Genomic DNA, 72089 nt, shown 5'->3' on the forward strand with positions numbered 1-72089 from the left:
CTTGGCCTCCCTGGAAATCTAGTGTTGTCTGCTCATCTCAGGGAGACCACTAGGCTCTAACTGGGTTCTATTTCTCTACATTGCCCCCTGGAAAGTGTCTCCAGGCTGTAAACTAGGGACATCATAGGGCTCATTCCATTCTTTTTGTCTCTTTTAGAGAGCACCACCTAGCATGGTATTAAGGAAAGGAAGCTGATTAGTGCCAGAACACCTGGTTTGAAAACTCACCTTCACTTTATATGACCCAAGTCCCTTAATTAAGTCATTAACAACCCTGAGACTCAGACTCCTCATCTGTAGAATGAGGATAATAAGAAGGCAAAATGTTATCAAGTCAGAGGAAAATTCTGTATTTTTAAACTCTTTGTAAAATGTAAAGCTTTATGCAAATATAAATTGGTTCAATGATCATTTAGAGTTTTTCAATAAAAATAAAAAAAAATTACAGAAGCCTTTAATTCCCATGTGAAATGTTAGACAGTGCAATCAAACACATTGGTATACAGCTTCAGCTCTCCTGTTTAAAAAATAATTTATTGTCAAAGATTTCATTTGACCACCACATCCATGATGTAGTCCATGATATCAAAGTTTTATATCTAGCAGTTTAAATGATTTTTTTAAATGATTACACAGTTGGCATTTGGAAGCAACAGGATTTTCCACTGTGATGTATAACCTTATATAATACTTTATAGTGATGACAGAACAAAATTTTAAAGAAGAAAATTTGAAAATTAAATGACTGTTCTCTTCCACATATACCCATAGAGAAGATTCTGTAAATACATAATGAATAAAGGAATCCAAATGGCCATGTTTATTTTACAGCAGCTTCTAAATCTGTAAATCATCACACTATGCAAGTAAGATTTATTATACGCACATTTAGTGATTCTTTGAGCGACTGCATTTTTCAAGTGACTATTTTAGGTAGACGTTGTGTATTGCTTATTCAGTAGCCATTCCCATCCTTCCTCTGTGGCAGAGATGTGACTTTGTTTGGATGTATACTCATCTTCCCTCTCACAAACTCAGTGCTAGATCCTGATTATAGTAAATCAATAATGACAACATATTTGTAAAAGTAATCCCTGTTGAGGCTTATAGCTGTAAATCAATGTCTTCCACCATTGCTATAAAAGGATTTCGTTATGTATGTATATTACAATGCATCAATATATTTTCTTATAAATGGTTATAATGATGATTATTATTATTTGATTTTTATTATTATTTAATGGTTATATATTAATGATTATTATTATTATTATTTTTGCTATTATGACATTAATGTCATGGACATTCTTATACATGTCCCTTGGAGCCATGAACTTTATTTTTTCTTTCTTCAAATAAACAACTTTTGGCTTGTTTATCCTCTCTGCAATGTTGTAGTTTCCTAATTTGTTATTTTTTTCTATCTCAATTTTTAAACAAGAGATTATCCTGTTTGTCTGAATTTTCCTTTGCTTTAAACATTTATATTTAAACATATGGTTTCTTCTTAATGTGAAAAGGATTTCCATGATCATTTGACAGTTTCTTCCCTTAACTGGCACTTAAAAATGTAGTTTCCTTTATCCTTTCTTTTTTTTATTGAGGTATAATTGACATATAACCCTGTTTTACTTGTACAACATAAAAATTCTGTATTTGTATAAATTGCAAAATGATCACAATAAGTCTTGTTAGCATCTGTCACCATACATAGATACACAAATTTCTTCTTGTGATAAGAGTTTTTAAGATCTACTCTTTTAGCAACTTTCAGATATGCAGTACACTATTATTAACTGTAGTCACCGTCTGTACATTACATCCCCATGATTTATTTATTTTATAATTGGAAGTTTGTACCTATTGACTCCCTTCACCCATTTTGCCCCACCTCCCACCCTGCCTCTGGCAAGCACCGATCTGCTCTCTGAACCTATGAAATCACTTGTTTTGCTTTGGTGTATTAGATTCCACATGCAAGTGAGATCACCCCGCATTTGTCTTTTGCAGTCCGACTCATTTCACTTAGCATAATGCCCTCAAGTTCCATTCATGTTGTTGCAAATGGCAAGATTCCATTCCTTTTTATGGCAGAAGAGTATTCCATTATTTATATCATATTTTCTTTATCTATTCATCCATAGATGGATACATAGGTTGTTTCCATATCTTGGTTATTGTAAATAGTGTTGCAATGAATAAGGGGGTGCATATATCTTTTTCAGTTAGTGTTTTTTTTTGTCTATATCCATTTGTATTCAACAATGTAAAGAAGAGGTCTTCCAGTGCAGTAAAAAAATATTAAAAAAAAAGAAAAAATAGGCATTATCATTTATCATGTAGGTTACACTGATCATTTTAATTTCATTTATTTATTTAATTTAACATCTTTATTGGAGGATAATTGCTTTACAATGGTGTGTTAATTTCTGCTTTATAACAAAGTGAATCAGCTATACATATACATATATCCCCATATCTCCTCCCTCTTGTGTCTCCCTCTCACCCTCCCTATCCCACCACTCTAGGTGGTCACAAAGCACCGAGCTGAACTCCCTATTCAGTGTGGCTGCTTCCCACTAGCTATCTATTTTACATTTGGTAGTATATATAAGTCCATGCCACTGTCTCACTTCGTCCCAGCTTACCTTCCCCTCTCCCTGTGTCCTCAAGTCCATTCTCTGCATCTGCGTCTTTATTACTGTCCTGCCCCTAGGTACTTCATAATCTTTTTTTTTTTTTTCTTTTAGATTCCAAATATGTGTTAGTATACGGTATTTGTTTTTGTCTTTCTGACTTACTTCACTCTGTATGACAGACTCTAGGTCCATGCACCTCACTACAAATAACTCATTTCATTTCTTTTTATGGATGAGTAATATTTCATTGTATATATGTGCCACATCTTCTTTATCCATTGATCTGTCGATGGACACTTAGGCTGCTTCCATGTCTTGGCTATTGTAAATAGAGCTGCAATGAACATTGTGGTACATGACTCTTTTTGAATTATGGTTTTCTTAGGGTATATGCCCAGTAGTGGGATTGCTGGGTCATATTGTAGGTCTATTTTTGGTTTCTTTAAGAACCTCCATACTGTTCTCCATAGTGGCTGTATCAATTTACATTCCCACCAACAGTGCAAGAGTGTTCCCTTTTCTCCACACCCTCTCCAGCATTTATTATTTGTAGATTTTTTGATGATGGCCATTCTGACTGGTGTGAGGTGATACCTCACTGTAGTTTTGATTTGCATTTCTCTAATGATTAGTGATGCTGAGCATTCTTTCATGTGTTTGTAGGCTATCTGTATATCTTTTTGCAGAAATGTCTGTTTAGGTCTTCTGCCCATTTTTGGATTGGGTTGTTTGTTTTTTAGATATTGAGCTGCATGAGCTGCTTGTAAATTTTGGAGATTAATCCTTTGTCAGTTGCTTCATTTGCAAATATTTTCTCCCATTCTGAGGGTTGTCTTTTCATCTTGTTTATGGTTTCCTTTGCTGTGAAAAAGCTTTTAGGATTCATTAGGTCCCATTTGTTTATTTTTGTTTTAATTTCCATTTCTCTAGGTGGTGGGTCAAAAAGGATCTTGCTGTGACTTATGTCATAGAGTGTTCCGCCTATGTTTTCCTCAAAGAGTTTTATAGTGTTTGGCCTTACACTTAGGTCTTCAATCCATTTTGAGTTTATTTTTGTGTATGATGTTAGGGAGTGTTCTAATTTCATTCTTTTACATGTAGCTGTCCAGTCTTCCCAGCAGCACTTATTGAAGAGGCTGTCTTTTCTCCATTGTATATTCTTGCCTCCTGTATCAAAATTTAGGTGACCATGTGTGTGTGGGTTTATCTCTGGACTTTCTATACTTTTCCATTGATCTATATTTCTGCTTTTGTGCCAGTACCATACTCTCTTGATTACTGTAGCTTTGTAGTATAGTCTGAAGGCCAGGAGCCTGATTCCTTCAGCTCCGTTTTTCTTTCTCAAGATTGCTTTGTCTATTCGGGATCTTTTGTGTTTCCATACAAATAGTGAAATTTTTGTTCTAGTTCTGTGAAAAATGCCATTGATAGTTTGATAGGGAATGCATTGAATCTGTAGATTGCTTTGGGTACTATAGTCATTTTGACAATGTTGATTCTTCCAATCCAGGAACATGGTATATCTCTCCATCTGTTGGTATCATCTTTAATTTCTTTCATCAGTATCTTACAGTTTTCTGCATACAAGTCTTTTGTCCCCTTAGGTAGGTTTATCCTAGGTATTTATTCTTTTTGTTGCAATGATAAATTGGAGTGTTTCCTTAAATTCTCTTTCAGATATTTCAGCATTAGTGTATAGGAATGCAAGAGATTTCTGTGCATTAATTTTGTATCCTGCTACTTTACCAAATTCATTGATTAGCTCTCATAGTTTTCTGGTAGCGTCCTTAGGATTCTCTATGTATAGTATCATGTCATCTGCCAACAGTGACAGCTTTACTTCTTCTTTTCTGATTTGGATTCCTTTTATTTCTTTTTCTTCTCTGATTGCTGTGGCTAACACTTCCAAAACTATGTTGAATAATAGTGGTGAGAGTGGGCAACCATGTCTAGTTCCTGATCTTAGAGGGAATGGTTTCAGATTTTCACCATTGAGAATGATGTTGGCTGTGGGTTTATCATATATGGCCTTTATTATGTTGAGGTAACTTCCCTCTCTGCCTACTTTCTGGAGGGTTTTTATCATAAATGGGTGTTGAATTTTGTCAAAAGCTTTCTCTGCATCTATTGAGATGATCATATGGTTTTTCTCCTTCAATTTGTTAATATATTGTATCACATTGATTGATTTGCATATACTGAAGAATTCTTGCATTCCTGGGATAAACCCCACTTGATCATGGAGTATGATCCTTTTAATGTGCTTTTGGATTCTGTTTCCTAGTATTTTGTTGAGGATTTTTGCATCTATGTTCATCAATGATATTGGCCTGTAGTTTTCTTTCTTTGTGACATCTTTGTCTGGTTTTGATATCAGGGTGGTTGTGGTCTCATAGAATGAGTTTGGGAGTGTTCCTCCCTCTGCTATATTTTGGAAAAGTTTGAGAAGGATATGTGTTAGCTCTTCTCTAAATGTTTGATAGAATTCGCCTGTGAAGGCATCTGGTCCTGGGCTTTAGTTTGTTGGAAGATTTTTAATCACAGTTTCAATTTCAGTGCTTGTGATTGGTGTGTTTATATTTTCTATTTCTTCCTGGTTCAGTCTCGGCAGGTTGTGCTTTTCCAAGATTTTGTCCATTTCTTCCAGGTTCTCCATTTTATTGGCATATAGTTGCTTGTAGTAATCTCTCATGATCCTTTGTATTTCTACAGTGTCAGTTGTTACTTCTCCTTTTTCATTTCTAATTCTGTTGATTTGAGTCTTCTCCCTTTTTTTCTTGATGAGTCTGGCTAATGGTTTATCAATTTTGTTTATCTTCTCAAAGAACCAGCTTTTAGTTTGATTGATTTTTGCTATCGTTTCCTTCATTTCTTTTCAATTTACTTCTCATCTGATCTTTATGATTTCTTTCCTTCTGCTAAGTTTGGGGTTTTTTTGTTCTTTCTCTAATTGCTTTAGGTGTAAGGTCGGTTGTTTATTTGAGATGTTTCTTGAGGTACGATTGTATTGCTAATACATCCCTTTTAGAACTGTTTTTGTTGCATCTCATAAGTTTTTTTTGTGTCGTCATGTTTTCATTGTCATTTGTTTCTAAGCATTTTTTGATTTACTCTTTGATTTCTTCAGTGATCTCTTCGTTATTAAGTAGTGTATTGTTTAGCCTCCATATATTTGTATTTTTTACAGTTTTTTCCTGTAATTGATATCTAGTCTCATAGCCTTGTGGTCAGAAAAGATACTTGATATGATTTCAATTTTCTTAAATTTACCAAGACTTGATTTGTTACCCAAGACATGATCTATCCTGGAGAATGTTCCATGAGCACTTGAGAAGAAAGTGTATTCTGTTGTTTTTGGATGGAATGTCCTATAAATATCAATTAAGTTCATCTTGCTTAATGTATCATTTAAAGCTTGTGTTTCCTTATTTATTTTCATTTTGGATGATCTGTCCATTGGTGAAAGTGGGCTGTTAAAGTCCCCTACTATGATTGTGTTACTGTCGATTTCCCCTTTTATGGCTGTTAGTATTTGCTTTATGTATTGAGGTGCTCATGTGTTGGGTGCATAAATATTTACAATTGTTCTATCTTCTTCTTGGATTGATCCCTTGATCAATATGTAGTGTCCTTGTTTGTCTCTCTTAATAGTTTTTATTTTAAAGTCTATTTTGTCTGATATGTGAATTGCTACTCCAGCTTTCCTTTGATTACCATTTGCATGGAATATCTTTTCCATCCCCTTACTTTCAGTCTGTATTTTTCCCAGGTCTGAAGTGGGTATCTTGTAGACAGCCTATATAAGGGTCTTGTTTTTGTATCCATTCAGCCAGTCTATGTCTTTTGCTTGGAGCATTTAATCCATTTACAGTTAAGGTAATTATCTATATGTATCTTCCTATTATCATTTTCTTAATTGTTTTGGGTTTGTTATTGTAGGTCTTTTCCTTCTCTTTTGTTTCCTGCCTAGAGAAGGTCCTTTAACATTTGTTGTAAAGCTGGTTTGGTGGTCCTGAAGTCTCTTTGCTTTTGCTTGTCTGTAAAGTTTGTAATTTCTCCATCAAATCTGAATGATATCCTTGCTGGGTAGAGTAATCTTGGTTGTAAGTTTTTCCCTTTCATCACTTTAAATTTGTCCTGCCACGCCCTTCTGGCTTGCAGAGTTACTGCTGAAAGATCAGCTGTTTACCTTCTGGGGATTCCCTTGTGTGTTATTTGCTGTTTTCCCCTTGCTGCTTTTAATATTTTTTCTTTCTTATTAATTTTTGACAGTTTGATTAATATGTGTCTTGGCATGTTTCTCTTTGGATATTTCCTGTATGGGACTCTCTGTGCTTCCCGGACTTAATTTACTATTTCCTTTCCCGTATTAGGGAAGTTTTCAACTATAATCTCTTCAAATATTTTCTCGGACCCTTTCTTTTTCTCTTGTTCTTCTGGGACCCCTATCATTCAAATGTTGGTGCGTTTAATGTTGTCCCAGTGGTCTCTGAGACTGTCCTCAATTCTTTTCTTTCTTTTTTCTTTATTCTGTTCTGCAGCAGTTATTTCCACTATTTTATCTTCCGGGTAACTTATCCGTTCTTCTGCCTCAGCTATTTTGCTATTGATTCATTCTAGAGAATTTTTAATTTCATTTATTGTGTTGTTCATGATTTTTTTTTGCTCTTCAGTTCTTCTAGGTCCTTGTTAAATGTTTCTTTGTATATTCTCCATTCTATTTCCAAGATTTTAAATGATCTTTACTATCATTACTCTGAATTGTTTTTCAGGTAGACTGCTTATTTCCTCTTCATGTTCTGGTGGGTTTTTACCTTGCTCTTTCATCTGCTGTTTGTTTCTCTGTCTTCTCATTTTGCTTAACTTACTGTGTTTGGGGTTTCCTTTTCACAGGCTGCACGTTCGGAGTTCCTGTTATTTTTGGTGTCTGCCCCCAGTGGCTAAGTTTGGTTCAGTGTGTTGTGTAGGCTCCCTGGTGGAGGGGACTTGTGCCTGTTTTCTGGTGCATGAGGCTGAATCTTGTCTTTCTGGTGAGCAGGACCATGTCCAGTGGTGTGTTTTGGAGTGTCTGTGACCTTATTATGATTTTAGGCAGCCTCTCCGCTAATGGGTGGGGTTATGTTCCTGTCTTCCTAGTTGTTTGGCATAAGGTGTTCAGCACTGTAGCTTACTGGTTGTTGAGTGGAGCTATGTCTTAGCATTGAGATGGAGATCTCTGGGAGAGCTTTCGCCATTTGATATTACATGGAACCTGGAGGTCTCTCGTGGACCAATGTCCTGAACTCGGCTGTCCCACCTCACAGGAAGAGGCCTGATACCCCGCTGGAGCTCCAAGACCCTGTCAGTCACACAGCCATCTCTGCAGGGCCCAGCAGATGCTCTGTCTGGTTAAAGGTCACCAATGATGAGATGAGATTTTTGTCTTCTCTGAAATGAACCCGAGGGTTTGTTGGAAATGAAGACGTGGCGATGCTTTATCCAGTTTCTAGCTGTAAGAAATAGTTAGCAAGAGAAGTCCCAGTCCAAGTTCGGCACGGACTGGGCTCCTGCAGAGAGCCACTCGGAGGCATGGAGACAAGCAGGAGACTCTGACATGTAGCGCTAGGCGCGAGGGAAGAGCTGATTTTCCTACTCTTTGCAGAGGGATGCAAGCTGCCCCAACTGCTCTTCCCCTTCTCCTAATTTTATTTTTATATAGGCTTACCTTGGAGATGTTACAGGTTCATATCCAGAACACAACAATGAAGTGAATATTGCAATAAAGCAAGTCACACAGTATTTTTCTTTTGGTCTCTCAGTGCATATAAAAGTTATGTTACAGTCTATTAGCCCTAAAACAACAACAACAACAAAATGTACATACAATAATTAAAAAATATTGTTAAAAAATGTTAACCATCATCTGAGCCTTTGGTGATCTGTAATCTTTTTTGCTGGTGGAGTGTCTTGCCTCAGTGTTGATGGCTGCTGACTGATCAGGTTGGTGGTTGCTTAAGGTTGGGATGGCTGTGGAAATTTCTTAAAATAAAACAACAATGAAGGGCTTCCCTGGTGGCGCAGTGGTTAAGAATCTGCCTGCCAATGCAGGGGACAGGGGTTCGAGCCCTGGTCTGGGAAGATCCCACATGCCACGGAACGGCTGGGCCCGTGAGCCACAATTACTGAGCCTGCGCGTCTGGAGCCTGTGCTCTGCAACAAGAGAGGTCACGATAGTGAGAGGCCCGCGCACCGCAATGAAGAGTGGCCCCCACTTGCCGCAACTAGAGAAAGCCCTCACACAGAAACGAAGACCCAACACAGCCAAAATAAATAAATTAATTAATATTAAAACAACAACAACAACAACAACAACAAGGAAGTTTGCCACATTGATTGACTCTTCCTTTCATGAATGATTTCTCTGTAGCACGAAATGCTGTTTGATAGTATTTTAGCCACAGTTGAACTTCTTTCAAAATTGTAGTCAATCCTCTCATACTCTGCCTCTGCTTTATCTACTAAGTTTACTTAATATTCTAAATTCTTTGTTGTCATGTCAACAATCTTCATAGCATCTTCTCCAGGATTAAATTCTATCTGAAGAAAACACTGTCGTTGTTCGTCTTAAGAAGCAACCCCTTCTGTTATAGTATTATTATGAGGTTGCAGCAATTCAGTCACATGTTCAAGCTCCACTTCCAATTCTAGTTCTTTGCTATTTCCACCATATCTGCAGTTTCTTCCTCCACTGAAGTCTTGAACACTTCAAAGTCATCCATGAGGTTTGGAATCAATTTCTTCCAAACTCCTGTTAATGTTGATATTTTATTATTTTCCCATGAATCATGATGTTCTTAATGGCGTCTAGAATGGAGAATCCTTTCCAGAAGGTTTTCAATTTATTTTGCGCTGATTAATCAGAGGAATCACTATCTATGAAAGCCATAGCCTTCCAAAATGTATTTTTTAAATAAGACTTAAAAGTCAAAATTGCTCCATGATACATGGGCTCAGAATGGATTTTGTGTTAGCAGACATGAAAACAACATTAATCTTTTTGTACATCTCCATCATATCTCTTGTGTGACCAGGTGCATTGTCAGTGAGCAGTAATATTTTGAAAGGAATCTTTTTTGCTGAGCAGCAGGTCTCAACAGTGGGCTTAAAATATTAGGTAAACTATGTTGTCAACAGCTGTGCTGTCATCCGGGCTTTGTTGTTGCATTTATAGAGCATGGGCAGAGTAGATTCAGCATAATTCTAAAGAACCCTAGGATTTTCAGAATGGTAAATGAGCACTGACTTCAACTTAAAGTTACCAGCTGCATTAGCCCCTATCAAGAGAGTCAGCCCATCCTTTGAAGATTTGAAGCCAGGTATTGACTTCTCCTCTCTAGCTATCAAAGTCCTAGATGGCATTTTCTTCCAATATAAGGTTAATCATCTTCACAGAAAATTGACTGTTTAGTGGAGCCACGTTCATTAATTATCGTAGCTAGATCTTCTGGATAACTTGCTGCAGCTTCTACATCAGCACTTGTTGCTTCACCTTGTTCTTTTATGTTATAGAGACAGCTTCTTTCCGAAACCTCATGAACCAACCTCTGAGAGCTTCAAACTTTTCTTCTGCAGCTTCCTCACCTCTCTAACCTTTCATAGAATTGAGGAGCGTTAGGGCCTTACTCTGGATAAGGCTTTGGCTTAAGGGAATGTTGTTTGATCTTCTGGCTTGATCTTCTATCCAGACTATTAAAACTTTCTCTATATTGGCAATAAGGCTGTTTCACTTTCTTATCATTCTTGTGTTTCAATTTCCTTCAAGAACTTTTCCTTGGCCTTCACAACTTGACATGCCTAGCTTTCAGCCTATCTCAGCTTTCAACATGCTTTCCTCACTAAGTTTAATAATTTCTAACTTTTGCTTTAAAGTGAGAGATGTACAACTCTTCATTTCATTTGAACACTGACATGCCATTGTAGGGTTATTAATTGGCCTAATTTCAATATTGTTTTGTCTCAGGGAATAGGGAGGCTGGAGGAGAGGGAGAGAGAGAAAGGGGAATGGCCAGTTGGTGAAGCAGTCAGAACACACACAGTGTTTATCGATGAAGTTCACTGTCTTATATGGTATGATTCCTGGCTTCCCCAAACAATGACAAGAGTAATATCAAAGTCATGGATCACAGATCACCATAATAAATATAATAATCGTGAAAAAGTTTGAAATATTGCAGGCATTACCAAAATGTGGCACAGAGCCACAAAGTGAGCAAATGCTGTTGGGAAAAAGGTACTGATAAATGTGCTTGATGCAGGGTTGCCACAAGCCTTCATTTGTAAAAAATGCAATATCTGTGAAGCACAATAAAGTGAAGCATAATAAAACAGGGTATGCCTGTATATTTTAGTCATTTTACAAATAATTTACAAATTTAAGAAAAATGATAATGAAAAACAAGTGTATTAGAAATTTTGGTAAGAATTTAACATAGCAAAAAAAAATTCATTCCAGATTTTCCTGGTTTTAAAAATATATAAATATATGAACGTATATTTATAAACATAAATATTGTACTCTAACCATGCAATATTTTCAAATGCAACTAACTGTTCATCACTGTAAATAATCATCCAGCTTGTAAATACTAATTCCAGATTTCAAAACATCTCTAAAAATTCTAGCTTATTATTATTTCAGCTCCTTCTTCTTGTGTTGTCAAAATCAATACTTTTGAAAAATTTGAAGGCTCATCATTTTCTTGAAGAGAATTAACTATATTTTCTGCTCCATAATTGCAAAACGTTTTTAGATTTATAAACACAAATTAGAATAATCAATTTAATAAGTTAAAAAAATCTGTATCATTTATTTACTTGTAGTCATCTCTACAACCTACCTCCAGCGTGTCTCCATGTGATAACTATATTTTGGCAGCAAAAGATAGAGGCATTTGCTACAAGTATCACTGACCAAAATAGGAGTGCCAGGTAAAAAGCACATATTTGGAAAGGGAGAAGAGAGAGGGTGATAAGATGTAATAATAAAAAGGATAGCTCACAAATTTTCTCTCTAATTTATATTTTTAAATGTTTTATGACAAGTCTACTATTCAAAGAGGTAAACTTGTTCTAAATTTTAAGCTTATTTTCCTACCAAAATAGAGTTAATTAATCTTATGGAAATCAATATTTATCATTTTTTCATTGTGTATATTTAGATACTTATTTGGTTTTCTTAGTTATTATTCATGATTTGGTTTCTTGTAGGTCAATAATCTTTGTAAGGAAGAAATATTATCTCATCCTCTTTTAATTTAAGGTGATTTTGTTGGAAAGAAGATTCACTAAAGCCTGCTCAGGTGGAGAGGTTTATGACAAGGGAGGATGAGTGGAACCTTGTGAAAATCCAAGAACTAGAATTATAACAGTGTTACAGAACTGAGCTTCTACCTTTTTCAGTGATTCCTGCAATAGTGCTGTGTAACAGTCCCAGTTGCTGTGGTTTAAATCAACATTTATTCCTTGCACCTAAGTCTGTCGGTCAGATGTAACTCCACTGGGTCAGTCTGGACTCTAGGCTACCAGAGGATTAAGGTATGTTCCTCTCACAGATTCCACTCTGGGACCCAAGTCTCAAGGTGATCATTGCAGCATAAGAGGCCAAGGGGTCAACATAAGCGTGTTTATGCCTTCTGCTACCATTATGTCTGCTAATAGTCCACTGGCCAAAGTAATTCACAAAGCCCATTATCACTGGGGTAGAAAAGAAGATTCCACACAAAGAGGGAGGGTACTGAAAGTTACATGGCAAAGAGTGTGAATATATGTTTACTGTTCATCAAAGTATTGGGACTCATAATCCAGTCTACTACAGTTTTCATGGAGGGTGATGTGAGACTTAAGGCTATTCTGAGGCTCTTTGCAAGGATTTTGTAGCCTTAATTTGAGAGAATTACCTAAGTCATTTAACCTATGGTCCTTCCTTCTTTGTTATCCTCTTGACAGCAGGATCATTGACTCTAGCCAGTAATATGACCCATTCCTCGCCTGTTGTACTGAAACTCCAGGGAGTCCAAAATGGCCATGTGGCAGTATCAGCTTTCAGTTTAGAGGAACTATTATTTGATACCATGATGGAGGCATCTCATTTTTAGATTTAAAACTTTTAGATATGCAGAGTTAGTGTCTTTATCATAAGAGGCAACATCTTGAGTGTAAGTCATGTCTTGTAGTTGTGCATGGTGGCAACTTTGCTCTCGTGTTTTTTATTTTGACTACGGGAGAAACATTGCTACCTATTGGTTATTTATTTGGATCATATGCTAATCTTATAGGACAAGCTTGCAAGTCAACAATTGGATCTAGAGGCATTCCAATATTTTATTAGGGCAATGGCTTATGGATGATAAATGCATGGTGTGACCAGGAAATACAATTTCAACTTTCCTAGGCAAGTGTAGTAAGAAAATATTTTCAACACATTTAAAAAACTGCTTAGTTTCCTTCAATAATGCCCTTAACATTTCATCAGAATTAGGTAATTCACTAGAATCTGTGTTTGAGGCCCTGACCATGTGTTGGTTGTGTGACTTTATGTCACTTAAGTTTTCAGAAGGATACTATTCTCTTATTCACAAAATGGAAACAAACCTATTTGGCCTTTGCAGATTAAACTCATGCATTTATGTGCCAAAACACAGCTAAAAGTCCAGTAAGAAACTTTCTAGAAAGTTGGAAAAAGAAAATGGGAGAAGAGGTCAACTTGGAGAGGTCAAGAATTTTTTTTGTTTTTAATTTTAAAAACATTTTTATAAAATTATGTATATGTAAGGTATACTACATGATGTTTTGCTATACATAGTTTGTATACAGTTATTTGTATATAGTTAAATAATGACTACAGTCAAGCAGATTAACATATCTATATTCTCACAGAGTTACCTGTTTTATTTTGTCTGTTTTGTTTTTGTGGTGACAGCACCTGCAATCTACTGTCTTTTAGAAAATTAAGATGGCAAGTGAATGAGTAGAAACTGCTTCATAAGATTGATGAAACATGAAAACCAAGTGGTTTCCCAACAAAAGCAAATGCTTTGAGCTGTAGAAGGCCAGAAAATCTCAGGAACTGGAAGTTTCTTAAAATGTGAGATGAAAGAATAGTTGAAAGTCTGTATGGGGGTAGTTGAATACCCCAGGTACCTCCCCTAATAGGAAATAGGAGTTTTTCTCTCTGAAGGAACTGAATTAGAGGCCTGGGACTCTACCCTTGGCATAGCTGAGAGTGCAGGCTAGGTGGTGTGCTCAATACAAAGGAATTAAGCAGATGTCTTCATTGTAATCATGAGACCATGTGATGGAGTTTTGATGTTTTAACTTGACTAAGCTGAATTCCTTTTCTAGTGTTTCTTGTTGGGGTGGGCTATAGGGACAGCTGGAGGACAGTTATGATGTAGCATGTACACACATTCTCCCAGTTATAAAATCAAACTGTAACCTAGGTGCTGCAGTGAAGATATTTTGAAGATGTAAATAAAGTCCCTAATCCATTGACTTTAAGTTAATCAAAAAAGATTTTGGTAGCTCTACCTAATTAAGGTAAACCCTTTCAAAGAGGCTTAGGACTTCATGGATGCAGAGACTCCAAACATCTGCTGTCTTTTCAATTGCTCTCTTTGCCCTTGGATCTTCTTTCTAGACTGAAACATATAGACAAAAAATTCAACCTGTCCCCATAGGGTCCAGCCTGATTGTGATCTTCTCTTCCTGATTGCCTCATTTACGAACTTTGAACTTGCTTAGCCAGTTCCAACAATTGTGTAAGCCAATCCCTTGTAATAAATCTCTTTATATATGCATATGTAGATAGATATAGACCTATATCTATATCTGTATCCATATCTATATACCTATCTTAATCTATACATTTATATCTCTTACTGGTTCTGCTTCTTTGGTTAAACCATGACTTACACAAACCATAAGTATCCTTCTAACTTAGCTTCCAGGATGCCAACAGGAATACTTGGTACTGCCACTTGGATGAAGAAGGGTGTCTCCAACATAATTTCTTGTCCTCAGCTGTTCCACAACTGAGTCTTATCAGTCAACAACTCTCTTTCCCCATGTATGTCTTTGATCAAAGTTTATTTCACATTGAATAGAAATGGACAGCCAAGAATCAGAAGACAATTGAGGAAATGGAGTGTGGGCAAGGATGTAGGGAAGAGAGTGATGGAAATGTTCTATATCTTCATTGTGGGTGGTCAAATGGTCATATGGGAACATATATTCATCAAAACTCAACCAATTGTATAGCTAAAGTTTTGCATTTCACTCTATATATTTTACCTTAATTTTTAAAAAATGTGAAAAAAGATAAGTAGAAAAGAATTGATAAAAAGAAATAGACATTAAATCTAGGATATTCAATTGAACTAATAGAATTTCTAAAGAAAAGCAACTGAATAAAATTATAAATTAGGTGGTTTTTTAAGAAACGAAAGATAAAAATTCCCAGATTGAAATGGCTCCACTAAGAACCCAGAATAATGAATAAGAAAAGACCAGCATCCAGGCCCCATATTGTGATATTTCAGAACTTTAAGTATAAAACTTTTTAAAGCTCTCATAAAAAAAGAACAGATTGCCTACAAAAAATAAATAATTTGGATATCTTTGGCTCTATCAACAGAAAGACTGAAGAGAAAAAAGTGGACAAAAGTCTTCATGATTCTGGGTGAAAGTTTTTCAATTTAAGGTAAGGATAAACCATTAATGAATTGTGAGAGGAAAAAAAATAAATAAATTTTAGCTTTAAAACTTCTCAAGGTGTAATTGTTCATGCTTCTTTCTCAGGAAGTTATCAGAGGATTTGCTCCACCCAAATCAGGACATAAGTCAGGAGAAGAAAAACATTAAACAAGGATCCAGTATATGGAGATGGACAGCAATTACCCAGATGACAGCTGTACTGTGGCCTGGAAAACTGTCCAATTTGGGACAAGAGGCCTAAGGGTTCAGAAGAAATATATGTTTTTAAAAAATGATGATACACTTACCTGATAATATATATCATTATATTGAGAGAAGTTCAGAATAAAATTATTTGATAGGTACATAGGAAACTAAGAAAAAATATCACTTTTATTAACTTAAGGGGGAAAATAATTAAAAGCAAGGAGTTGAGGAAAACAGAGAAATAAAGGAAATTTAGTACTTTCTGCCATAGCTGTAAATAATACTTAAGTGGTCACGGTAATATAAGCACTAGATATTGATTTAACCAAAATTGTTTTATAACTCCTGTAAGTATTTCTGTGTGTTGGGGGAGGGGGTTCAGTACTTGATTCTTGTCTTCCATCCTAGGAGTCTATATGTAATGTCTACAGCTGAACAGTTGAGAAATAGCAATGCAAAAATACCATCTATAAATATGGGGATAAATACCAGAAGCAGTCAATGAGAGAGCTGAAAATGCTTTATTCTCAGGGAGTAGGTCTTGGGGGTGAAGGGTCAAGGAACAGCTATTTTTCATCTTATTGAACTTTACAAAACTTTTATGCAAATAAATATCAGGTGAAAAGTAAAATAAGATAAAGAAATACTCAAGGGATTGCTCTAAAGATCAAACGTGATAACGTGGTATAACCTTGTTAAACCGTAATTCACTACATAAGTATTTGTTGCTATTACTGTTGTCGTAATTAGAAGCACACAATGGATAGATCACCCTCGTAGGAATCAAGATAACGTAGTTGTTGTCTTAGTCCTGCCATGAGCCACCTGTGAGACACAGATCAAGTCACTCATGCACTTAAAACATCAACTTATTCAACTATGAAGTAAAATAACAATGCCTGCCTGTCCACTCCATAGAGTTCTGTAAAGCTCAAGTGTATGTATATAAAAGTATTTCACTCACTGTAATTGGCTGTTCTTCTAAAGGACAATTATTATCATCTCCTAAGATTTGTCTCACTAGGTTGGATATGTGGGGAATTTTAAACTAACTTAGACTCATATTTTCCAAAGAGATTTACTTCTGCTTCCTGGGACTGGTTTTCTGGGAGATTTCATTCATTCATTCATTCATTTCCAGAGAACTAATGTAAGAGAGCAGAAGGTGCTCAAGTTGGTGGACCAGCCACCATTTCTTGACCTAACCCCTCCTGTCACCCTGGCTCCTTGATTAATGGGGGCTTACTCTTATTGTCTGTATCAAGCAGGAAAATAGGAACATAAATATTTAACCTTCAAAAAAGAGACTCATTTACTGGAAGTCTGACTGTATGAACCAGGGTTATAAATCTTTCTGAGGTATTTCAATATGCATAAGAGAATGAAACCACATGAATGACGGAGCTACCTTTAACCTTTGATTGTTTAAAAGCATAGTCTTATTTTTTCCTCTCTTAAAAAAAAGGGGGCCTCTGAACATATACACTATTGTCAGACATACATGATGAAATTTATCTTTTAAAGTGGCCCCTGCTTTTTTTTCCCCTGTGCACTGAAATTTATATCAAGTCTGTCAAGAAGCTGAAAGGAAATTATATTTTACAGCTGCCTATAGGTTTTGTTATGCTGAAAGAGAATCATTTCACTTTGCTCACAATAGATTGAAAGGCAAATTCTCATTCTTTGGCTGCCTGTCAATGAGAAGAGGGCAGAAGGGGGATATTCAGGACAAAGATGGGTGACAGAATCCTGGAGACCAAGGTCCATTGTGCTACTTATGTGTTCTTCCTGAGGGTTTACGTTTAATTAAAGGAATCTGTTAATCAGCAAAGATGAATTGAATTCCTTCTCTATGCACAATGTTGTCTTAGATGATAAGACAAAATTTAATTGAAGTAGATGTAGAGATTACAAAAAATGCTTACAGACCCAAACTTGGGAGTAAACAACAGCTGAAGCTGTAGGAAGGGGTATAGGGGTCTGAGGGTCTCTAATGAGCAGCTGGTTTTACATAATATTTTATTTAACTATTGTCATCTTCTGTTGCAGTCCTCATTCCACATATGAGAATATTGAAATTCAGAGTTTAACTTCCTCAAAGTCACTCAATTGGAAAGTGGCAGAGCCTAAAAGGAAACTTATTGTTCTTGACCTGAGTTTATTTTCCGCCTCTTGACTTTCATTTGGATTTATTTCAACAAACACAGATTTACTGAACATCTAGTATGAATCGGTCACAATGCCTGACCTCAGGATATTTATAGTATTTTTTATTAGAAGAGATATTTTTATTATCATCAAATACCTAATTTACTGTATTATATTTATTGATGGCTAGAATTAACTTCATATTCACCTTCATTCAAGCCGTGATTTGGAAGACAGTTTTCTATCCGGTGAAACATTTATTTGTTGTTCAAGTTTTAGTTTTCCTACTCCTTATCTTTCCTTCGTACTCCTCATCTTAACGTATGGTGCCATTTTACACCTGTTACTCAAAACACCATGCTAGGCATCGTCCCTGAATCCTCCCTTTCCCTCATTCTCCAAATGCAATGCATTACCAAATCTCATTTGCACTGAAAGTACCCATGAGCTTCTCATCACCTCCTTACCTCTGCTTCCCCAGATCACTTTCCTCCTAGATTCCAGGGCAACATCCTTCCTGCTTCCATTTTGCCCTAACCAATCCATCTTCCACACAGAAGCTATGGCGATCTTTTTCAAACATCAAGGATTCCCTGTTTTGAACTCTCCCAAGTTTTGTTTTGTTTCTGTTTGTTTGTTTTAAAACAATCTCCAAACTCTCTGCTATGGGCACAAGGTCCTGAATTGTCTGGCCCTTTCTGGTCTCTGCTGGTATACCACATCCCTTGCCCTTTGCCCATAAGGCTCTACCTGCCTATTCTGTGAGTGTGCCAGAGCCTTTTCCACACTTGGGCCTGTATACCTGATGTTCCCTCTGCTGGGAAGGCCCATCCCCCCCCAGCTCTGCTGAACGGCTGGATCCTTCTTATCCTTCAGGTCCTCGCTCAAATGCCAACTTCTCAAAAAGACCCTAATGTCTTATTTATTGCCCCCCCTATTACTCTGTGTCCCAACTTGTCTTCATAGCCCTAACAACAATCTGTAATTAACTTGATCATTTGATTATCATTGAAAGGCCCTGTCTGTTAGTTTTCTGTTGTAGTTCCAGCATGGAGAAGAGTGCCTTGCACCAAGGAGTTACAGAATAAATTTCTATTAAGTGGATGCATGAGCCTGGTTGCTTTAAACATTGCAGCTGAGGAGAATCATGAACTTATGAACTCTCTTGGAACCTGACTCTATTCTTACCATTTATTCCTTTTTGATTTGACTTTCAGGCTTTGGACCTGCAGAGGTTGAGATTGGCTTCTGCTCTAAAAGAAAACGGAACAATCTGTCCAGTGTTCTCTTTCTAAGCCCCTGAAGTTGATGTTCTATTGTTCTGCTGTCATGCCACTTTCACACAGCAGACATGGCTTGATGCCTGTTTTGCATCAGGCACAGGAGACGGACAGGGACACAGACATGAAGGTCCGTCTGCCTACAGGGTAGTGAACCAGGTAAGGGGGTGAACACGGAGACCAGGCCGCCTGGGAGAAAATAATAGTACTTACCTCACAGGGTTGTTTGAAAGATTTAATGAGCTTATATTTGTAACTTCTTAGTGCCTGGTGTAAAGTAACTGCTATATAAATGCCAAAATAAAATCAAAAATAAATTAAAATATTCCCTTCCTTCCAGAAGCTGATAGGTTTTTGTTTGCTTATCACTGCTTGGTTTCAAACTCCATCAAAAATCTTTGCTAACTCTTCTCACTTTTCTTGCTCCTTTCCTGGCGTATCTGTGGCCCCTGGGTCTCACTGCCTTAGTTTCTGGTCTGCTGATGGTTCTCTCCATTTTTCCTTTTGTTTTCTCTTTTTTCTAATTTGTTTATCAAACTAATAAACTGTATATCTCTTCAGATCAGAGACTGAAGTTGTCTCTGTTTCTTCAACACAAAGCACAGTGCCTCGCTCATGATAGATGTATGATGAACAAATGAATGAGAGAATAAAATGAATCATTGAATTATTCTAAGCTCAAACTGACACCTGGGCTCTGAGCTCGTGACCTGTCCAGACCTCACTTCCTGCCCAATCCTTTAAGACTTTCCTTCATGCTCTGATCTGGGATTTTTGCTCCGTCTCTTTACTGCTTTAACTGTACACAGTTTTGTGTTTTTTTGGTTGTTTTTTGTTTTCCTAACACCATCACAGTCCTTCCTTATAGCTCATTTTGCTAAACTTTTATTTGAATTGATTTTTCTTTGTTACAAGAAACCCCTGCAGCTGAAATGGTACTGTCTGACTCCAACTTTCTTCTGGAATTTTTTCGGTTCCTCCGTGAACTTAATTGTCTTTTTGGTTTCTGAAAGCAGGAACAATATTTGAGAAGACTTGTTTTTTAATCAGTGGAGTTAACATGAAAGTTTGACCTCTAAACCAAACCTTTAAACACCCAACTTGACAATTTATTACTTTGGCAGTTATTGCTATTGGACCAGCCGTAGGAACAAGTAACTCATCTAAAACACATTGTTTGCCTTCTGTTGCTATTAAGACAGGTGCAAGGATACATAACATCAAGCAAGCGGTTCTTTGGGCAGACAGCAAAACAGGCAACCTGGAGTTACCGTCCACACCCCTCAGGATGACCTCCTGGTCATGCCTGATCAAACTAGCCATAAAAACTGGTCTTTTGGTGAAATACAGATCTTTTCTTGGAGATAGGAATGGTTGTGTACATTAATTCTACCTCTGTTCTCTTAGAGGTAACTATTCTCACCATTCAATTTGCAGAATCAAGTGCAGCTCAAACAGCAGAAGAACAAATGGAAGGAAAACTTAATTTAAAAAAAGTTGTTATTGTTGCATTGGTGTTTGTATGTACTAATTTGATTTCTGGTTAAACAGACAAAACTGTTTCTGTTTTATAAATGCACTTAAATAAGTCATGATACTGATAGGGCTATTCCAGCTCTAAGTGAGACTTCAAAGCTGAACTTAAACATTGAAAGTTGCCATTCCCTAAAGTCCTGATTAGATTGAAATGGGGTAAGTAGCTGATGGTTTCACATTTATTATTCTTCTGAGTGCATGAAGTGTTTGCAGGGTGAACGAGGGGCCACATTTCTCTTATTGTAAACTAAACGTGTCCTTTCAATACAATGGCTTTAAAAGAGAAATTGTACTGGTGGTAATTTGGCAGGGGGGATTAGAAATCATAAAAGTTGGAGGACAAAATGTATAGATTTGACTGATGGCAAAGATTCTTCCTGAGATCCTCATTACTCTCTTAATACACAACAAGATCATCTCCCTGTTTTCTAATTCATATTAACAATAACAACAGAAGTTTTGAGGGGTTACTAGAGGCAGGCCAACTGATAGCCTGGCAGTAAGAGCAGATTCAAATAAGAACAACAACATTTTTAAAAGTAACACTCGTAGAAAGGGAATTCTGTAGGGCCATTTAGTGTGGGGGTAAACTGTCTTCCTGGGGATGCTCCTATGGCTGCTTAATGCTAAACTTAATATTTAGTATAATGATTCCTAGAAGCAACCGCAATTATATCGATATGCGTTAATAAGGGATTTCACAGTTAGCAAGGGTTCCACCCCCAAATATTCAAAAATGGGTATGTGTGGCTGCTCAAAGTATTAAGTTTTAATCACCAGAAAATTTTCTCATTAGAAATATGTTATCCTCTAGTAATTCTACATAAGCATAGCAAAGAAATAATCATTAATAAAACTAATTAATAACCAACCTCCTTGAGAATTTACTCCCTTCCAGGCTCTGTTTGGAAGACTGTACATAATTGTCTCATGTAATTCTTACAATAACCCCTGAGGCACTAGTGTTTTTTTTTCTTTTTTTCTTCTTTCATGAGGACACTGAAGAACAGAGAGGGTAAGCATCTTGCCCAATATCACACAGTGAAGGTAGAACTCACATCTATATAAATGCTCATGCTATACATTCTATACCATATCGTCTCTGAGGTCACAGAGCAGCCAGATTCCAAGGTTCCACTCTCTAAGTTCCAAGGGGGAAAAACATAAGTGGCATAAAAATATTAGTAATATGTAATTTTACTGAAAATCCAGAAAACAAAAATAAATATATTTTATGGAATTTTAGTGTAAACATACATCTTATTATTATATGGTACAATATAAAATCAGGCAAAATTTCGGCATCACAGTCAGCTTTCATAAATTAATGATTTAATGAAATAGCACTTTGAAACCAAGTGAATCAAATATTTTATATAAGAAAAGGAAATGGGAGACCAAACACTAGGAATCTTGTGGATGCATGCTTTACCTCTTCAAAGGTTTAAGAGGGAGGGGATATATGTATACATATAGCTGATTCACTTTGTTCTACAGCAGAAACTAACACAACATTGTAAAGCAATTATACTCCAATAAAAAAAAATAATGAAAAAAGAGTTAATATCAAGAGACCCTGGTTCAACACTTTTGGGGACCCACTACAGACAACAGGAAATTCACTTGTGAATACTAAGGACTAAAAAATTTAAGCCATATAAGCTCATGGGAGACACAAAAATGCCCTTGACATAGAGCAAAGAGTGGAGATTTGTGTAATATGCAAGATTTCCTGCCCCAAAGCCTTTGTCAAATAAAGGAAAAGAAGCACAAACCTTATTCCCATTCCTCTTCCTAATTCTTATCAAGTTCAAATTCTCCAGCATGGCTCCCAAGTGCCTGCCTGATCTGGCTTTGATCACCCATCATCCTCTTCCCTCCCTTTCATTTCAGATTCTTCAAAGCTCCAGAAATGCCCTGGGCACTGTTAGGACATGCCTAACAGACTAACCTCAATTTCAAGTTCCAGTGGCTACCTCCCCTGGAAAGCCTGCTTTGGTGTAGATGCCATGGTGAGATCCTCTGGGATGCTTTCCTCCCGTGGTGACACTTACCCACGTGACTGTGGCTGCTCTTTGAAGCGTGCCTCTGGTCCTACTCTTCCCAGGTTGTAAACTCCATGTTCACAGGGACAGCCCCAGTGCATAGCACATGAGAGACACTGAACAGGCTGTGTTTGAATGAATAAACAAATGTATGATTTAATTCTAATCTCCTGTTACTCTACAGAGGGTTCTGTTGATAAAGTTTGCTCCCCTATGTTACCTTGTTTACCATTACAAGGACACTGTGCCCCCTGAGATGGCAGCAGGGTGCCTGGGACTGTCAAGCCCACCTTTGCCACAGGTGATTCAACAAAGTAGGTTCTCCCCCTCCTAGTTTGTAAGTTTGTTTATCTGAGAGTTTTTCCAAAGAAATTTAAAATAAAATTACATTCTGTTGAGTGTTTGATGACGACCTTTAATAAAGAGAATCACATTTTATGAGCTGTCTGGAAACCCTGGGAGCTATGGCCCCATATGGACAAAGCTCTCCATTGCCAGCAAAGGCAGTTTCTGCCCATCCTCAGGCACCAGCACTAGAAAAGGTTCTACTGCCATTTGAATCCTTTTTACTGACAATCTCCCTTTACCACTTGGTTTTCAGGAAGCTTGATAGATATTTTTTTTGTTGTTAAATCATATTCCTAAGCTTGGAGCGTTGTGTTTCCCCTATTTATCATTCTGTCCTTGGTGTAAGTTTCTCCTCAAGGCCACTTTCACTCTTCCAACAGTCAGGCTCAAGTATATTTAAATCAAGACATGCAGGCATTATGGAGGCCCATTTACCTCCACTAATTAAAAGATGAGTGTCAGTGCTAACAGCTGGGCTCTGAGAACAGCATTGGAGCAACAATTACAGCAAAGGGCTCTTCACAATTCGGCACATTTCTTTTGCATCTTTCCCAGTAAAGCTTACAAAATAAGGCCCCAGCTCCTTATCATGGCATTAGAAATTGTCCACTTCTGGCCCCAAACTACCTTTTGGAAGTTTCATCTTTTTTAGTCCTGTGCACACACTGGATGCATGTGGGCCAGGCAGCTCTCCCCATCTGCAACTTGGTTCACATTTTTCCGACCTACCTGTTGAAATTATATTGACTCTTTTTTTTAATCGAAGTATAGTTGATTTACAATGTTGTGTTAGTTTCTGGTGTACAGCAAAGTGATTCAGTTATATATATATACATACATATATGTATATTATATATATATATATATATGCAGTTATATATATACATATATATTCTTTATCAGATTCTTTTCCATTATAGGTTGTTTACAAGGTATTGAATGTAGTTCCCTGTGCTATACAGTAGGACCTTGTTGAGCTATTTTATATATAGTAGTGTGTATCTATTAATCCCAAGCTCCTAAATTATTCCTTCCCCCCCCTTCCCTGTTGGTAACCACAAGTTTGTTTTCTATGTCTGTGAGTCTGGATGAACCTAGAGATTATCATACTAAGTAAGGAAGTCAGACAGAGAAAGACAAATATCATACGAGATCACTTATATGTGGAATCTAAAAACAAATGATACAAATGAACTTATTTACATTGACTCTTCTTTTATGTTTAAAAACATTTTTTTTTTATTGGGGTATAGTTGTTTTACAATGTTGTGTTACTTTCTGCTGTACAGCAAAGTGAATCAGCTATATGTATACATATAGTCCCTCTTTTTTGGATTTCCTTCCCATATAGGTCACCATAGGGCATTGAATAGAGTTCCCTGTGCTATATAGGAGGTTCTCATTAGTTATCTATTTTATACATAGTAGTATATATATATGTCAATCCCTATCTCCCAATTCATCCCATCCCCCCTTCCCCCCTTGGTATCCATACATTTGTTCTCTACGTTTGTGTCTCTATTTCTGCTTTGCAAATGAGATCATCTATACCATTTTTCTAGATTCCACATATATACGTTAATATACGATATTTGTTTTTCTCTTTCTGACTTACTTCACTCTGTACGAAAGTTTCTAGGTCCATCCACGTCTCTACAAATGACTCTTAAAGTCCGCAAGCACAGCACCATGGCTTAGCTATTCAACTTAGATTTTAGAGTAATTCCTAGGAGGAGTGTTTGCTTTGAAGGGAATAGATGTTCCCATTGATAATCATTTGAGGAAGAAATTACTCCTGGCATGAGGACAAGGGACAAGAAGAGTTTAAGAGGTACTTCTCTTGGAATGGTGTCAAATTGGTCCAGACTTCAAGTTGTGAAGACACCCAGAGCCTTTCTGGAGGGATCTATCCTTGGAAAATTGGAGGGAGGTAAAAAGCAAGGCATGAGTCTTGCCCAGAAAATTCCTAACATCAGATCAGACTTTGGCAAATAGTTCAGAGAGCCTGGAACTCTAATAATATAGAATAATTGCAGTCAGGTAAATGGCAGCTTTTGTTTGTAATTTGGAGAATAACAAAATAAACTCTTTGTTGAGGAAGAGATGTTGGAGATCCAAATTGACGTTGGAGCTTTAGTTGCATTTCAACTAGGAACCCAGCAGCTATTCTGGGCACTCCCAGATTATTGTAATTATTATTGTAGTTTGAGAACAAACCCTAGTTGACCCCCAAGGCTCTCTGTGTCTGGAATAAACCATGTCACTGCTCTTGTGATCTCATTTAGAACAAGAGAATATGTCTTTGTCTTAACAATACTGTGAATCCCATATACTCTTGAAGACAGTTGGAAAGGAGAGGCAAGTGTGCAAAGGGGGTAAGGAACCTTCTGGAAGAGAAGAGAAAATATTTAGGCATCTTGCCCTTTTGAAGATCAACATTGACAGGATGGTGATACTCTATGTGAAATGCCAAAGGGCTCCCTCCTCCAAGTAGGAAGTCTAAAATGGGTGACTAAAACTCAATACCAAAACTGAACTGTTTGGGAAGATACTGCTTCTGGACACAGAATGTGGCTGAGGTTAGAATCCTCTCCTAACCAAGCCTCGGGGACTGTGCTTTGAGAATCATGGCTCTGCAATAAAAATAAAATCTACAATAGTGTCATTGTTTTTCCAGCCTTATGCTGGGCTGAATGGAGCTTAACACCAGGAGGGCCTCTATTCCCTACTCTACACCTGGAGAAGTTCCTGCAGGAGAGAGACTCATGGAACAACAATACACTAGAAGGAAAGACCTGCGGGAAGAGTGTTCTGAGGCAGGGGAAACAGCACACACTAAAACCCAATGAAGGGGTGAGTTTGGATCACAGGAGAAAATAGAGAAGTGGCAGGCCCAGGTATTTTCAATATATTTATGAGGCACATGCTGGCACACACACAACCAGTACTCATATCTTGATGCATTTTTTAAATGTTTTATTTTGAAAAACAATTGCAGAGTCACAAGCAGTTATAAGACACAACACAGAGAGATTCCATGTACCCTTCACCCAGTTTCCCCCAAGGGTTACAGCTGGCATAACTACAGTACAAGATCACAACCAGGATATTGACATAGATACAATCTACTACCAACAGAGTTGCCCAGTTTTAAACACACTCATTTGTGTGCATGTGTGTGCATTTGTGTGTGTTTACTTTAAAACAATTTTATTACCTGTGTAAATTACCTGTCAAGATTCAGAAGAGTTTTATCACATGAATCCCTCCCTCTACTGTTTTATGGTCACAGGCCCCTCTATCCCATCTACCCCCAATCTTGGCAACCACTAATCTGTTCTCTCTCTAATTTTGTCATTTCAACAATGTTCTATAAATGGAAATATCTGGTATGTAACTTTTTGGGATTGACTGTTTTCATTCAGCATAATTCCATTGTGATTCATCCAAGTTGTTGCACATATCAATAGTTTATTCCTTTTTTATTGCTGAGCAGTATTCCATTGTGTTGATTACTGCAGTTTATTTAACTTTTCACTCATTAATGGTTATTTAAGTTGTTTCTAGCTTTTGGTATTTATGAATAAATCTTCTATAAATATTCAGGTACAGCTATTTGTGTAACCTAAGTTTCTATTTCTCCAGTTCAATTGCTAAGTCATATGGTAAGTACATGTTTAGGTTTATGAAAAATTGCCAAACTCTTTTCTAGAGCATTTCCTGTCAGCAATGTGATGTTATCATTTTTAAAAATTTTATCCATTCTGGTAGTGTCTAATGATATCTCACTGTGGTTTTAATTTGCATTCTCCTAATGGCAAATGATATTAAACATCTTATCGTGCTTATTTGCCCTCTGTATATCCCTGTCAGTGAAATGTCTGTCTCTGACCTTGGCCTAGTTTCTAATTGGATTATTTTGCTTCTTACTGTTGAGTTTTTTTTTTTTTTTTTAATACATATACATGTATCTACTCTTTTTCAAATTCTTTTCCTATTTATGTTATTACAGAGTATTGAACAGAGTTACCTGTGCTATACAGTAGTGTCTTGTTGGTTATCCACTTAAAATATAGCAGTGTATACACGTCAATCCCAAATTCCCAATCTATTGGGACCTTATTGGATTGGTGTTATTAAAAGTTCTACTGCTGAGTAGCTGAGTAGTCTTAGGTATACAATTGCCTATTTGGTTGAGCTTTTTATTATTTCAACAGTAAAGTCACTAAAGAGCAGGTTTACATGGTTTCAGGCTGGATGACTGTGTGTTCAGAATGCCTGAGATGGGGCTGATCTTAGAAAGAGGCTCCATTAATTTATTTGAACACTCAGCTCATAGAACAAATGTGTGGATACTTAGCTCCCTAGATTAGATACCTGGCCACTGGACAATGAGCTGGAGGCTGGAGATAGAATAACTGTATGGCTAATTCAAAAAGAAAAAAAACAAAACTCATCTGGACAATGGAATACCTTAGAAATATCGTACTATTTATTTTTTCTGTTTTCTAAAAGAAAAACACATGCACAGTTGTTACCTCGGATCAGAAGAACATGGGAGTTAGTGGTACGAAGCAGGACACTGTGGGGCTCTTGGGCACAGAAGCCTTTCTGTGTCCCCGGTTTCTTGTTTGTAGGGAATTGGTTTCAGCCTCCATGACCTTCCCTGAGTTCCAACGGGCAGGTTCAAACAGTTGCTAATCAGGGAAGGGAGGAGATGCAGAGACAAGAGAGGAACAGTCAAATGGTGATGCAGCCTTGGGGCAGGGTCCTTGTTCCACCTGAAAGGATATACATAGCAATATCTTTGAACTCTTCTGAAGAACTAAAACCCCCAACGAATGGAAGATGTTAACTAGTTGATGAAGCATTCTTCATTCCAGAGAGAAAGTCACAGCTTGATAACCTTGAGAACCACAGAAGCTCATCAGGAGACCACCTGAGGACAATTTAAAAGAATGCAGGCCCTGCACACACCCTGTTCCTTATCAGCAACCCCACCCTTGAAGCACTGCTATAAAACTCCTCACCAAATCCCCCCAAGTGGGGACACACAGTTTTTGAGGACGTGAGCCCACTGTGTCCCGCTTTGCCTGGCAAAGCAATAAAGCTATTCTTTTCTACTTTACCCAGAACTCTGTCTCTGAGATTTGATTCAGCACTGGTGAACAGAGCCCGAGTTTTCGGCATCATTAGAAAGTCAATAGTTATTGCAAACGAGGGCAAATTAACCATGCTAGTACTATGGAATACCAAGGCATCCTACTGGAATACTGGTCTTGATAATGCTGTATTGAAAGTGTGGTGTGGTCATCCTCATATTCTACACTACCAACTGAGAGGAAGCCAGCAATGGAGGCTGTGGTTCCTTGTGCTTCCTGCTAGAATACCCCCAGGAAGGATCATTGAGGAATAAGTTTGGAGGTCAAAAAAATATCCTCAGGGAGGGCAGATTAGGCTGCAAAAGAATGGATCTGGTGCTGGAAAGGGCATGTGATTAGGTTCTACTAGAAGGACTAAGAGTCATGCAAGGGACCCTCTCCCAGCACTTTCTAGGCCTGTGGCCCCTGATCTCATCACCACACTCTGCTCCTGCTTTCCTTAACACGTCTTCTAACACTCCTCTGGAGTGTTCTCTGGGAAATACTTTTCATTAATGCATATTACAAAAGATGCTTAATTTTATTAATAACCTGGAAAATGGAAATTTAAATGAAAAATATAATACTTTGGAATGAGGAATGATCTTGAACAAGAACAGATGTGGCAGATTTGTTTCTAAAGTGTGCACCTTTGTTCTTTTTCAGATTGTAAGGTAGACTATAATTCTCGGGCACAACAAAGATATAAATTATAACTCAGTATTGTGATACTTAAAAATAGCACTGTACAATGGAATTGCAGCTGGTAGACTTCCTTTAGCAGGCTGCATGTGGATGAGGACCCATGTGGGTGTGCCCCATCCCCTAGATTTGTAGGCGTCCCCTCTGGCTTTGGGGGTGGAATGCCCTTCACTGCCTGGTGATAGAAGCGCAGACAGTCAGAGGTGGGAGACATTGACAATGCCCTCTAAGCTAACCTTCAAATGACTCATGAATTCTTTACATTATCCTTGGGAAAGAGAAAGCCAAAATTTGCTTGAAAAATCTTTGGAGAAATTTACTCAGTTCTCCCCAGTCCATTTATGCTTTCAGTCTGTGCTTTTTTTTTCTTTTCCTTTTATTGAAGTAAAAATCACTGCCTTGTAACTTCTTGACAGAAGCTCTATGCTCCAGAGTATTCAGAAAAAGTTGAAACCCGTGTGCATATGACAGGCTTTTAAAAATGTGAAGGCAGTTCTCGTGTCTCCCTCCCCAAGCTTTTTCTTTTCTAGATGAAATAACTGCTTCTATTTAGTGAATGTGAGCTGTGCAAGGCACATGCTTGATATGTTACCCGAATTGTCTCCTGAATCCTGTCAAGAGCACTGCCTGGGAGAGGTCATTATTGACACTTCAAGATGAGGAAACTGAGGTTCAGAGAGCCTGTGGTCTCAGGTCCCCCAGCTGTGTTAAGGCTGAGACCAGAACCACCAACTACTTACTGCAGAGTTGATGTTGCCCTCATGCAGCTTGACCCCATGGCTAAATACCCTCAGTTCCTTTAACCTTCTCCTCATCTCCCAGACCCTATATTATCGTTATTCTCACCAACACCTCTGACAGTGGGCATTTCTTGTTTTCTCTGCCTTGCCTCTGGCTTCTGTGAGAATGATGGTCCCCACACTCAGCCAGAGGGTTACTTAGGAGCTGGCATTTGCATGTGTGACTCCATTGACCTTTACCACATTAGACTTAGACAGGGGTGGGAGCCTTACCCAGGCCAAATATAGTCATCATTTGGGATTTTTAAAATTAAAAAATATATATTGTAACTGGAAATTTGAGGTAAAAGACATCCATTTCTGATGATAGTAAATGTAAGACATAAAAAGTCAGAACTGCTGGCAACCACCTTATAGAGAATAAGAACAGTGATGACAAGTCAGAGGAGCAGAGGTATGAAAGAAAGAGGTGTGTGTGTGTGTGTGTGTGTGTGTGTGTGTGTGCGTGTGTGTGTGTGGAGAGAAAGAGAGACAGAGACAGAGACAGAGAAATCAACAGTGGTATTACCCGTGTTTCCTCCTAGTTCTTTCTCATGAAGCTCTATCCCACGGATGGTATATTCAACATTTGATTTTCACGAGCCAACCTCCTTAATACAGCTGTCATTGGGTTTTTCTTACTGATAAACATCAGAGTCCTAAGACCAAAGTAAGATATTATATGTGACAGACCCTAAAATGTGGAATTAGCAAAGTGCAGGTGGGGTGGGATGCAGTGAGAATCCTTCTGTTTCATGCTAGGAAGTTAGCTTTGTCTTCATTATGCCACAGCTCAGCAGTTGGTTCAACTATTGCCTGTAGTCTCTTGGGACTCAGACCATATGCCCATGAAGTCTGTAGCTTTAGGCAAGTTGGTATAAAAGTGTTGAGATATTGAGTTTGCCAGCTACTCCTTGCCTTCAATAAGGTGCCTTCAATAAGGTGCTACAAGATAGCTCCAGTGAAAGTGGCTTATTTGAAAGCAAGTAGGAAAGAACAAAACTGGTGTATGTACTCAAAAAGTATAATTTTCAAGATTTAAAAGAACATAACTTTCATTCAAGTACATTGTGATCATGTATCAAAGTTTTTTGCCTTCTAAGAAAGACATGAGAAAGTTTCTTTTTCTTTTCTTTTCTTTTGTTATCTACATATATAGCTAGCAAAAGAAAATCAAATGCTGGACACGATATTGCTAAAGTCGATGAACAATGGTTGATAGCATTCAGGGCAATTAAGCTATAACCTTTTTAAAAAGGGTCATCTTTTTACTGGACAGAAAGCATTTTCATCATTATAAGACAGAAACTATTTGCATTGCTATCGAGCAATCATTTGCATTGCAGTTGGGCAAAAATCACTCATAGTTTATCAGTTTTCTACAATCAAACATCAGTCTTTAAAAGGTTGCAAAATATCTGAGGGCTAAGAAATAATAAATGGCCAGATGACCCTCAGATAAGCTTATTAGACAATTCCCTAAGTTGATAACAAAGATCACTCTCTCTTATTTGTTTGCTTTACTCACAAGTATTAGACGTTTTTGTTATCAAAACATAATATTTGTATGAAATGAAGCATGTCCTGTGTGTGTCTTTGTAGAAGATCAGCAAATTTTTGCCTTACCCTAATGCTACAGCACTGATTTGAAATCCTGGAATCTTTCATTTTGAATAGAGATATTCTAGAAGAACCAGAAGCATCACAGAAAATCAGATTCACCTTGTCCATACAAGTGCCTATTCCCATTTACCCTCTCCCTTACAGAGTCTCCTGGGGACTCTCATCAGCCTAGATCAGCTCTCTTTTGGGCAGCCTGGATTATTTTTTCTCTATTGTACCCCAAAGCAGAGTATCTAAGTCTGGGACTAAGAAACTGAAACTAAAGTGCAAAATCCATATTCAAAAAGTATGACAAAGCCACATGCAAATGCTGTTGATTGTTGGCAAGCTTAGGAAGGTCATCATTTTCAAACTGATACACAGAGGACTGAGTTTTCATCAGAAGGACTTTGACTGATTAATCCTGAAAGTGGTAGCACTCAAATTTTACCGCATATCAGAATCATTAGGGATCATGTTAAAAGGTCAATTGCTAAGCCCCACACCTAGAAATTTAGTAGGTACAGGTTAATGCCCACTAATTTACATTTTCATAATTTTTAATCTTCATGGATTCAGAGGCTTGTGGTCTGGGATACTACTTTAAACCATTCCTTAGGTCTATACTAGATACAAGTACTCACACCACTGTAAAGGCAACGCTAGGAGAGCACACACCTCACAGGAGGGCTCTCCCCATTCTCGCTTTGGTATCTGCCTAGTAAAGAAAGTGAATGAGGAACATATCACACTGGACAAAGGATGGGGAAGCCAGGTTGGCTGATGCAAGAATTCATTTCACTATTAAGAAAGTAAATCAACTAATGGGCATCCAGAGGCTTTTTTGACCATACCTTTTCTCTTTACACTCCTTATTGAAAGGAAATGACATATAGTATAACAGTGAACACAATTTGCTATTTCTACTTTTCTCTTTTGCTAAATGAGAATTTTACTGAAGTTGTTTCTTGTTTTTCCTTCACCATTGTACATCAAATATTCTGAGCTTAGTACATTTCAGATTTAGATCATCTATTTCAGATGTATAAAAGGCTATATGTAGATTGACTAAGATTAAACTGTACAAGGAATAGAAATACCTCTGAGAGAAAAGAGTGGGACTAGGAAATTGCTTCTGGATGAACTAGTTATTTTGCATTTAGATCATTCCTATTTGGAAAGGCTGGAGATAAATGCATTTGCTGTAGTACACAATATTAAGAAAAATTATCCAATACTTGAAAAGAAGGGAAATACTCTTGCATGTTACATTGAAGCCATGCTAGAGCAGTACAGGGCATTGTAAACAACATCATGTATATGAGAAGAAGTATACATGTTTACTAGGAGCCCAAGGGGTGGACTGTAGTAGAAATATTTTAACTTAATTACCTGATTAATTAGTTTATTTATGTTCTCATCTTCTTCAGGTACATTATCTCTTTCCTTCTGGGGATTGTACAACCCCCAATTCTAATGATGTGGTTCTCATTGTACGTATACAGGACTGTGCTTTTCTGTTACGGTACACCAATCCAGGGGACAGCGTTCAATTAAAGCTGCACAAAGAATCGAACAAAAAAAGTCTTCCCTAGGATTGTTTAAAAATAATATTTCAAAAAAAATCTTTTGAAATCAGGCAATCTCTCCTAGAGGTGAGAGTTATCAGATGTTCAACACAGGATTTGTTAGTTTCCTGGTAATCATTTGTGACAGAAAAAAAAATTGTTAGGAGGATCACATCTCGTTGCTTACACTTTGCTATTGAGACTATTTTTTAATTGCGAAAAGGACTCTGTCAAAGTGCAGTTAACAATTTAATTAAAGGGAATTAAAAGATGGAATGGGGCAATGATAACAGCATCAGCTTTGGGCCGGAGGGATGGGTGTGGCCCACGCATCTGTGGTGAGCTATTCCAGTGAACCTGGGCAAATCCCTTCAGCACTCTGGTCTCAGGGTCCTCATCTATATAGTAAGAAAGATTACTTAAGGGTTATCCTGAGGCTCAAGTTAACTGAGGAATGAGCTTCATGCTACAAATATAATGAATGAGAATATGAGGTGAACAGAGTGAGGGGAGCTATCCTCTGGCATGTTCCGTCACAGAATAATTCTTTATGACAACAGCTACCAGCTACTCACAGCATGAAACGTGCCAAGAGCCATACCATACACTTCATATATAATTGTTTATTTCATTTAATCTTACTCTCACTCTGTAACCTAGATCTTGTTATCCAAAATCGAAAGACAAATTATCTGAGGACTAGAGAATTTGAGTAGTCTGAGTGAAGTCCCACCTTAAAGTCCGTGCTTGGCAGTGACACCGAAAGCATGAGACATAAAAGGAGACATTGACAAATTGGACTCCTCATCAGAATTAAAAATCCCTGCTCCATGAAATACCCTGGGAAAAGGATGAAAAGACAAGCTACAGACTGGGAGAAAATATTTCCAAATCATGTATCCAACAAAAGACTTCTATTGAGAATACTTAAAGAATTCTCAAAACTCAACTATTGAAACAAATAATCCAATTAGAAAATGCACAATAGACATGTACAGACAATTCATGGAAAAAACATAAATATGGCAAATAGGTTGAGCAAAAGATGTTTAGTATCATTAGACATGAGGGAAATGCAAGTTCAAACTACAGTAAGATGATGCAACACATCTATCAGAAGAACTAAAATTAAGCAAAAAAAGATAACACCAAATGCTGGTGAAAGTATGGAGAAACTGCATCACTCATACATTGGGAATGTAAAATGGTACAGTCATTCTGAGAAAGAGTTTGTCAGTTTCTTCAAAAAAGTCAACATGTGCTCACCATACAACTCATCCACTGCACTTTGGGCGTTTATCCCTGAAAGTGAAAACTTATATCACAAGAAAACCTATGCATGAATGCTCGTAGCAGCTTGATTAGTAATAGCTCAAACCTGCAAACAACTCAGATGTTCTTCAACAGTACATCTTATGTACCTGTGCCTGAGATAATATTTCATCAAGCTAGCACACACACACACACACACACTCAAGTAAGTGTATGTAAAACTAGTGAAATCAGAATATGGTCAGCTGTTTACTGATGTCGCTTTGTTGTATCAATTTCTTGGTCATGTTAGTTTACTATAATACATAAAATCTTACCAGTGGGGAAAAGTGGGTGAAGGGTACATGGAATCTCTTTACTATCACTGTATAACTGCATGCTGATATTCAAAACTCTTAAAAATAAGTCTACACTGTAGAGTAAACACTCTGTGTTCACATCTGGGACTCTGCTTATTTGGTGAGTGACACTGGGCATTTTACCTAAGCTTTCATGGCTACAGTTTCCTCATCTGGAAGATGGGAATAGCCCCAGTAGTATTTAAGTCACAGCAGTATTGATCAAGTGGTGGTAATATGTGTAAATAATTCAGTACAGTGCCTAGCGCAGAGTCAGCAATCAATAAATTTATTATTAAAATAGTAAAAACGAGTGCCAAGATTTGAATGTGAATCTATTTAATGCAAAATTTTATTTTATTAATAGTTAAAATGATGGACATGCTGATTATTCTTTCCTCTAATTTCCTTTAAACATTATCCATATTGGGTGCCATCCCCCCAGAGATTCTAATTTAGTTGGCTTGGGATGAGTTCCCCAGCAATTGGCTTTTTGTTTGTTCTTTTCTTAATGCTTCCCAGATGATTCTAATGTGCAGCCTTGGCTAAGTCCCACTAAGTGTGCATAATGGTTATGTTTTTATTTTGTTGGTTTAAAAGTTTCAAGTTGAATTAGTCCCGAGTTTGGTGACATTGCCAGTTTTGTTTTCCCTGCTGTGGCTAAGGACACAGTTTCTCAGAGGAATACTCACCTAAATAATTGTAACCACCCTTGGATACATGTGGCTTTGATGATGGGGTCATTCCTAATCCATAGCTTACTCCTCAATCAGATAGAGGGAGCATTTTCCCAGGAGGATGTTGGCACACCTCAGGGAAGAATCAGCCACCAGAGCATCGACTCTCAGTTCTACTAAGACTGAGCAGACATGAATGAGAACATTGAGAGGAGAATTTCTCCCACAGTCACCTATGAAGGACAATTCAGGGCCTCTCTTATAGAGCAAATTATGCTTTTCCATTCATACTAGTCAAAGGCAGACAAAAGACATGGGAAATATTCTAATCAATACCACTTGGCTGCTTTCAGAAGAGAGATTTAAAAAGAAGAAATCCTCTGTTTTTCAGTTTTTTGATATTTTATGTATTCTAACAAAACAGAGGATAGTACTATGAATTAAAATCATTTTTTTTTGTTTTGCTTTCTTTTATTAAAAAAATGACATGGAATTAATATAAGGACAATCTAACTTATTTACTTATTTCATATAGAACCTCTTCATTCCCCATCTGTCCACCCTCACCCTGAACACACACACTGGGGACCTTCAAAGTAGGTGCCACAATCCTCTCCCAGCCCCCTCACTGTACGTGCAGACCATCCTCCTATGAAGAGCTGAAGTGTCCTCTCCAAACTTGAACCTGGATTGGCCCTCAGACTTGCTGTGGCCACATGGCCTGTGACAGCTCCAGGTCTATCCCTTAAGCAGTTTACAAGATTCCGACTTTGTTTTTATGGAATTGTTACCAAGGATGCTTGGGCACCCCTGCTGGAAAGAGGCCATGTGGAGAGGCCTTTGAGAGGAAGTACCATCTAGAGGGAGAGGCTGTGAGCAGGAGAGCCTAGTCTCACCCCAAGTCAGAACCAAAGCCCACATGGGTGTGGGAGGCCTGCTTGGTGACCTTACAGCCCAACCCAGCATCAGCTGACTGCCACCTCCTGAGGGGTTCCTGTGAATGGTGTGGGGAGCAGGACTGTCCAGACCAACCTCAGAAGCATGAGAAATAGGAAGTCATTCTGGTTTTATGCCACTGAGTTTCAAAGTTGTTTGTTACGCAGCCACAGATAACTGATAAACACATGCCATCTTCCTGATTTTAGGAAGAGCTGATGCAACTCGTCTGGGCCTCATGGTCACAAACATTTTGATCAATGCTCATTTGTACTCAGTGTCGAAGAATTCTATTATGTTTTTCTTAAGAAATATAGCTCTTGATGTTATCAACTTAAACACACAGGAACATATACCACCAACCACCAGCACTGCCCGCACCACCAGCACCACCACACACAATAATAACAAAAGTAGTGACTTGCTTTGAGTGTCCAGGTGGAGAGTGAGAATCAGTGATTATATTATAGAATCAGGGATGACTCGACTCAGAGATATAAATGTTGGTTTAAACTCTGGTTTACTGTGCCTGAGATGGGTAGTTCATAGGCTCCATGGCCTGGCTACTCAAGAATGGTTCCTCAACACAGATTACACATCTATTCCCTCAATACTCTTTTTTTTTTTTTTTTTTTTGCTAAGTTATATTAATATATATTCATCAATAGATCAATTTGAAAAATGCTGAGTTCTGTTAATTACACTATAGACCTGTGGTAAAAACATGTTTGAAGAGAAGCAATGTGAAGAAAGGGAGAAAAACATTTCATAGTACAGATGAGATGCCACATAATACAAAGCTGAGAAAGAGCAAACTTATTTTGGGCTCCAAAATCGTTGGGATGTAGCCATGAAGTTAATACTCATGTTGCTGATGAAGGGTGTCAAACTGAACACTGTGGATTATTCTAGGCCATTAATAACCACAATCTGCTTGGAATAACCATGGCAACACCAGCAGCTAAGTACAGTACAATCACCCTGATTACCATAGAATTAGCACAAAACAAATGTTTATTCTTTTCCTAAACAGAAGTATTATTATGATGATAACAGTTTCCTATTTATCCCAGGTTTTCTCCTCATCACTCCTGCTCCAAACAATGGGAGGACACATCTTTGCCTGACATTTCTTTCTGATTTCTTTTCCCAAGAACCACGGAGGGTGCAGGGCTGGCCTTTCATTTCCCTTCCCCTCTTGCCTCAGTCTGATACACTAGAAACCATAACACACACATTGATCCATTGATCACTATCTGGACGCCAGGACCCATCCTGCTATGTGCCTTGAAGCTTCAGATTCAAATAACCAACCTGCATTGCTTGTTAATTGAAATCTCGTAAATTTTGATTTCTTTAGTAGTCACAGAGCACAGCCCCACGTGCTCCCAGCATATATGGTTCATGGGGAGGGAGATACATCCAAGCCCAGGGCGTGTTACCTGCCTCTGTCCACGCTTGCATGGTGGGCACCTGACAAAGACACAGCCAGCCCAGGTGTCATGCCGAGGGCCCGCCAGTGGAAGCTGAAGTCTAGTCACAGCGTCTCTGCTTGCTGGCCTTGTGAGCCCTGACGACAGCTGGCACTCGGCTGTCCCCAAAACCCCCTTTCACAGTACCCAGCATTGCACTTCCACAGTGATTGAAGCAATTAGCTGCCGAGCGGCTGATGTACCCCGCAGAGGGCTGGTGGCTCGTCTGACACATCTGGGCACTGAAAGTAATTGAAACAGCTGCTTCTGCCCATATGGCAGCAAAAGCTGGTCGTGCAGAGTCTGTTGCCTGGGCTGCACCAACCTCGGGCAAATTAGCCGTCATTAATCCCGGGATCTGACCAGCATATGCAGAGCCACTAATCAAGACAGCTGGGGGCAGCGGATGCTGAGAAGAAGAGTCCCTTTAAGATTTCTAAATGGCATCCCAGGTTAAAAAAAAAAAATTATAAAATAAATAAAACACACAAATCCAAATTACAGTCTTCCTCTTCCTGAGCTCTTTCACTCCCCGCTCCGCCCCCCACACCCGACGAGGATGATCTGTGTCAGCTGGTGTCTTCGGTTAGAGATTGCTAAAATTGCAGTACAACTTTCGGCAAGTGTAACACTTCTCAGTGCAAGCCTGGCATCCCGTTGATTATAAATAGCTTGGCGCGTGGCGAGTGAGAATGGTGTATTGCGCAGCCTTGGTGCTCTGGTTCTGAAGCCGAGGGAACCACAGTAATCATAGCCCTGATGGGAGAAAGCGAGCCGCACCTGACCCAGGCGGGAGAGCCCAGATGTTCTGCCTTCCCTCTGGCAGGCACGATGCTGACATTTGGAGGGATCGGGTTTCCATATCTGGACCTCAGAGGGCTGGGCCATCCTTGATAGGGAATTTATAGACTAGGGTTTGGCTGTTGCAAGTGGGCCTTGGTGACAGGTGAGAAGTCAGGTGCCACCTGGAAGGTAAAGGGGAGTTCTCTCATCCATGACACTGAGATTTATGACAGGACAGAGACTGTAGCTTCAGAAGACTGTTTTGCCTCAACTTCTGCATTGTGAGATGGGGCAGGCGGCTGTCTCATTTACACCCTACCAACGGGGTGGGTGTCATTATTCAGATGGCTTGTCATTATGCCTGACAACACCCCCATGTGTTAAAGAGGTGGTGCCAGAGCGTCTGGGCTGGGGTGGCGAGCGGATGTGTAATCCCAGAGGTGTGAGTGCACTGCGGGCTTTATGCACTGAGTGTGTCACTAACCCCTGAGGCCAGAGGGACAGTCCAGACATGAAGTTTCACTTCTTTGAGAAATTTCTTAGATTGGAATAAGAAAATAGAGGTGCTGTTACATTCATCCTCAGTTACCCTGGTTCCTGATTTCATCTCTGAATTCCACAGGGAAATACCTGCTCTGGGCCAGGAGCTCTTGTCTCCACTGTCCAGGTCACCTGCCTTCCTGGTGTGGGGAATGTTGACTCTTTCTCCTGATCGTTATTCACTTGTGCTGAGCCGTCTGCTGTGATAACTAGCATAAAACGAATAATAAATAACTCCTGCTGTATGAGACATTTACATAATTCTTCGTTTAAATAACTTAAACAGTTGACAGAATTTTTTTTCACAAATCTTGAGGTCATTGTGATGACCATTGTTTTCTGGGACTTTAGGGACTGAAGGGAGAGTAAAATCACCTCTCATAAATACAGCAAAATAGCAGTTTGTCCGAATGGCTGCTTTGAAAAACATGGTTAAATTGAAAGTAACAATTGAAAAATAGTTTCTGGTATATCTTGAAACCCATTGTAGTTATTACTGTGCAGGATTAATTTTTGTCTTAATGCAGACATCAATGGTCTTTTTTTACTTTTTCCCCCCCTCAGATGTTCCTTTAAGTAGATTCTTGAGGGCAATGGGCATGCTTTCCTCATTAATATATATGCTGTTCTCTTGCCCTCACTTCAGATTTATTCCATTTTGACTAAATTGCTTTATTGGCCACTTAAGTACTTACTACCATTTAAAAATAATATTTGTTGCAAAGTAACAATTGCTAATACTTATTAATTTATTTATCTGACAAACATTTATTAAGGACCTACTGTGTGCCAGATCCTTGTCCTCATGGAGCCTGCAATCTAGTGAGGGGTGATAAACGCAAAATACACAAATAAAATCCATACAGTGTGCCCAGTGTTGGTGAGGGATAGGGAGGAAAAATAAAGCAAGGACGGGAAAAGGCACTTCTGGGGGTGTCAGGCAGGGTTGACATCTGAGCAAAGCCCTGAGGGAGGAAGGGCAGGAACATGCAGCTGTGACTAGGAGGTGTCTGTCTGCCAGTGGGCAGAGCAGGTGCAAAGGCCCTAAGACAGAACTTGTGCTTGGTGAGTTGGAGAACATTTGGTACCCAGGGTGACTGGAGGGCAGTAGGTGTCGAAGATAAATGAAGCTAGACACCAGCTAAAACTGTAAGGACAAACCTAAATCAGTAATATACCATGGCAATGGGGAAAAGGGGCCAGTATGAACGGAAGTCAACTTTGATTTGGACAGAGGTGACTGGGCATTTTAAAGGGAAATTGAGGGAGTAGGGAGGAGGTAAGTGGGGGCTCAGGAGAGTCAAGGATGGGAACAATTACAAAAAGTGGGAAGGGGTTGGTCCCTATAAAACCCATCTGGGTTTGCTAACTGACACTTATGGAAGTTAGGCTCCTAGCCTCCCATAGAGGCAGGGAGGCAGGGGCCCTCTCCTCAGGGGCTGGCTGGAACAGACAGTACGTTCTTCTGGCAGCCCTGAGTTTTCTCAGGCAGGCACTTTAAGGGGGCTAGGGTCATCTTAGGGAGGTGTGGCCTTGAGCTGTTAGAAGCAACGTTAGTGTTTGTTCAAGTCTTTATAGGCCAAAGTTGAGGCCTGGTTGAGAAAGGGCTCAGAGGATCTTGACTGGAGTTTGGTAAAGGAGAGAATCTTTGTTGGGTGTGGGGTGGGGAGTTGTAGGAGTTGAAGCAGGAAGAAGGGGGTGACGATGGATGGGGCATGCTGTAAAGTCTTTGTAGATGGAAAACAACTGGAGATTTGGGCAGTGAAGTGGACTGCTATGTTCATATATTTTAACCGAATGTGTTGACTGCTCTGAGAATTGTCTGAAAGGGACAAGGAAAGAAGTAGGAGACCAGTTAGGAGGTGACCAGGAGATGCTGTGGCTTAAATGGTCATGGTCATTTTGCAAGGGACGTGGGAGGGTTGAATCTGTGCCCATGTTGAAGGTTGAGCCGAAGGACAGGCTGAGGAAGCTGATGGAAGGGATTAAAGAGAGTCGAGCATCCCTTCCAGAGTCAGCCAAGGTTACTGAATCCTTGCTCTGTGCCAGACTCTGTCTCAAGCACTTTGTATGCATTATCTCGCTCATTTAATCATCAAACAGGACCATGAGCTGGGTGTAAGGATCTCCCCATGCTACAGAGTCAAAGTAACTTGCCAAGGTCATGTCAGAGAATCAGTGACAGAGCCAGGGTGGGAGGGAACCTGGGACTGTGTGATTTCAGTGCCCTAGAATTTCATCACTGCTCTCCTTTAAAGAGCCAAGGGGAATATAAAACGGAGAGCTCGTTCTTAATTTGGCTTGGCTTTTTCAGCCATTCGCTTCCGTGTTTTAGCTTCGGCTTCCTGAATGGTGGGAACAGGGAAGGAATGATTCTGATATTATGCTTCAGTTTGTAGACCTTTTATTCCAAAGATGCTTCTATTTAAAAATAACAAAACATGCCTTGCCTCAGTGGTTCTTTATTCCTTCATCAAACTGGGATCCCAATCCCCCAGTAAATTATCTATTTTTCTCTATTTCCCCTGTTGACTATGCCGTGCCCTCCCATTTCCTTAAATTTTCTTTTTCATGGGATAAAAGTCCTGACCTAATACTGATAGAATGACTTCATCATGAGATCAATGTTTCCAAACATTATCTAGATAGGAACTGCTAGGACTCAGCTCACTGAAATTTATTTTCTTCCTGTGACTGTATACCCACACTGAGCTTAGCTGATGTCGTTTAGAGTTACATTTCAAAATTCCTCAGATGTTTTTAAATGGGGGATTCACCTCTTCAGACTCTTACTTGACAGCAGCTAGTAAGTTAAAAGTCCATGTTCTGGAGTTAAATTGTCTGCAGTTGAATCCTTGCTCTGCAATTCTTAGTTGTGTGATATTGGGTGAGTTCCTTTACTTCTCTGTGCTTATGTGTCCTCTTTTATAAAATGGTGATGAATAATATTGATATTAGAGAGTAGTTGTGAAGATTAAATGAGTTAATATGTGTAAAGTCCTTAGAACTTGAGCCTAATAAATGCTTAAGAAATGGTAGCGGTTTTAAAACAATAATAATATTATATTATTATTCATCACTGTCATTACCATTACCGTCATATAACACAACTGTGGCTAAAATGCACCTCACAGTGTTGGGGTTGATTAAAGACACTCAACTTGGAGATCAGTTAAATTGGTGTTGCCCACCTCAACAGTTTAGATGTGTTTTTCATCCAGATACAGGTACACCCTTTGCATATACATCTTGGAAAATTACTAAAAACATATGCTTTTAAATTATGGGCTTACAAACAATTCAGAGACCATGAGTAATTGTGATTTAGAGTTAATTACTGTTAGTTCTGACTAACAGCATCGGAAGGGCTTATGAAGAACTTTCCTATACCCAGCCCTAACATTTACATGCCCAGGGAAAGAGCACGACTGGAGACCACATAATGAAATATGAGGGAAGGGGTCAGGGTGCACAACCTTAAAAGAATGACATAGCCATTGAGGATATGACATAAACTGGTTAGAACCAACTAGGTTCAAGATGGCAGAAGATTCGACTTTCAGTAGAGCTTAAACCTCATTATACACTCTTTGTAATACATTAGCATGCTAAATGACACACTCACAGATGACATGACAGTTCTGAGGCTGACCATAAAAGGCCAAAAACTGGGTGGTGGCCCAGTTCCTTGAGATCCCCTCCCCTTCCCCTGAAATAGTTGGAATAATCCTCCCACTTATTAGCCTATGAAATTACCGAGCCCATTAAAAACTAACCACCCCATATTATGGGGCCACTCTCACTTTCCAAGCTGACCCCACGCCCTGGGGCCACTCTTGCCTTTCGAGATGGGCCGCATCCTGTCTATGGAATGTGTATCTCTCTAAATAAATCCACTACTTACCTATCACTTTGTCTCTCACTGAATTATTTCTGCAACGAGACATAAAGAACCTGGGCTTCAGTTAAGTCCTGACACCAGATGAGAATTTCAATTAAAAGGCAGTCCCAACATGAGCTTTGGCTGGGTTCAAATCCCATCTGAGTTGTGCAGTTTCAATACCATACATTAAAATATTTAAAAGATAAGACACCCTGGATGTGAACCCCATGTCAGAGGACAATTACGTCCTCCTGGACTCTAGGCGGGATACAGGATCATTGGAATTGCACTTCATGCTTCCTTTTTGCTCTGTAGGCTAACAGAGCACTTGCCTTCTGTCCCTGAAACCAGAATGACCTTGGATGGCAGGTCCATAACAATAAGTACTTCATGGAGCAAGGAAACAGTGTAATGGTTTCATGCTGCTATTGTGGTAGGATCCCTTGTATTAATAGGTCCACACAGCTCACCATCATACCCTGAGACACAAAACTAATAAAAGAGAGCATCTTCCTGCAGATTCCAGAGGAGTCTTACCTACTTGACTTTTCTAGAAATAAACTACAAATGGCCTTTGGGAAAAACAATGTAGGGCTCTCCTCAACCCACACACTGGGCTTTCTCCTTCCTTCATCCCTAACTTTAGGCTCCTAGAATGGAACTTTTCAAGAATGAGGGAGAGAAAGACAGAGAAGTGTAATAGTATGGGACAAAGGCAGACTTGAAAATTCTCATCACCCTTCACAGGTCTAATACTTCTTTTGTCCTTCCATATCTCAATGATGGGCAACATTTTCACTGAAAAATTTGCTTCCCTGTTCCATCTCCAGGATAGACTTAAGTTTTCCTCCCTTGGCATTAGTTCATTCTGCGGAGAGATTTAATTAAGTTGTAATTACAAAAGAGGCAAGAACTAACTGCCCCTTTACATACAACACACTCTACAGATTCTAAGAGTGAAGAAACACCTAATACTGTAAATGAGAGAGATGGACTCAGTTGTTGACTGAAAAAAAAAAAAAAAAAAAGCACAATGTGAGAGTTGTAAGTTGAATTTTATTTGGAACAAAATGAGGACTATAGCCCAGGAGACAGCATTTCAGGTAGCTTTGAGAAACTGCCCTAGAGAGGTAGGGGGTAAGGGCAGTATATATGTGATTTTGGTGAAGGGGAGTAAATGCAGTCAAGCACATACTTTTTGCAGAAGGTTCCCACTAGTCTCATGAAGGTTACTGTTAGTCATGGGGAGCAGACATAACCATGAAAGATTTTAGTGCTTTTCTAGATATGAGGAGATGCAAGAATTGGGCTCATAAAATCTTTTCCTGAAAATATCTAACTATCTGAAGGCCTGTTCTGCCAGTTTTTCCCAGAGGACAGAGTGCCTCATTCCTGCTCTCCACCCTGAACTCCTTTCAGGGGATGTTGAAGGTCAGCAGTCACAGCAGCTTGTGATTTAATCCTCATAGAGGTAGATGGCAAATGCCAACCTTTAGTTGGCATAGTTAACACACCCCATCCCATTGGCCAAGAGTAGCTTCGTTTCAACCATTTCTTTAATATCTTTGTGGATAAAACCTCTTTACCAGCCAGCCTGGAGGGCAGGAAATAACATTCAGTGCAACATAATTTGCTTCCTGTGTGGTGTGTGTACGTGTGTGGGCACGTGTGTATGTTTGTGTGTGTGTGTGTATGTGTGCGCGTGTGAAAGAGAGAGAGAGAGAGGGAAAGAGAGAAAGAGAGAGAGAGATAATAAATCCCCTCTGTTCATTATAAGAATTTTTATGGTGGGCTGGAAGATGGGATTGGAGGTGGTTTACAAGTAGTGATATTTTATTAAACTAAAAGTTTAATACTTGAGAAAAATGAATGAGAACCTCAACATTGCTAAAGAGGCTGGCACATGAGATTTTTTCCTCTCTGTTTTTCAGCTAATATCTCTGGCTCTTATTCTTTCATAGCATTGTGATAAGTAGGAGTAGGAAATCAATTCATAGGATAAAAAGACACAGTCCAGTTATTTCCTCTTTTCCTTATTTGCATCTCCCTTCTATTGTGGTCCCTGTGAAAGGTGATCTTTATGGACACTTAAAAGAGGAGAGTCAGCATCCCAATCACAAAGAATCTGATGCACAGCAATGTATTCAGTATTATTTTGCAAATTTCCTCTATGAAAGCTGATAAGTAAGCAGTAGAGTTGGAAAATGAAATCCTCTATTCACTTCAGATTCAAACTTTGTCTCAACCGCTGGCAAAACATAATCAATCTTTTAATTACTCAGTGATGAAATCCCAATAAAGATCATATGCTTTGGCAATAAATTTCTTCACTTATTTCCAAGTGTATTTTCACAGCCTAATGACAAGAACTCTTGCAGACATTTTTTCTTAATAGAAAGTACTCACATTTTCATTGATAAAAAAATTTTAAGCCCACATATAGGAAACAGTGTTTAAAAAAAATGCAGTGAGTATACTCAGGACTAGAATTCTCTGAAATATGATGTGTACTTATACAATTTTCTCATGTTTCAGGTCAGATCTGTATTGTTTCTGTCCACAGGCTGGTGCGAAACATATAGAATAAAAGGTAAGATACACTGTGATCGTTTTATGTTTATTTTATTTTTCTAGTGATGTTACTGAACATAAGTAACATTCCTATGCCCAATGCACAATGAGGCCAAACAAATGGAAACGTCAGAGTTTGCAGCAGAGAAAGTTTTACTGCAGGGCCAAGCAAAAAGAATGGGTGGCTTGGGCTCAGTAACCCTGAATTCTCGGATGGTTTTCAGGGAGAAGTTTTTTCAATTTTTTTCTTCTTTTTAAAATTAATTAATTAATTTATTTATTTTTGGCTGTGTTGGGTCTTCGTTTCTGTGCGAGGGCTTTCTCTAGTTGTGGCAAGCGGGAGCCACTCTTCATCGCGGTGCGCGGGCCTCTCTTGTTGCAGAGCACAGGCTCCAGACGCGCAGGCTCAGTAGTTGTGGCTCACAGGCCTAGTTGCTCCATGGCATGTGGGATCTTCCCAGACCAGGGCTCGGACCCGTGTCCCCTGCATTGGCAGGCAGATTCTCAACCACTGTGCCACCAGGGAAGCCCCAAGGGAGAAGTTTTTAATAGGCAAAATTCGGGATGAGGGCTGCAGGGTGTGTGACTTTCTTCTGATTGGTTGGTGTTGAGGTAACAGGGTGGTGCTCCAGGAATATTGTGCTCAGCCTAAAGTTACTACCTCCACCTGGGTGGGGGCCTTAGTTCCTGAAGAAGAACTTAAAGATATTGTTATCATGTTTATCCCTTCAGGAGGAACCAGGACCTTGCCTTATTGCCCAGGGGCAGGGTTGCTGATAAGGATTAGGGTGTGGGCAGGGCCGGCAGTCCTGCAATCCAGAGATCTTCTGGCATCAGGTGGTGATGGGTAAACTGTGACCTCTAGAATGAAGAATGTTTCATCAAGTAGTTAATATCTTCCATTTGTTGGGGGTCTTAGTTCTGCAGAAGAGCTCAAATATACTGTTACGTATATCTCTTGATGGGGAGCCAGGACCCTGCCCCCAAGACTGCACTATTTTTTCTTGACTGCTCCTCCCTAGTTCCCACATCTCCTCCCTTCCCTGATTAGCAACTATTTGAATCTGTCCTTTGGAACTCAGGGAAGGAGACACAGAAAGGCTTTTGTGCTCAGAAACCCCACAGGGTCCTGCTCAGTTTCAATATTATATAACTTATTTTTCCCAGTATGTTTCTTGAGTGAACTCTAGCTAAAACCATTGTTTCCCTGGGTATATATTACTGGAGACTGAGAGGAAGGATGCTAATGCAATGCTAGTCATTTACCTATTGTTTCCAATGCCAGTCATTTACTTATTGTCTCCCAGCTTCAACCCCCACTTCTGTGATATGGAGGGGGAGACCCTGAAACCACATTTCAGCTCTGCCAGCTGCCCCTGTTAACATCTGTTATAGGCTCTGCCAAAGGTGGGTGACAGGGAGAGATGGCAAGACTGGAGAATGAAGGAGGGACTAGATCTTCCCCTTTTGCTTCCTGTTGCTTTCAGTGTTGCTATAACAATGCAGTTGCTTCCTGCCCCAGCTTCATTTGCCACATACAGAATCTGCCTCATTATGCCTTCCTAGAGGTTTGAGCAGCAGCTCAGAGGTGGTCCTTTGTTGAAGGTCTGAGCCTAAACACCATGGAGATCCTCCTCTGAGGTCCCAGGTCCCACAACCACTTCCCTTTATTCCCACAGTTATTATCTTTGGGTTAATTAACTCAGTGTTTTTTCCCTTTGTTTTGTTTGTTTGTTTGTTTTGTTTTGTTCTTTAAGCATTCTAACACCCATAGAGCCAATTCCTTATTTTAAATTCTGGACCTTGGTGTACAACAAGGTTATTTATTCCTGATGATGCAGAGGTACTAGAGGGAAATACAAAAAAATTAAGATGCTGTCTGAAAATAATTTTACTAGAGAGATTATATATATATATATATATATATATACATATACACATATATGTATACATAGTTATATATAAATTATTATTCATTGATATTATATACAGTTGATTATATATAATTAATATTTTATATATATGTGTGTGTAGTTGAGTCTCATTTTTTGTGGTAATTATGTTCTATAAACTCACCCGGAACACTTGGTGAATGCTGAATCATTGTTCCTAGAGGAAATACAGGGTTAAGTTCCTGTAAGCCTCTGGTCACAACATTTTAGTCAACCAATCAATGCATAAACTTTTATGTGTATTTCTGTTTAAAACACCTTATTTAATATATATTGTTTACTCATTAACATTTGCACTCATGACCAGCAGTACTCATGCCTGAATGAAGCTTACCTAGCACACATATTTTCTCCATAAGGCACACCACAGCCTTCTTGCACTTAAGATCACTAGCATGCACTTTAGCTCTATGTTTGGGGGGCATTTTAAACATGAAATCACCAACAAAGACACAAAATGCAAAATCTAGTGAGATGTACGGTGAAAAGGACACTTGTTTACAGTATAAGAGCAGACACAAGAAAACAGAACATCACCTTGTTCAGCCTTGGCTGGGAATTGGGCAGGTGTCAGGTGCCTCAAATTTTTTGCCACTCTGCACATAATATCACAAATGACCACAAAACTGCCTTGAGTAAATGAGCAAATAGGTGAATTGGCAAATGTAGAATCTGTGAATAATGAGAATCTACAATCTGTTCATCTATGTATTATCTATATCTATCTATCTATCTATCTATCTATCTATCTATCTATCTATATCTATCTAAAATCTCCCAGATGACTTCTTGGTTTTGAAGCAAATATTTACTAATAAAAGCTTACATTTTCTGCTTTTGGCCCAATCTTCCACTGAGGACTTCTAGTTGTCCTGCAATGTCACTACCCCCAATTCAATATTTTGGGGAATGACAGCATGTCCTCTGGGGTACTAATGAAATAGCTACATTTAACCTATATTTTGTATTTTCTGTTTGCAGCATTGTTTGAGAAGGCCATGTCAATATTACTGAAGGCAGTAGTCACCTTGGTCAGGACAACAAAGATTCCCTTTGATCTTTCCAAGCCACCCGTATTCTGGATTGGTGTGGAATTCTGTGCAGAAGTAGGAAAAAGGATCACTCTACAACCCTGTGCTATTAAGTATTTAATCACAAGGTGAAATATAACCTAATGGAAATCAGGAAATTGAATTCCCATAGACCAGTGCCAGGCTGATAGCTTACAATTTATCAGATCTTTAACAAATGCAGGCTTTGGTGCCCATTTTTTGTTGCCCATCCGACCGATACTTCCCCACGGCATCCCTCAGTAGCAAGGCAGTCATATATGTCAGGTGAGACTTGACCTGTCCCAAGTCCAGACTGGAGAATTTTAATCAGTTACAAATTGTGTTAATTCCATTTCTCTAATCAGGGGTTATTTGAGAATGGACCTGTGATGCAATTCTAGCCAAAGGGGAGTGAAGGTAAGTCAAATGGGGAGACAAAGGACCAAGAAAGGGACTCTTTTTTCTGGTAGTGGTCATGTTGTGTAAAGATGTGAGCTGTGACAATCATTGTCACATGAAGGGACAGCCTAAAGACAAAAGCCAGCACACTGAAGATGCAGTGAGGAAAGTTTCTGGGTCTTTGATGATGTTACTGAGGTGCTCTCCTTCTGAATTACTTGTATGAGATACTACGTTATTTTCTTTAAACCATTCTGAGATAGGTCTTCATTTACTTTCATTCAGTAGTACGCTAATTGATTTACAAATTTAGTTGAGGAGATCCAGATTAGTAAATGTAGGGTAGCATGGTCTCAGGAACTTGTGGCTTTGGAAAGCTCCTTGAGGGGTTCTGATTACAGCCTTGGGACCAGTCCCCATGATAAAATTTATTAACTTGGGTCGAATATAGGAAGAGTAACTTTGTATCCTGAGTTTGAAGAATCTCACTTGAATCATAGATTGTCCTGGTTTCCTTCTCCTCTTTACCTTAATCTGCCCCTAGCCTTATAATTAGAACCTTGATAGTAAGTGTCAGATGTAGGCAGTTTTCAAGGGGCTCCAAATCTAACGGCCTTAATCCAACATAGAGTTCACATAGAGGGTGTCCTTCATTCTACCTTCCTCACCTCATCCCGCTTTTCCTGTGCCTTTTACCAGGTGCCTAATCCAGCATTTTGCGTGGTTGGACCGCTTGATGACCATGCTTCTTACTCAGAAACTATGCATATCTCCTCTTTTTAAAATGTACAACTTTAATTTATATAATACAAATTTCTAATGACATAGCTCTTTCTTACACAAGTGTAGATATACCCTTAGGTAAATGATGCTCTAGAGAACTTAAACACAGATTGTCAAAGCCTGATAGAACAGAAATAATTATAATATAGAACTCATGTCCTGAGATTCAGCTGGGCCAGAATTTGCAAATGGACCTTAAGTGCCCATGCAAGTCTTTGGTAGAATTACGTAAAAATTCAGTCATTCTTTAACTGGACCACCTCCCTTTTCATCCTCTATGATCTGCTTCTCTGCCCTGTTAGTTCTCTAATTCTCTAACCTCTGTTTGGCTCTATTTCTTTATTCTAATTATCTCATCAACTGCCTTTGGCTTTGGACATCCTATTCCAGCCAACCTGGCATTTCCCTTGGACTTAATTCTGATATTCAGCAATTGGCTTCTGCAGCATATTCCTATATTTTCATTGCCATTAAAAGGTGATATATAGTTATTTTTCTTAGAGGGTATATTTGGATGGAGGACACATGGCAAGAGTTAAGACATACACAATTCCTAGAACTTAGGACACTCCCAAACACATACTGCTTTTAGAATTTTGTAAATTCTTACATAGGTGCTTATACTTCCTAAACCACTAATAAAAATATTAGTTGTATTTACAGAGATCTTGAGAATTTTCATAGCAACTTCACATTCAACTTTTGTGGAGAGATGGGGGATGGCTAACGGCCAGTGATGTTTTTTCCCCATTCATCAAAGCATAAGCAGACTCTCAGAAGTGGTCAGGGAGTAATCCAAGATCACACAACTTGATGAAGGCAGAGTGACTATGAGAGCTCAAGTCTTCTGATTCCTGTAGTCCCTCCTGTTTCTGGCTCACCTCTTGGGATGTGCCAACATCTAGGAGGCCATAATGGGGCTCCCCCAGACCACTCTTGTTGTACTGAGACAATCCTGGGCTAATCTAGCTAAACAATTTCAAGTTTCCAAATCTAGTTTCCTGACAGATACTGCTTAGTCCCAGATGTGAAGAGATAAAAATATATTGCCTGTGCATTGTATGTCTAATTTACAAAACACAATGTTTTGTTTAAAGAAGTTCCTCTAAGGCAATAAACTAGTGATGGTCAATATGCCCATCCTTTCATTATATTACCAAGAATTTTGCTTGAAGTTAGAAATGGGGATTATATGTGCAAATATTCAGATTCAATTAAGAAATAGTTTGAATTCAACCAACACATGCTTGCGTTTTCCCAACCTAAACTCGTCTTGAAGCTTATTCTCAATTATAAAATAAAAAATTCATTATAGATACTACTTCTGTTATCATCTGTTGACTCAAGAATCACCCATCTGAATAACAGATAAAATGTACACTGCCTCAGGCCCTCTTCCTTACCTGGGCAGGAGACTAGCTGTGTAGGATGACAATGTCACCTGGTAATTTCCCTACTTCTATTACTTCTGCTTTAGTTCAGAGTCTTTTCTGGCCTCCCTGTTATCTGTAATTCCATGACTCACTCCCCTCCCTGCCCACTGTGTTCTCTGTTACCCACACAGGCATCCATACTAAAGGACTGTAAATTTGACAGATCTCTTGGCTGCACTTGTGTTCCAGGTGCCAACTTTTTCCTTCCCCTGCCCCTGGCTCCCAGCTCTTTTTCTCTATTTGCATTTGCTAAGTGCCTGTGCCTGACTCCTGGATCTGTGGTTGATTTGGGCTTCCTGGGTTTTGAATCACGTTATCCACTAGGCTAAGACTTGCAGTCACTTTCTAGCTTTCCGCTTTCTTACTGTTCCCCGACACAGTTACATTCCAGTTGGTTCCAACCAATAGGCTCCTGGTTTGTTCAAAATTGACGAGATCTCATTCTCCACGGCCATACATCCACTGTGTCCTCCTCTTGTCCTACCTCTTCTCTTCTCTCTAGCTTGCAAATATCTCTCCTTCCATCTCTTAATGACACTTGTGAACAATTCAACATACCTTGGTCATGAACAAGGGATATTTGAGTTGGGTAGTTATCTGTTCTACATCAGCAAATGAAATATGTGATTGTTAAAGGGAAATTGAACATAATAAAGAGTTAAGGTGTTCAAAACTTGTGGTTGTCAAGGTGGGAGAGGGAAGTATTGGGAGTTTTGGATTAGCAGATGCAAACTATTATGTATAAGATGTATAAACAGCAAGGTTTTACTGTATAGCACAGGGAACTATATTCAACATCCTGTGATAAACCATAATGAAAAAGAATATACATATGTATAACTGAGTCACTTTGCTGTATAGCAGAAATTAACACAACATTGTAAATCAACTATACTTCAATAAAGTTTAAAAAATAAATAAATACATAAAGAAGAGTTAAGGTGTTCAATTTATAGAGGTTTTTAGTGCTTATAGTGAAATAGTAAGACCTTAGGGGAACGGAATATTTTGCAACCATGTGGTTATGGTTTCCCAAGAACTTCTAATTTCATTTATTGTTCTTCAAAATTTCTAAATATTATCAATATTTTAGTAAATAACACTAATTCAATTTGGTAAGCACTGCAATAAAAATATACACAACATAAGAGAATAAAAGTCCAAAAGTTGAAGAATCCCTAAATACATTATACATTTTGTCTACTCACAAAGAAGTGTCTCTAAGTCTTTAATATGTATCCAAACAAAAGTCTCGGATTGATTTGTGGCAAAGATAGAAAATAATTCTAGGTTCTAGTTCATATATTCTATTTGCCTACGATTAAAAAATATTTTTCAGAAATGTGTTGAGTGTACGATATGCTAGACTTTCCTAGTATTGTCTTACTTGATCAGCATAACCTCCACAACCCTCAGAAAAGGTAACACTATTTCCATGAATGCACGTAGGTTGAATAAGTGATGAAGCAGGAATTTGATGTAAGTTTGCCCAGCATCTAAACTCATTTTCTTGCTGGTATAACACATAATGATATAATTATACACACATACTTAATTATGAAAATATAATTATTAATATGAGTATAATATTAACATGAAGGACAGATACAGCTATGTAATTCATTTTAAATCAGAAACACATCTTTTGTCACTTCCAAACTCATTCACGTGGTTGTTGGCAGGATTCAGTTGTTTCCATGTTGTTGGCTTGAAACCTTTCTCAGTTCCTTGCCACGTGGGCCTCATGGAAGGGCAACTCACAACATGGCAGGTGGCATCCTGCAGAGTGAGGGGGCAAGAGAGCATGAGAGGGTCTTATTGCAAGCTAAACTGGAAGGCACATTCTATCATTTTTGTCCATAATAAATTCACCAGAAAGGAGTTCTAGAGGAGGGTTAGGAGTTCCAGCCACATTCATAGGGAGGTGACTGCAGAAAAGCACTCTTACCAGGAGGTGGTGTCACTGAAGGCCATCTTCGAGGCTGCCAACCATAAACACTAATGTAAAACATAAAATACACTTCTTAATAATTCATGAGTTACAGGAGAAAACAAAATGGAAATTGCTAAAGTACTTAGAAATAAGCAACAAAAATGGTTTTATATAACAAAACTTGTAAATGCAGCTGTAAGAGTATTTTAGAGTGAAATTTGAATGCTAAGTGCTTATATTGGGAGAAAAAAAAGGTTAAAAATGAATGAACCAATACAAGTCAAAAATTTCTTACTTCAAGAATAAACTTAAAAAAAAAAAAAACAGAAGGAGCAAATGAAAAACAAAAATTAAAAAAAAAATGATGAAATAGTAAACAAGCAATACGATCCCTAAAATAATCAGGCTTGGATGATTTTACAGGTAAGTTTACCAAAGCTTCAGGAGAAAGATAATTCTTATATTTGCAATAATTCAGAAACTAAATAAGAAGGGAAACTACTCCTGTTCAACTCATTTACAAAGCCAATATAATCTTGTTATTAAATATAGATAAGGATAGCATAAGTCACTAATAGATGTAAAGGTAAATATTCCATACAAAATATTAAAAAACTAAATACAACAATGTATTAAAAATAATGTATTGCAAAAGAGTAAAATTTAACCCAGAGATGAAAAAGTTTGTAATATTAGCATATTTATTAATGTGATTACTGATTTGACAGATTAAGGAAAAACATTAAAATCTCAGTACATATAAAAAATCATTAGATCAAATTCAACAATATGATAAAAACTTTTAGTCTACTATAAATGGAAAGGGCATTCCTTACTTGGTTAAATGGTTTCTACTAATACTACAAAACAAGGAAAATTCTTAAGATTCACCTATTTAAGATCAGGAACAAGACAGGGATATCTGCTTTTAATGCCACCATTCATTATTGTGTTGAGGGTTCTGGATAATACAATAATACTAGGAGAAGAAATAGATATTAATATTTGAAAGGAAGAACTGACATTATTTATAGTATCTAGATCAACTATTAGCATTAATAAGGAAGTTCAACAAGTTTGCTAGCTTTAAGAACATCATAAAAATAACAATATAAAAACCAAAAATGATGTTACACACCCAGAAAAACAAATGAGTTACTTAGTACTGAATCTAACAAAAGGAAAATTCTAAATTAAGAAAAATTATTATGTTCTTGGATGGGATGTTTTAACAGTATAAGTATTTGAATCTTATTAAATTAAGTTTATAAAGTAAATTAGATGTCAGCTAAAACCCCCAAAAGATATTTTGTTTTTTTTGGTTAGACTGGACAAGTTGATTCTAAAATATTAGAATAAATATACATAATAGAGATTCCAGGAGCAGACCCAGCAATCTACGTGAACTTGCTATATTACAGAGGTAGTACTGCAAATTAGTACAGAAATGATAGACTATGTCATACATGGCATGAGGACCACAGGATATACACATGGGAACAGTAACTAGAATGGATTACAAATAAAACAATGAAAACAAAAACTTTCAAACCTTCAGAAAATATAGAATAATCTGTTCATAAATTTGCATAGAAAACATTTTCTTACATAAGATATACAAATTACAAGTAATAGATAAAAATCAGGATACATTTGAATCCTAAAATTATAAACTTCACTATAACAAAACCACTAATAAAAGTTGAAAGATAAACCTCGCATTGGCCAAAAATATTTGTAACCCAAAACATAAGTTAACGATTAGTAGTCAGGTTACATGTGGAATACCTAGTATTAAGCAAGAATAAAAACAATAGGAAATAAGCAAAGAATATGAACAGATTGTTTACTGAAGAAGAAATCTGAATGGCCAATCATATGATAAAGCGTTTAACCTTAATAGAAAACAGGGAATTGAAATGTAAATATGCTTTAGGGAAACTCCTGCCCATGGTAGATGGATATGATGACAAACATGTCCACAGAGCAGGGTTTGTAATTGTGGAAAATTGTAAGTAACCTGAATATCTCTCATAATGGATGGAATGACACACAGCAATCAAAACAAACAGACCATGAATATATGTACTAATGTTACCATCTTAAATAAATGAAACAATACATTAACAACTTAAAATGTAGTGGAAATACCAAGATATAGAATGAAATATACAATGTGGCAAATTTATTTAGATTAGATAAATCTAAATAAATTTATTATTTATTCCATAATATACATATTTATTGTTTTCCACAAACATCACCTGAGCACAAGGCCCAGACCCAGAGATGAGGAACTGACCTGCAAACCACAGCCCTGTTTGTAAAGAGCTGTTAGGTAATCTTAAACTTTAAATAAAAATAACCAGTTTTCCAAACTTCCCAGACCCATATGTTTTCATCATTCCCAAAAATGTGGAACTCATACTGGTTCTGTGAGTACTTTCCAAGGTGGGTCAGGCCACTTGGATGGATGCAACCTTGAAAGAACTGACTAGTTTAGTAATGGAAGTCTACCCAGAAGCTAGGAAGAAAAGCACATACTTCAATTCTCTATTGAATTAATATAGTTGCATAACACTGTTTGTGGACCCAGATGTATCAATATTAAGCTGTGAAAGATGCGTGGGCATTATAAGCACCACCTCATTTTGGGGAGAGGTAAAGAGGACTGGGAACAGGTCTGGGGCCTCTGCTGTGCTTTGACTTTGATGGAGGTGATAATGGTGAGAAGCTTGTTGGACTGTTGGTGTCAGTGCTGAACCATGCCCAGCTCTGCCCATTAGTTGTTTGCAGTCATCTATCTCAGAGAAGAGAGGATGGGCAATCCTAAAACATCAGCTCTCATGGGAGCACTCACATGGTGGTGCTTACTGTTTACTACCTCTTCCTTGGGACCTTCATTACAGATGGCTGGGCAGGAATCCATCTCAAAACAGCCCTTCCTCCTCTTGAGCACATCATGAACCTAGGGTGGAGTAACTCCCTTGTATTCTCTTAGCCTCCATTGTGAGTCCCTAGTTTCTGCTAGATTCTTCATGACCAAACTTCTTCCCACACCAGGTTTCCATTGTCAAGCTGTTTATTGACTTTTCAAGGTTGTTTCCATGGTCAAAAAATATATTTTAGTATTTTTTAAAAGAATTTTCTATATAATTCTTATTGCTAGCTTTAACAAAAGGTTTCAGAGAAAAAAATGTTCCTTAGAGTTAAATGTTCATACACTAGAACATGTTTACATCTGTATAAAAATTTAATTTCCACTGAGATCTGATGGAGAAAGGTTGAATGACTGGGTAAGTGAGTTGGAGAGAATTGCTGGCATGCTTTGTCCTCCAGTGTCATTCAAGTGTTGGGAGAAGTGGCCTCCCCATAACACACTTTTCTGTATCAATAACATTCATAATAGATATGGCCAGCCCCATATCACTTAGTTTTTCTGTTACGCTCCTGATAGACCACTTCCATTCCAAGGAGAATGTTCGAGATCTAGCATTGTGGAGGAAAGCATGAGAAGGTGAGGGTGTAGGTCAGGGAGGGGCAAACTTTCTTGCAAGGTCAGATAGGAAATATTTTAGGATTGTGAGTAGTACTGTACCATTCCAACCTTTCATTTCTGCCACTGTTGCATGAAAGGAGCCATGGGCAATATGTAAAGAAGAGGGCGGGGCTATACTCCAATAAAACCTTATTTACAAAAACAAATCTGTGGACTGAAGTTAGACAGAGCTTAGTGGGTGACTGTATCCAAAATCATTCCCCCTTGAGTCATGAGCTTGGACCTTCTAAGTTAACTGTGGAAGACAGGAGGAAAAGAAGTCAAGCAAGGAACTTCAGGAGGGTGAATTTTCCTGAGTTAGGAAATACAAGGAGCAAATGTAGGAAATTAGATTTTAGTTTAAAAAAAGGATGTAGGAAAAAAAAATCCCCAGCTGGCCAAAGGTCCAGGAAGAAAATTATCTGACAATTTTATTTAGGGACTGCAGGGCAAACAGTTTCTAGAAACTCTTGTTGAACTTTTGCAGGAAGAGAAGCACGTAGAAGTCAAACCAAATTTGTAAATGGAGTGGAGTGACAGAGGTTTACTTTTTGGTTAGGTACGACGGTTCCATCATGATAAAGCTCAGCGTCAACCCCTTTCTCAATGTGACCTCTTCAGAGAGCAAAATCAATAATGTGTCTGTCTCAGACCCCTGGCTGTGATATGTTTAAGGCCTATCATGACTTTTATAAAAACAGCAATAAATGTCCAGATAAATGAGCTGTTCCAAGTAAAATGTGAGTATTCTTTTAAATGTGCTGAAGGCAATCTCCAAATTAGTAATTTACCTCCCTGGATTAGAGAAGCATGACCAGTATTCGCTCTAAGATTGGTTTGCCCGGAATGACTTCAGCAGACCAGCCAGTTAGCTATGAAGCATGATTAAAATAAGAATCACGTTGTGCCGAGTTTCTTCTCTTATGTGTATAAGTTCAGCCAATACAGAATTTTAGTCCCAGGATGATTTCAACATTGTGGACTCTGTCATGATCCCCAAGGGCATGCTGGGAACGATCTTATGACTCTGTGGAGTAAGTGGATCCAGAATAAAGCCAGAGGCAAGAAGAGGCAAGAAGAGGAAAAGGGGAGAGGGAGAGGGAAAGGAGAGAGAGAGAAATAAACAGAGAGAGAGAGAGGTAGCTGATGAGCTTGTCTGAACTCCAGTATTGTGATATCCCTGAATCCCATTTAGCCCTTGGCATCTTAGTTACATTACAAACTAATACAAATTATTGAGGTATAGCTTATATTATAAAACATATAGACATTAAGTGTACAGCATGATACATTTTAGCAAATGTATACATTCTTGTAACCCACCACTCCTTTCAAGACAAAATATTCCCATCACCTTATAAAGTTCCTCCATGACCCTTTCATATCAGTTCCCATCTTTCACCCTAGAAGCAACCATTGTTCTGATTTTTATGTCTGTAGATGAGTTTTGACTGTTCTTGAACTTCATATAATCGAATCATTGAATGGTTTCTCTCTTGTGTTTCTTTTCTTTCATTCAATATGTTTTCTGTGTTGTTGCATACGACAGTAGTTAGCTCCTTTTATTGCTGAGTTTTAAACAGTAGTTAGTTCCTTTTATTGCTGAGTTTTAATTTATGGTATCAATATGGTCCAATACCTGTTGATTGGTACTGGATTATTTCTGGATTTTGGCTTTTATGAATGAAGCTAATGTGAACATTTTAACATTCTTGTATAAGGTTTTGTTTGTGGACATATATTTTAACTTGGTGATGGGAGGGTAAATACCTAGTAGTACAATTTCTGTCTCCTGAAGTAAGTATATAGTTATGTTTATTAGAAATTTCCAGTCTCCAAAGGGGTTGTACCATTTTACACTCCTACCAGCAATGCATTACTGTTTACTTGGTTTACATACTTGCTAATATCTGGTTTTCTCAGTCTTTTTAATTTTAGCCATTTTGCCTATAAAAGTCATTTGCCCTTTTTTCCCCCCAATTTTTTAATTTTGATACATATAATGTGAAATTTACTATCTAACCATATTAACATGTACAGTTCAGTGGTTTTTAAAACATTCATGATGTGCAACCATCACTACCATCCATCTCTTTAACTCTTTTCATCTTATAAAACTGAAACTCTACACTCATTAAACAATAACTCCTCACTGCCCCCGCCTCCCAGCCTCTGGCAACCACCATTCCACTCCATGTCTCTATGGTCCTACTTAAGTACTGCATCTAAGTGGAATCACTTGTCCTTTTGTGACTGGCTTATTTCACTTAGCATAATATCCTCAAGTTTTATTCATGTTTCAGCATGTGTCAGAATATCCTTCCTTCTAAAGGCTGAATAATATCCTATTGTATGTATATACCGCATTTTGCTAATTCATTTATTTGACAATGGAAATTTGGGTTGCTCCCATAGTTTAGTTATTGTGAATAATGCTGCTATAAACATGGGTGTACAAATATCACCTTGAGATCTTGTTTTCATTTCTTTTAGATCTATATCTAGAAGTGAAATTGCTGGATCACATGGTAATTCTATTTTTTTTTCTTTTGCGGAACCACCATACTGTTTACTACAACTGCTGTATCATTTATATTTCCACCAATAATGAAAAAGGGTTCCAATTTCTTCACATCCTCTCCAAAACTTTTTGTTTTCTATTTTTTTGACATTAGCCATACTAATGGGTATGAGATGATATCTCATTGTAATTTGGTTTGCATTTCCCTAATGATTAGTGATGTTGAGTGCCATTTCATTTCATTTCATTGGCCATTCATATATCTTCTTAGGAGAAATTTCTATTAAAATCCTTGGTCCATTTTTGAATTGGGTTATATGTTTTTTGTTTTTGAGTTTTAGGAGTTTTCTATATATTCTGGATATTAATCACTTATCAGATTCATGATTTGCAAACCACAACATGATTTCTCTTGTTGCTGGTGGTGACATTGACTGTGCCTTTGGTGTCAAATCTGAGAAATCATTGCCAAATCTAATATTATGAAGTTTTGCCCTGTTTTCCTCTAAGAGTTTTATAATTTTAGGTCTTACCTTGCATCTACCTTGCATTTTGAGTTGCCTTTTAGGTAAGGGTTCAACTTTATTTTTTCTATGTGAATATCCAGTTTTCTCAGTATCATTTGTTGAAGAGACTGTCCTTTCCCCATTGAATGGTCTTGGTACCCTTGTCAAAAATTATTTGACAATATACACAAGAGTTTATTTTTGGGGTCTCTATTCTATACCATTGATCTATACATCTGTCTTTATACCAGTACCACACTGTTTTGATTACAGTACCTTTAAAGTAAGTTTTGAAATCCGGAACTGTGAGTCCTCTAGCTTTGTTTTTCTTTTTCAAGATTGTTTTGGTTATCTGAGGTTCTTTGAGATTCCATATGCATTTTAGGATGGGTTTTTCTGTTTTCAAAAACATCATTGGGATTTTGTTAGGGATTGCATTGAACCTGTAGATTGCTTTGTATAGTATTGACATCTTAACAACATCAAGTCTTCCAATTCATAAACATCGTATGTGTTTCTATTTATTTGTATCTTCTTTCATTTCTTTCAGCAATATTTTGTAGTTTTCATTGTGCAAATCAAACTTTCACGTCTTTGGTTAAGTTAATTCTTAAGTATTTTATTCTTTTCATGCTATTGTAAATGAAATTGTATTCATGATTTCCTTTTCAGATTTTTCATTGTTATTGTATTGAAATGCAACTGGTTTTTGTGTGTTGATTTTGTATCCTGCTAATTTGCCACATTTATTAATTCTAACTTTTTTTTTTCATGGTTTTCTACATATAAGACCTTTGGTCATTTTAAAAACATGAGTTGTTTGTAGGATTTTCTTCAGTGTATTCTGGATATAAGCCCTTTATCAGACACATGAGTTGCAAATATTTTCTTCTAATATGTGACTTGACTCTTCATTTTCTTAATGACATCTTTTGATCATTGGAAGTTTCTAATTTTGATGATCTCCAATGGTAATAGACCCATTCCCAGCTAATGCGAACATTGGTTGCTAAAGGCTTATGGCAATAGCTTTCTCAGGAGAATTGTTCTCAGCCAAAGAGAGCCATCTCATCTAGAAATAACTGGGATGCCATTCTCTCTTCTGAAGTGGCTTAGAAAAATGACTGGCTGTTATTGCAGTACAAAAGGCCTGTCCCTTGACCTCCATGTGGGACAACACTGAGGGGCCATTTGTGTCCTGGGGCTCCTTGTAGGACTAGACAGAGGCTGGACTGTAGCTGACCCCACTTCTTTGCTGAGCTTCCTCCACTGCCCTATTCTGCTTCCCTTACTTTGTTACAGATGTCTCTTGCAAGCATTCACTCAATAAATGACTCACATAAGAGGCCCCCTCTCAAACTCTGCATTTAGGGAACTCAATCTAAGACACCAATTTATCAATTTTTCTTTTATGCTTAGTTCTTTTTATTTTGTATCCTAAGAAATCTCTGCCTCCCTCATGTTGCAAAGATATTCTTCTATGTTTGCCTTTTAGGGGCTTTAGAGTTTTAGCATTTACATTTAGGTATATGATGTATTTCAAATTAATTATTGTGCATGATGTAAGATAGGGATCAGGTTTTATTCTTTCCATAAAAATATCCAGGTGTTCTGGTCACTTTTCCTTGTCCAAATGTATTTGCACTATTGTAAAAAGTCAATTGACCATATATTTGTGCAACATTTGTTTTTATTTTTGCTTTAAGTAGTTGGAATGCTTTTATATTTCCTAGTACTGAATGGTCCTGGCTAACTTAGTTTCCTTTTTATTTGGATTTCCAACTAGTGTTGCCAGACTTAGCAAATAAAAATATAAGACTCTGAGTTCAATTTAAATTTCAGATACACAAGAAATATTTTTTTAGTATAAATATGTCCCATGCAATATTTGGGATGTACTTATACTAAAAAATGATTAGTGCATTTCTGAATTTGGAAAGTAAATGAGTGTCCTGTAATTTATCTGACGACCCTATTTCGACTGGACTCCTTGGATTCTGATCTAGGCATCCCATCACCACCTGCTGTCTGCCTGTTTTGGCCTCCCATGTACCTGCAAGGTGAGCTTTCTTTTTTTTCGTAATAATTTTTTTATTAAAGTATAGTTGATTTACAATATTATATTAGTTTCAAATGTAGACCATAGTGATTCAGTATTTTTACAGATTATACTTCATTATAGGTTATTACAAGATAATGGCTATAATTCTCTGTGATATACAATATACCCTTGTTGCTTATCTATTCTATACATAGTAGTTTGTATCTCTTAATCCCATACCCTTAATTTTCCCCTCCCCTCTTCCCTCTTCTTATTGGTGACCAGTAGTTTTCTATATCTGTAAGGTGAGCTTTACAAACCTCTCCTCCCTGAGGTGCTCCATTCTTCCTGTCTGGGAGGCTGGAATGGACAGTTCACACCCTTATCACATTCTTTGACTCTCCTGGCTGTCAGCTACCAAAGCAACTGGATTATTTTTTAAATAACGTTCCCCTTCTGAAGTGCAAATTCAATGTTATTGACCTGTAGGAGTGTCAGAACAGACAGAGAGGTGTTGTGACTTCCTAACTCTCATCAACAGTTGGCTTAGGTTTAGGCCAATCGACTCATATCCTCACACCTGAAACTCCATGACGGGCCTATAGCCGTCGTATGATTTCTGAACAGTTCCAGACTGCCAGGTTTGGAGAAATTTAATCTGTGATGTTGGCAGCCTGAGGACCAAGTTGTGGGCTGCTGAGGATACACCTTCCCTACCTTGTACACAGGCATTTCAACTGCATAGCTGGGAGTGAGAGGCCTGGAATTTCTCTCCACAGAGACTGTGACAGGTACAAAGTGAGGCAGTCAAGGTGCAGGAAGAATCACAAGCCCACTGTTCATTCCATAGTAACATTTTTTTCTCTCAGTGGGAAACTGGAATTTCAAAGTACAGATGTTGTCTTTTCCACAGAACATTGTCTGAGCTTCTTACATGGGATGGACTGAATGTGGAGCCATAACAGGTAACCAGCCAATGGCTTCTTATGGATTCTCAGTAACAATACCATGCAGCTTAAGCTTCATGGCCCCTGTGAGTGGGTCCCTGTGAGTGCTGGGCAGTGCCAGGGTGAGACCTACCCAGGTGAGGAAAAAGCCACCTTGCCATTGGAACCATTGTTCATAAGCATTTTAGCAAACTCCTTAGGCAACCACAGAAAAATGGACCTTAATTCCAAGTCTCAAAAACTTGTAATTTCTTTTCTTATTCTAAATGAATATTTCCATTCATAACTAATTTTGTATCTGTAATTCATTTTTTTCTTTCTTTGAGAGGGTCCCTCAAAATGTATGTGCTTCAGACTCTGTAAAGTCTTGAGGGCAAGGACAGGGGGATGTGTCGATTCGGGTTCATGGCTCCAAGACATGGTGGGAACATGCCTCACTGTCAGTTTGGCTGTCTCACAACCATCAGGCCAGTCTCTACTAATCCACAGCTCTGAGAATGGGACATATTTAGAATCTGCTTCTATAAACTTTCTGAAGGGATCATTCAAAAACACCTCTTTCTGCTCTAATCTGCAAACTGTTCATACCCTCTCCCTTCCCAACACATTTTTTAACCATCCCAACTGCAGTGATTTAATTCACATATATGTGAACCAAAATTACTTTGTTTCTGTAAAAGGTATCTAGGAGTAAGCTTTCACGGACTCAAATTTTGTATAAAAAATACACAAAGATTTTGATCAATCCCTTTAATGCACTTACTGCAAAGGCTCATATATTCTGAGCATTTATTAACTAAAGAACAGAGCACCAATCACTGATGTGCAAAAAATATATACAGTTATGTCCTAGTTTATGAGTATTTAATACTGATTCTAATATAAACTGTTATGTAAAAACTAAATCAAAAAAATCTCTTGAAAAAGTAAATTTTTCTTAGTCTAAAATGATATTTGGCAGTCTCTAAATTTAGTTCCCCTAAGTCTTTTGAAAAATTATGTTTATGTACCGTAAGTCTATTTCTGATCAATTTCTAGGAATAGTCTTTCTGTATAAATTGTAGTATATTTACACTTCACCTAAAAATGACTGGTCTTATTATCACCAGAATTAGGGAATGATCATTTTTAACTTGTTCTGGCTAGAATTATTAACCGGTTACAGAAATTTAGCAGCACAGAGTATAGATTTTGCTACATGTTTTACTGTGATCGCATTTGTTTCCATTGGAATTGGAATTAATTGAAAAATCATTCAACTAATCTTATTATTGAAAATAATTATAATCATTTAAAACTATGTTTAGTACTTAGGAAAGAAAATAAAAATATTATGGACTATCATTAAAATTTCTTCTTGTGATTAATTTATATATATATTTATTAATAGGAATTCTTTATTCCACATGATAAAATATAATTATACTTAAGTACACCTTATAAAATGTATTTATATATTATATAAATAATTTATATACAATATATCATTTAATCTTCACAACAGTCTCATGATACAAATAGAGCAGGCAAATTTTTCTTCATTTTAGATGTCAAATATCTTAAAAGTGGATGAGACAAAACTGGTGCTTAGATTTCCAAATTTCAGCTCAGAACTCTTTCTACTGAATTTGGTGTGCTACTTCTTTCCCTTTATCCTTTTCTTCATCCTCCTGATCTTTTGGTATGTAAATACTCACTATGTGCTCAAAATTATACTTAGAAATGTACCATAGATGTTGCCTTCAATGCGTTTATAGTCTAGTTGGAAGGCAAGATATAGCAAATTATTTGCATATATATGCAAATACACATATATACATGTATATACACACATCATTAAAGAATCACACAAAATAGCATATCAAGAGCTTTTTTTTTTTTTTTTTAATTTTACTTATTTATTTATTTATTTATTTATTTTTGGCCGTGTTGGGTCTTCATTTCTGTGCGAGGGCTTTCTCTAGTTGTGGTGAGCGGGGGCCACTCTTCATCGCGGTGCGCGGGCCTCTCACTATCGTGGCCTCTCTTGTTTGGAGCACAGGCTCCAGACGCGCAGGCTCAGTAGTTGTGGCTCACGGGCCTAGTTGCTCCGCGGCATGTGGGATCTTCCCAGACCAGGGCTCGAACCCGTGTCCCCTGCATTGGCAGGCAGATTCTCAACCACTGCACCACCAGGGAAGCCCTCAAGAGCTTTTTCAAGATATGATTTATATATTTATTTTGAAAAATTATTAAATGTTAGGCACTGTTAGATTCCAAATGGAACATACTGACAAGAGGCTTGGCTGAAATTTAGACAAGAGGGCATTTGGGTTGGTGAAAGGAAAATAACCACAAACTTCATGAATTGGATCTTTAAGTAGAGTGATACTAGGATATGCAGTGAGAAATTGACAGGTGGTCAAGAGGTAGACGTTTGGAGGCAAGAAAGATCATGGGTGCCTTGGACACTAGTAAAGCTATTTGCCCAGAGAAGAGGGATTTGGTAAAACAGTATGGATTTGAAAACAGAAATGGGGACAAATTATGGAAGGCTTCATATTTTAGGCTAACTCCAATTTCATAAATGATAATGCTCAGAATTTCACATTTGACTCTCTTTTACTGTCTGTATAGATCTTTGATTCCTGATCTTTTTGAAAATCAGTTTAAATAAGGAATTTCCCCATATTACTGTACGTATGAGAACACACAATTTTACAAGAATTTTAGAGCGCTCAGAGGCCCCTGAAGCCCATCTGAGGACCTCTAGAGTTAGGATGTCTTCCTGGATAATCTGGCTAGAATTTCAATCTCTCTTCTGAGCTCCAGATCTACATGTTCAATTGCCTGGTAGACACCTACACTTTGAAGATAATCTCAACAGGCCACAAATGAGACTCATATGAATCATTCAGTAAACCTAACTACAGTAAATGGTAGAAAGGTAGATCATTCACATGATCATCTAAGTTAGAAATCCAATAGACATTCTTGACACCCACCTCCTCCTTTCTTTCCAATTCCAGTTAACCACTCAGACAACGTTTCTTTCCATCTGGAGTGTTCCTTCCACCATTAAGTGTTTTACCATTTCACACCTGGATTGCCACAACGACCTTCCAACTGCAGTCCCTGCATCCAACCTTGCTTGTCCCTTCCAGTTCATTCTCCACGTTGTTGGAAGAGTAATAACGTTAATAATAAATCCAATCACATCATTTACTTACTGAGAATTCTTCCATTGTTCCTCCATTATTTTAAAGAATAAAAGTCACACTCCTTAGCATGATGTGGTTTGGTTTCTGTTTTCCTTGCTGTGTTTCCTGCCATACACATGCTCACTCTTAACTCCACAACTTTGCATTTTTAATTTATTTTTTTTTCCTGCCTGAAAGGCCCCAAGACTAAGTCTTCATCTTGCCAACATCAGTTCATCCTCAGAGTTTCAGCTCCTGAATCACACTCTTGGGAATGCTTCTTTCACCTCTCCTGCTCTGATCTGAACTCCATTAGGGCATTTTTTGCATCAGAATTTCTTGTTTTCTTATCTGTATCATCTTCCTAAGTTTCTGACTTCCTTAGTGCCTGGAAAGTTTCCTTGGTTCCCAGAGTGATATCCCAGAAAATAGGCATTTGGCAAATATCTGGCACCTGAATCTAAGAATGAATACATTCTGTAGGTCAGTGGCTTTCAGTCAGTACCCAGATACTCCTGAGAACACCTCAGTGATGTCATAAAGAATGAAATACCTTCTTTTAAACAGTGAGAATTTAAGCTGCCTGAAGAAACCATTTATTTCCTTTGGTTAATTTCGTTTCTACTTAGCAATTCCAGTAAGATTTTATTTGCCAAAATTTACACCTTAAAAAATGTTTCTGTAGGCAATTAAGAAATATTTTTGAACTAGAGACCAAAATAATGCTAATACTATTTTAGCAAGAGTTCTTTAGCATAGTGAGCAACAGGCATTGCAAAGAGGCAAAGACATGTTTTGGTCAGTAATGAAGACTGACAAAAGATTTAAAAATTTTTAGAAGTATCCAATACAATGTTAAATTTACCTTTTCAACATTTCTCTTTTATGTAACAGAGGGCTTTGGATAGGGGGGTTTAATTTTAACCTTTGTTCAGTTTCCTATTTTGGCAAAGTTCAGCATTCTAGAAGTCGACGATGCCACAAATTCAATATTTTCAAATTCACTGCAGGATCCAGGCAAAAGGAGAAAGAAAACCTCCTCTGAATGCGTTCTAAAAATGTAGTTTTTACCTTTAAAAACTGAAGACTCACCTGTGGTTTATTGTCTAACCCAATAAATATTTCAAAAAAGTAGGACAGACTTTGAGTTTTGAATAAAATACCATTGACATTTCACATTCTTTACGTCTGAAGTGTGCAAAAGTGGAATGGTCTTCCCCAGAAGGGAAACTCTCTTACACTTCTGTGTTCAAAAATAAACAAAAATTCCCTATTGGACAATCATCTAAAAAGTCCCAGTCTATAGAAAATATATACTCTGACTTTTAAATGTCGACCAGCCTTGGAAATCTATATGACATAAACTTTTGCCAAAAAATCAATCTTGAGTTATGATTTGATTAGCAGAAAATTGCTATCACATTTGTTTCTACATTTGTCTACCTCATGTCCTTTTCATTCATAGGCTGGCTGATTCAAACCTTCTTTAAAAACTCCCTGAGAAAGTCTGTGACATTAAAATGTCCTTTGATGCTCTTTCACTAAGCAGTGAATATTAACAGTTATGGTGACCCTGTTCCCTAATGTGTCTCAGCAGGATCAATAGCAGTTAAGTGCCACTGTTTTACAATTAAAAAGGGGATCATTTTAAATTTAAAAGCTCATAGCTAATTTTCTTCTTGGCACTTAATGGCGTAATTCATTTTTGAAAAACCTCATTGGGAGAACATAGGCTTTTTTTTTTTTTTTTGGTGGCAGCATCGGAAGGAGCTACTTTTAGTACCTCTTGTTGCCTCTCTGAGATGATTTGGAGCATTCTTTCATTAAGCTGCCAGTAGGGTATCTGTAAAATTTTCTCCAAAATATGGGACCCATGCAGTGGAGCTTGAGCAACCATTGTAATTCTCCATAAAACTATTCAACAGCCATTTTCATTGGGACTTTCTTCCCGAGTGCTGCAGTTTTTAGCCAATCTTTCCTTTACACTCACATTTTTTTATTCCTGATTGTTGCTTTTCTTTCTGGTGACCTCCTCCTTTTCCCCATTAGGAACCCAGGCACATGACAGGTGGTTTGGAGCAGTGCATACATATTTCCAACATTTAATTGGCTAACATTATGCTGAAAATGTCATTCTGATCCTACCTCATTGACATTGCAGAGAGCCTGGCTCTCTCTCTCCACAACGATGGCTTTTCTGGTTCCCAATTACAACAGTAACAGATGCATCGAGTTACGTATACAATATATCCCTGGGGATAAGCAGTCAATATAGATCCACTTTGGGGTAAGTCTCCTGTCTGCTTACGGAATTTACATTATCTTCAGGCAAAGAAGAGATATTGTCTGTCATTTATATTTGCTGCTTGAAGCTTAGAAGAATATATTAATGCATTGGGTATTTTTTGGGTTATTTAAAAAATGTCTAGTTAAAAAGCAGAATATATCCACCAATTTTGTCCTAAATGCTAACACAACTTCCAATTAAAGAAGCAAAGAACTGAATGTTGATTGTATGAAAGGCACTGGTGCTTAGCCCTTTATACATCTTTTCTTCGCTCCTCTTTCTACCTTACAAAATGGACATTTTTGTTCATAATGTACAGATGAAGGCATTGAATCTTAGAGAGGTTAAGCTACGTGATTAAAGTCACACAGCTTACAAGTATTGCAAATGGGACTTGAGACTTGAAGTCCCAACACCTCAGCTTTCAATAACATGGTTTATCACACCCACTGAAACTGCTTTAGTCTATGTATCTTAGACTTAAATCGAAAAATAAACTCGCCAGAATTTTTGGGCTTTTCAAAAATATTTCCAGGATACTAGTTATTAGAAAATTAGGACCAGCCAAAATACATTGCCTAAGTTATTCTTCATCTAAAATTTGATTTTTTAGAAAATTATTTTGACTTTCGTTATTACAGTATGTCTGTCACAGACCATGAGCTCTTCTTACTAATTGAAGACTACATGAAATATTTCATTTCATTCATTTTCCTTCAGAACTGGATAATTTTCTCTGTAAATATAAATTTTTGACTGAATGCTAATGTTCCAGTAAGGAACCCTAAACAAGCAGGATTCCGTGTACATTATATTAGAGTTTGGAATAAATGGACTATTAGGGCAACCAAGGGCCAATGTTCCCTGAAAATATAATTAATTCCTACTGAGGAAGTTTGCCTTTATTTATGATGCCTGTGTGTAAAAATAATAACAATGGAGGAGGGACATTCATGGATATTATCATGTCTTATGGAAAACTGGCTTTAATTTAAAAAAAATCTTTCTGTGTACAAAAATTCATTCTTTTTTTGTTGATTTTTTCTCTCTTCATTTCCTTTTTTTGTCCTTTCCTCTCTCTTTTATTCTTTCACTCCATTCCTCTCTCCTTTCTTTTACTTCTTCTTTTTCTTTCTCTCTATTTAAAATTTTTTCCCAACGTTCTAGAACCCAATACACTCCTTGAATTCACTTGCCCCTTCTAACCAGACATCCCTGTGTAAGTGGCAAAAATGACTCTTGTCCCAGCCCTGCAAGGGTAAGATAAAGATATGTCATCTGTGCATGCGTTCATTGAAATGAAATGTGACTCCTGCGGGGGATGTTGCCACCCAACTGGTCCATCCTGTAATCCAAGCCCGAGTCAGAGGACGTGGCGCCTGCAAGGCAAGTGAACGGCTCGGGTTCCCAGGAGCGCCCTGGGCTAACCTGTCACCCGAACAACACAATTAGCCACTGACACCAGGTGCCGCCTGCTTCCTGCCACGTTACACTTCTCACATTTCACGTAATGGTGTTTGTAAAGTGCTCCCCCTTTTCAATTAGTCAGCCTCGCTCTCTCCACTCCCTCATTCATCCGTGCAGCTGCAGGAACTTGGGGAGCCGGCGGCTGGGCTGGCAAACCAGAGCCTCCGCTCAGCGCAGCATCCCATCCGCACCCAGGGGTGACCAAGCTGCTTAAAACCTGTCATTAAGCATCATTTATTCCACAGGCTGTTGATGAAGCCAATCAGTGCTGTGACTTCTCTTTCGTTGGTGTTTAAAGATGAGACGAGGGAAAGCTTCTGTAAAGAAGCTCCAGCAACTTCGTCACCGCATGTGTCCATTTACGACTGGCGCATCCTGGACATGGAAGGATGCTGGAGTGGCTGAGCCTCGGTTCCACACTCTGTTCCTCTTTGAAGTAGCTGCACGCTGCCCGGCTGCTTTGTGCATTCAAAACCCCACTCCTCCTCATCCCTGCAATAAACAATACCTGCTCTTTTTTTTCCTGTAGTAATTATCTTTTTTACATGTATGTAAAGGGGCTGCTCTCCAAGTGGGCATAAATGCTGACTAGGGTAGAGTTACTATGTGCTTGCCTGGATTACATTAGCTGCTGTTTACTCAGGGGTGCCCCCAATGCCTCTGGTCTTCTCAACTAAAGCACACTGTGTAATTTAAATTTACATTGCGTCATATTGCACAGGGGTTATGACATAGCCAAATGTATTTTGGCATTATGTTTTGTTTTTTTTGTCCTCTAATGGTGCTTGCAGGAAGAAGGGTAGCAGCAGGTGTGGCAAGACCCCTAGGAGTGAGAGGCGTGGATTCAGGTCCTACCAATCTTATTCCTGGTGAAGCCATGCCTATTATTTGGTGTCCTGAGTCCTTAGCAGTACCATTTCCGTCCACTATTGTGATTTAAGTGTGTCCATTCTTCCTGTTCTGGGGAGAGGTAACTCATGTTGGTTAAACACTAATAGGTGATTTGCATGAATTCTACAGAAACCCTGTGTCATTCTTATTCTCATTTTACCAAAGGGAAAGTGGTACTCAGTCTTTATGAAGCAAAACCACTCAAGGCCACTTCCTTAGAGAGTGGGTGTTGGCCCTGAATGTGAGTCTCCCCCCAAAATCATAGGATTTGGGGAGACATTTGAAAAGCAAAGGGTCAAATTTGTGTACTGTTGTTTGGGAGACATTCACATATGCTGTACAGATGTATCTTCACTAGTATCATTTTAATTAACTGATCCTCAGAAATACATCACAGAGGGGGTGGGAAGTGTTCCTATTTTGTCTTTGAGGGTCTTTAGGTGGGTTTGGGTAGAGCAGGCCATCTGGACCAGAGGCTCAAAATCTGTCCTTTGTCCAACAAATCACATGTTACCTATAACATACCTTCAAACACAGTATGTTGTAATTCTACAGATTTGATCATCAAAGACCAGCAGTCTGAACTGGCTATTTATTTGATTGGCTACTTCTGAGTCCTGTGGAACTACATGACATGTTCTCAGGAAGGGATGTCTGCAGAGATCCAGATGGGGGTGTAGCGCTTTTTCTGTGCCCATGCCAGTTTGGGGGATAACTTCTGCTCATAAGCAGAGCTGATTCTGCCGCTCCAAAAAGGGAACCACACTCAAAAAAGCATTTGACAATAATCAGAGCAACATTTCAGTTTGATTCTCTGAAGTTAAAATGGTTCAATAAAGGTATAAACTTTTCTTGTAGTTTTTCTGGTAGTTCTGAGATGAAACTGCCATGTTATAAACAGACTCATGAGCAGAGAGGTATAGTAGAGGGAAAGGTGTGGTCAGGAAAGCCAGCTCTGCTCTTTACCTAGCTCCAAGGATATAGGCATGTTTTTAATTTCAAGGAGGCTCAGTTTTCTCTTGCAGAAAGTGGAGATGAGAAATATCTACCTTTTGGAAATAATCTCTGATATGTAATGGTCAAATATATTTGAGCAAGAATCAGTAAAAAACAAAAAATAAAATGAGGCTTCTTTACTTTTTGAGGGTTTGAATACATTAGTATTGAAGATGTAAAATGGAGTGACGTGGCTTGGCCTGAGTTTCAGAAGGACGACTCTGGCAGGATTAGGACAAATGGCTGGAAGGTGAAGAGACTGAACAGAGGGATGAGAAATGATGCAGGCCATGGGGATGGACATGATGGTGTGGACATAAGCAACACTGGAAAAGGCAGAATAGACAGTAGCTGGTGCCAGGTAAAATGTCAGGGGTGCAAGAAAGCGAGAAATCAGTTTCATTTTCCTTGGGATGTGGTGCTAAAATCCAAGATAAAAAACCATGAGAAAGGAATAATGTAATGAAGAGAAAGAGGAAGGAAGGGGAGAAAGAGGCAGATTCGTTGCCTTGAGTTCCTATTACGTACCAGAGATTTTTAATGTTTCATGGGACACTAGAAGTTAAGGACAGCACTTTGGGTATCACTTTTTAAAAAAGCTATGTAAAGCTTTTCTTGGCTCTTTAGAAACATTGTCTCCCTCTTTCACTATCACTTCACTGGTGACAGTAAAGAGAAGTGTATGCCCAGATCGTTCGTTGTTCATTGGTTTATTTTTAGGCTTTTAGTAAGCACTTGCTCTATTCCAGGCATTATGTTATGCATTTTACTTGCACCAACTTGCTTAATCTTCCCCCAAACCCTATTAGGAAACAATGATTATTTTTCAGCATGGAAAAGAGGTGAGATAACCCTCCTATTGCTAGAATAGTGGAGATGGGATATAAATAGAAATTGAGTTGATGCCAGTTTCAAACAGGCAGACTTATTCTGGTGTTTTGTTTACATTGAAAATGTTTGACATATAC

General features: G+C 38.1%; 1 long non-coding RNA gene across 1 annotated transcript; it reads left to right on the forward strand.

Annotated features, from left to right (window-relative positions):
• Window positions 1-13624: 13624 nt before the first annotated feature.
• LOC309626429 lies at window positions 13625-33450 on the forward strand. The gene is made up of 2 exons (XR_014243189.1): window positions 13625-25785; window positions 27756-33450. It is a non-coding gene; the product is annotated as an uncharacterized lncRNA (long non-coding RNA).
• Window positions 33451-72089: the final 38639 nt, after the last annotated feature.

Source organism: Balaenoptera borealis (genome assembly GCF_965194805.1).
Source record: "Balaenoptera borealis genome assembly, chromosome: 3".
Lineage (NCBI taxonomy): Eukaryota > Metazoa > Chordata > Mammalia > Artiodactyla > Balaenopteridae > Balaenoptera > Balaenoptera borealis.